The sequence below is a fragment of the Babylonia areolata genome, chromosome 10 (assembly GCF_041734735.1).
Source record: "Babylonia areolata isolate BAREFJ2019XMU chromosome 10, ASM4173473v1, whole genome shotgun sequence".
In the NCBI taxonomy this organism is placed as follows: domain Eukaryota; kingdom Metazoa; phylum Mollusca; class Gastropoda; order Neogastropoda; family Buccinidae; genus Babylonia; species Babylonia areolata.
The window spans coordinates 22,287,387-22,348,920 of NC_134885.1; the positions used below are offsets into that span (position 1 = coordinate 22,287,387).

A 61,534-nucleotide genomic window follows, 5' to 3' on the forward strand; every position below is an offset into this window, starting at 1 on the left:
ACTTCAGGCCAGAGCTTATCCAATGTTCATTAAACATGGTACAGTGATCTGTTTTAGTCAGAACATATCAAATGCTTGTAAATTTGGAGGTCAAAGGTCAAGGTCACATCAGTGTGTGTGTGTGTGTGTGTGTGTGCGTGCGTGTGTGTGTGTGTGTGTTTGCCAGATGAACTGCTTTGCAGTGTCAGGGTTGATTTTTTTTTTTTTTCATGGTTCACTTGGTACATGGAGTAAGGTCAAGGTCACATCAGTGTGTGTGTGTGTGTGTGTGTGTGGGAGAGAGAGAGTCCAGTCACACGTTGAGTCCAGGTGTTTGTGCACTGACTGGGTGACAGATCGTTGTTTTGCGAACTTACATGTTGCAGGTCTAAATGTGCGTCCTGTTGTGCAGGAGCAACCCTCCCAATTTTCTTCTACTTCAGCTCTGAGTCCATTGCTCAAATCTTCCATTCAAAGCTGCTTGAGACGTGGAACATTGCTGAAGGTGTCTGACAGTGGAACAGTGTGATGGTTGGAGTGAAAGTAATCATCTTTTATCAACAAAATTTGTATGAAGGGATACAGAATACAGACTACTTTATTATCTCAACAAGAGAAATTCATTTGCGGTGTCGAAACACTCAAACAACACCTGAAAATCACAGTAATTCATGTATGCACAGAAAGACATAAAATGATACTTGGCGGTTATGATCAAATATATAGCCCAAAGGGTATCAAGTGAAGAAAGAGGAGCTCCCATAATATACAAAATTTTCAAGAATTTGAAATGTTCAAGAGACACACAGACACACACACACACAGTGTGTGTGTGTGTGTGTGTGTGTGTGTGTGTGTGTGTTTAGTGAACGAAATGCATGTCATGGACAATACCATGATAAATGCTTTGTTCTCTACACGCTTCGTAGATTTATATGGCACACAGATTGTAACATTTTGTTCATACTGGTGACACCCATTCGCTGTCAGTGCAGTAATTCTATTTCCCATGCACACGCCTTCACAAACAATCACACACTTCCGAAGACAAAAATATTACAAAATAATCGTTTTTATTGCCCAGTAATTCAATGCACGGTATCCATAGTAACACAGAGCACCAGTTCAATGATATGACGAATTACAAAACATTATGCACGTCTGACATAACAGCACGGTCTTGTTATATAATCAGGTCATGTAGATCAGGAAAATAAATAATACCTCGGATCGATTGTCTTTGACTGATGCACTAGCGTTGTAAAGTTGTGCACAGTTTCAGGAGACTGAGCACATCACACACATTCTGCTATCATCAGTATGTGTGACTGAACATCAAACAGAGCACATCACACTGTTTTGCACACATGTGAGAATGTGTTCAGAGAAAAAGAGAGGGGCGTGTTTCTACTTGTATGTACATCCCTGTGTCTATGTATATAAGTATTATCTAGTAAACTATTGTGAACACAGTTTCGGAACACTATGTTTCTTTGAAAACAAATATTGTGACTACTACTAGCCTGGTTATATAGCTGAGTGCAAGCTGTTATCATACTGGATTGAATGTACTGTAGAATACATAGCTGTCTTTAAAATGGAAGATCTATAGGCATTTCATAACCTTTCATTTGTTAAAAAAAAAAAAAGGTTAAGATCCTGTGTCTAGGGGTGGAGCCCAAACCTCTCCTTCCACCACTTTAACCTTCCTAAACTGAAGTCAGGTACCCATTCACACCTGGGTTGAGTGACGAAAATCTATGTCAAGTCTTATCAGGAAGACAGGAAACGAATGATGGGCGCCTATTGGCAGCCGTCACTCCACTCTAGCCAGTTATGCAGACTGTTGTGAAAATGACCCCATGTTTGTAAAGCTGTTAGACGGGCGCAATAGCCAAGTGGTTAAAGCGTTGGACTGTCAATCTGAGGGTCCCGGGTTCGAATCACGGTGACGGCGCCTGGTGGGTGAAGGGTGGAGATTTTTACGATCTCCCAGGTCAATATATGTGCAGACCTGCTAGTGCCTGAACCCCCTTCGTGTGTATATGCAAGCAGAAGATCAAATACGCACGTTAAAGATCCCGTAATCCATGTCAGCGTTCGGTGGGTTATGGAAACAAGAACATACCCAGCATGCACACCCCCGAAAACGGAGCATGGCTGCCTACATGGCGGGGTAAAAACGGTCATACACGTAAAAGCCCACTCGTGTGCATACGAGTGAACGTGGGAGTTGCAGCCCACGAACGAAGAAGAAGAAGTAAGGCTGTTAGAGCTTGGTCTCTGACCAAGGCTGGCGGTATATAGGTATCTATGTCATCTCCAAGGAGAAATTCACAAAGTGCCTTTCCAAAGAACAGAACACCATGCTGAAAAAGGAGCCTCGAACTCTAATCACAGCATGGTATATAATGGATCAGAAGTCCAACACCGTAACTGATTCTGCGACTTCAGTGTACACTTAAAATTATTTTTTTGAAGAGAAAAAACAATAAAAGGAAGAAAGATCAACAGGTGTCCAACTGATTCAAAGGCACACACACCAGTGTTCCATGCTACAAACTCATTATTTTAGCATGCGGCTGACACTGTGCTGGGTTGACGAAACATCTATGAGAGAGCTAGTCTGATGTGATTATCATAATAAATGTACAAAACTTTGCAAGAACATTTCTTTGTTGGTGATTGAGCAATTTGTTTCTTCTTATTTATTTAGTTAACTTTACTGATTAAAGCCCAGCCCATCACACAGGGCCACATCAGGGATGAAATAGTGTAACTATTGGTCCCTAGGACCTGATAAAAGCCCCACAAAAAATCACCATGGACAAAACACGAAAAAACCCAAACCCAAAACAAAACAAACAAACAACCCCCCCTCCCCCCAAAAAACAGGCACAGGTATAGTCATATTAATGCACATAAACCCAAGATGTGCTTCTTATGTGGACCATTAATTCTATCAAATTTTCATCAAGGGATTAAGAAAAAATATCACCTGAACACAAACATAATCATGCTTTTTTTTTTTTTTTGGTTCTTGGGTTATTTCTCCCACAGTGTTGTGTGGAAAGGAAACAGCTCCTTGATTTTAATCCGGGGTGGATCAACTTTTGTGAACAAGTCACTGCTCATCTTTTAAAACATCTTTAAAATTTAGCCTTGTCCTCAGTAGCATTGTCCTCAACACCACTAATGTCTTGTCCCCAATTCACAGCCACACTTGTTGCAGCATTCAGGTGCCGACAATCCACAGGAAGCTATACATGTTTGGTCATGCATGTATGTGTATACAAACATGTGTGCTTTCAAATGACTGCATGTGCTCAGTCCCTTTACATGTTCACCATGTACCAAAGTTCTTGTGTTTATTTACTTTATACAATGAAATTAACAAAAAAAAAAAAATAAATCAACAAAGGATTCATTTCATAAAAAAAAATCAATGTATTAGAATACAGCAGGATTTTCTCTGGATAATGGAAATGGCTCCTCTCTCCTTAACAAATATGACCATATTTCCCTGCTTATCAAAATAACACATTTTCAAAATGAACAATTCAAAAATGCATGTCTTATTTCTAAATATGCATCACACACACACACACACACACACACACACACACACACACCATTATTACTCATGCAGCCCCCTTCATCAGCTTGTGTTTCAGAATGTTCAGGAACTGTTCACAAATTCAAACATATTAATCATGTTCATCCCCAAGATGACTGCAACGGAATAATCTGTCTACGAACAGTACTAGGGGGATGGGGGTTAAAAAAAAAAGAAAAAAAGCTGAAAACTACATGCCATGCACAATTCATTAATGAGGTATAAAACCTGATACAACCATTTCAAATTTGTTGTCATATTTGTATTTGTAGTTCTTTTTATCATAACAGATTTCTCTGTGTGAAATTCGGGCTGCTCTCCCTAGGGAGAGCGCGTCGCTACACTACAGCATCACCCATTTTTTTGTATTTTTTCCTGCGTGCAGTTTTATTTGTTTTTCCTATCAAAGTGGATTTTTCTACAGAATTTTGCCAGGGTTCTTTTACGTGCGCTAAGTGCATGCTGCATACGGGACCTCAGTTTATCGTCTCATCCGAATGACTAGCGTCCAGACCACCACTCAAGCTAAAGGAGGGGGAGAAAATATCGGCGGCCCAGCTGTGATTAGAACCAGCGCGCTCAGATTCTCTCGCTTTCTAGGTGGACGCGTTATCTCTAGGCCATCACTCCACTATTCTCAGACTGATGACCCGGAAGATGTGGGTTAAATCACCAGCACTGGTTGTTTCTTCTTTAATTATTATTTTTTTTGTCCTTGGCAGACTCCTACTCAGAGCTGTGTGCTGTGGGTTCAAAGGGAAAGACCAGGATCACATAGTGGACGTTCATCCGCTTCACTGATGCGTCTTTGGAAGGAGTGTTGCTTGAACTTCCTGACCAACACTGCAGGTGTCTGTATCTCTCAAGCCTGGTTGGCACCCATATATATTAGGAGATTACAGCCTTGTTAAAATTTTATAGTCCCTAAGCTAAATGGATGGATCCCTTAACAACAACATCATCATACCCATCATCATCAAAATATAGAAAACAAAATGTCTAAAATTCTAGAGCACTAAAAAAAGATTTTTTTCAAATTTCATCAACGACTAGGTAGTTGCATGTCTCGAACAGTTCATCACAAAAACATCAATGAAAACCACCACAACCACCTGCATGATGAACAGAACCAAAGCATGAGAGAAGGAAGGGGTTATTACAATGCTGGAATGTTTTAACTTCATGAAGGTACTTAAATTTTCAGATCATCAAAAATACATGCATTAACTCAATCAGTACTGAATTGCTATGACTCATGCTTACAGCATGGGTCACTGTGGTGTTGAGAGCTAAATGAGTTAATTTTGGAGATAGTTGACTGCTGCTCCATGTAAGTAGAAAAAGAAAAATGAGTGATGGAAAACTTGCTGACAGAGGGAAGCCCGTCTTAATGTTCCTGCAGGTTTATGTTTCTCGAGGTCTGAACTTCCATGTCTATGTTCCCATAAAAAAAAATTGGGAGGTCTTTTTTCCCCTCAAGGTTCCTCTAGGTCTAGGTTTCCCCGATATCAAAGTATGTTTCAACACAGATACACTTCGTGGTACTGATCAGTAGTCAGCATTAGTCAGAGGCAAAAACTGGTGAAAACTTTTTATAATTGCAAAAGAAATTATTCACAATACAGAAAGATGTCAACATGTCACAAACTGAACATTTTGGGGTACAGTATTGGCCACTGCTGGTCACTGACCAGTACCATAAAGTGTGTGCATGATGAAACATACATAGACCTGGGGGGGACACAGAACTGGGAGAACAAAAACCTGTGGGAACTAAGATTCAGAAAATGTTAATTCTGGGGATCATAGACCTGGAGGAACATACAGCTGGCAGAATACAGACCTGGGGAAACTGAAAGAAAAATGGGAGGGGCCACTTTCGTGCTTGGGGTGAGTCCTGTCAATGTCGTCAGTGTCGGCAGATTCATGGGGGGCTGTTGTTTGAGGGACGTGGTGGCGGTCTTCACTCTGGGGGAGACGCTCACTCAGTCTGGCTCCGCGACTAAGCCATTATTGTCGTTAGTAGGGGGCTTAGTAGGTGGTGTCCTAAGTACGTTAAAACAGAGCAGGCACCACTGAACACCACCGAAGTGACTCAGCAGCAGTGCAGGGTCTCCTCTGGTGTGTGGCCTCCAGGCGACCTAACATCGATGGTTCCCTGTGGACTGCCGACGCTGGAACTGCGACGGACGAACCCGGGTGTGGCCGTGTATTGGGGAATCTAAATGAGCGGCGTGGGAATAATGCCACTGAAACGGCGCAGATGATGGGGCAGCAAAAAAAAAAAAAAAGAAAAAAAAAAGAAAAAAAAAAGAAAGAAAAATGGGAGGGGAACACAGACTTGGGCGAATATAGACCTGGGTGAACTCAGACCTGATGGAACTTAGAACTGGCTGGAAGAAAGTTTGGGGGAACAAAGACCTGAGGATACTTGGACCCAGATGAAAGAAAGCTTGGTGGAACACAGACCAGGGAGAATGTAGACCTTGGGTAGCTTAGACCTGAGGGAACCTAGACCTGGCTGAAAGAATGTTTGGGACAACAAAGACCTGAGGGTACCTAGACCTGGAGGAAATAAGGATCGATTTTATGCAGAAAAAAAAGGACAGTTCTGATGATGATCCTTCTTTTTATTCAATAACAGAATGAAGAGTATGCAGGCAGGGACAGAAGGGTGAGTGGTCATGGGGGGAAAAAAACATGGGAAGAAGAGATCCGCTCAAAAGAGACCGAGGGCCAGTTTCACTCATGCAAACAGTACCAGAAGAAAAGAAAAACAACAACAACAAAAAAAAAAAAAAAAAGGTGGGGGACAAGAGACTGAGTTGTTTCCACTGACAAGCATAGAGGCTGACACCATGACAACACTGTTATGAAATGGCTTAGTTAATAATATCAGAGCCGCGGCAAAAGTAATAATCATTGCATCGCAACATTTTCAGGAATCCCAACAAACCATTTTTTCCACTTAGCCACCTCTCCAACAACACAATTAATTACTCAATGTCAAAACCAAAATCTCTTCATTAAATAATAACAGTTTAATCAAATACATAAAAAAAAAACGCTACCAAAATCTCTACATCAGTTAATAATAATAGTTTAATTGAACACATAATAATAATCAAATACACTCTTTTCTATCCAATGTTAATGTTTAGCAATAATCAAACACACAAATTAATACTTTAATGACATATACAACAAAAGGCATTGCTCAGCAATCTACAACACCCACCCAAAACAAAGAGAGGTGCACAGATTAACTCAGCAACAGCGCAGGGTCTCCTCTGCTGCGTGGTCTCAGAGGACTAAACTTTGATCGCTAACTCACTCTGGATTACCCAAGTTAGGTCTGGTTTGTGGTCGCACAGCTATGACAGCTAACTCACTTTGGATCAGTCTATTTAGGAAAGCCACAGAATGAGTGTATTTCAAAGACTTGTGGATTTGTAACGTAAGGGAAGTGCTTTTGAAACAGTGCACAAGATAAGTTTAAATAAGACAGACAACGGACTATATCAAAAACAGAGTAAACACACACACAGACACATACAAATGCACTAACACACATACACCCACAAGCTGACCCATAAAACAGAGTGTGTGTGTGTGTGTGTGTGTGTGTGTGTGTGTGAAAAGTATATTGGTTGGTGTGTGTGTGTGTGTGCATTAGAGAGAGAGAGAGCGAGAGAGAGAGGGAGAGGCAGACAAGAGAGAGAGAGAGAGGCAGACAAGAGAGAGAGAGGGAGAGGCAGACAAGAGAGAGAGAGAGAGGGAGAGGCAGACAGACAGAGAGAGGGAGAGAGAGAGCGGGCAAGAGAGGGAGAGAGAGAGAAAGGCAGACAAGAGAGAGAGGGGTAGAGAGAGAGGCAGACAAGAGAGAGAGACAGACAAGAGTGAGGGAGAGAGGGAGAGAGAGAGAGAAAGGCAGACAAGAGAGAGAGAGAGGTAGAGAGAGAAAGAGGTAGAGAGAGAGACAGACAAGAGAGAGAGAGAGGTAGAGAGAGAAAGAGGTAGAGAGAGAGACAGACAAGAGAGGGAGAGAGAGAGAGAGAGGTAGAGAGGCAGACAAGAGGGAGAGAGAGAGACAGACAGACAGAGAGGCAGACAAAAGAGAGGAGAGAGAAGTAGAGAGGGAGGCAGACAGAGAGAGAGAGAGAGAGAGAGAGAGAGAGAGAGAGAGAGAGAGAGAGAGACTGAACAGGCAAAACAGGAAGTGCTGGTAGAAGGCAAAACAGGACACAGAGTCAAACCCTGAAGAGGCCATTTGAGGGTGGCGGCATAATCAGAGTAGGCAAAACAGGAATCGGTGAATCGGACCTGTTCCCTTTTCCCTCTGATTCCTGTACACACTCCCTTCAGTCTACAGTACATAAAGAGGGGAATCTCTGTCTGAAATGTCACCAGCTCCGACGGGCGCAATAGCCAAGTGGTTAAAGCGTTGGACTGTCAATCTGAAGGTCCCGGGTTCAAATCACGGTGACGGCGCCTGGTGGGGGAAGGGTGGAGATTTTTACGATCTCCCAGGTCAACATATGTGCAGACCTACTAGTGCCTGAACCCCCTTCGTGTGTATATGCACGCAGAAGATCAAATACGCACGTTAAAGATCCTGTAATCCATGTCAGCGTTCGGTGGGTTATGGAAACAAGAACATACCCAGCATGCACACCCCCGAAAACGGAGTATGGCTGCCTACATGGCGGGGTAAAAACGGTCATACATGTAAAAGCCCACTCGTGAGCATACGAGTGAACGTGGGAATTGCAGCCCACGAACGCAGAAGAAGAAGAAGAAGAAGTCACCAGCTCCACTCAACAACGTTCGTCCTTACTCACTGTCCCTTTCGTTCAACTATCAACAACATTATCACCATTGCCGCTCACAGCCCAGATGATCACACAAGGCCACACATCAGGGCTGGAAAAAATACTGCCAATATCAAAGCCAAAGAGAAAGAGATATGGAAAAGAAAATAAGGCAAAAGTACAGTCACATTCATGAATAAAAACTATGGAAATGCTTCTGACAATGACCATACATCATTTTCTTTTTTTTTTCTTTTACCCTAAGATTAAACAAAAAAGAAAGAAGCAGAACATAAACAATACACAAAATCATATACAAAAACATGGCACATACAACCCCCCACCCCCACCCCTCAAAAAAAAAAGCCAGTGGGCAACTCATACAAACACCCGTAACAACACAAACAAAAAACATGACTTTCATGATGTAAATGTTTGTTTCATAACCAAACATCACTGAATGATATAAGAATGAAGCAAAACCAAACACAAATAAAAACCTTTTGTTCGGAGCTGTTGATATGCTTGTATAAAATATAAAAGCACATGGCAAAAACCGCACATTGAAAAACAGAAGGATCAGTGGAACAGAGCTCGCTCCAGAGACAAAAACAAAACAAAAAAAAACAAAAAAAAAAACAAAACAAAAAAAACCCTAAAACAAAAGCGAAGTCCAGGATTTTCAACAGCAGTATTTCAATATACATGAGAAAATAAGAAAACAGAATAATGACAGTCTTAAACAAGGCAGATGTATGCAAATACAAGCATACATACATATCAATGGCAGAATAGTTTAAACAAAATCACTACTCTCTATTTTTTTACATCAACATTCTCCTCTTGCCTCAGATGAAAGAAAAAATAAACCATATGTATAATGTTATTTGAATTTTAATTTCTTGTTTAATAATAAATAAATATGTATGTGAATTTATACATATAGTGCCTATTCTCTAAATAGGGCTCTGCATGCTTTACAAAAGCAGAGTAAACAGGATCACGCATATGCACAGAGTAAATAGGATCACACATAATGCACACATGTATCTTTAAATGTGCCCACACTCACACACACATGTGCAGCACACACACACACGTGTGCACCCACACATACACGCTCACACAAACAGGAAAATGGAATGGTGCTGGGTGAGGTTAGAGAGGTAGAGTGGAATGGTTCTACGTTAGATTTTTAAAAAATGGGTTTTTAAGGGAAGACTTGAATGAAGTGGAAGAAGAAGAGTGCCTGATCTGTAGAGGGAATGACTTCCAGTCAGTCAATTGGACCATAGAGACAGAAAACATTTCTCCCCAGCCCAATGTGAACATGTTTTCTGTCAGACATACAACAGCGGGCTGTCAGTTGTTCTGTCTTAATCAATTTTAAAAAAAAAATCTGTTTTCCATACAGAAAGCACATGTTTCTGTGTTGTACAGTGGTGCTGCTAATGATCAGCTGCGTGAGCATATATATATATATATATATATATATATATATATATATATATATATATATATATATATATATACACACAGATCTGCTGTCTGCAATTGTTCTGAACAGCATACGTTACACATCTAAAAAATGGATTAAAAATTTCTGCAATACAAACCATAGTCATCAAAAATTCTAAAACATGAAAGCTAACGATTTAGTTCTGAAAGAAAAAAAAAACTAATAAAAAAACATTCATAACAGACATTTTGGTTTTCATCTGACTGTTCTTCTCAATGGCACACATACAAATTCAGTGCAAAACGTCAGTACAGTTAGAAGCATCCCAAATATATCAGTTACGTAACAAACTGATAATCCTGGGGAGAAAAAATCACATCACAAACGTCATACATCGGTTCAGCCCTAGAACAATGGTATTCAAGATGTCTGTTGAACAATGAAATACACCAGACACATTATACAAGTAAATATAATTTAATATTCTACTAAACATAATCTACTTAAACCAACAAAAGCAATGCATGTGTAGTATCTATATTTCTTAAAGTTCACGTCCTACAATCTCTCAACAAGGCAATGCATGTGTAGTATCTATATTTCTTAAAGTTCACGTCCTACAATCTCTCAACAAGGCAATGCATGTGTAGTATCTACATTTCTTAAAGTTCACGTCCTACAATCTCTCAGCAAGGCAATGCATGTGTAGTATCTATATTTCTTAAAGTTCACGTCCTACAATCTCTCAACAAGGCAATGCATCTGTAGTATCTATATTTCTTAAAGTTCACGTCCTACAATCTCTCAACAAGGCAATGCATGTGTAGTATCTATATTTCCTAAAGTTCACGTCCTACAATCTCTCAACAAGGCAATGCATCTGTAGTATCTATATTTCTTAAAGTTCACGTCCTACAATCTCTCAACAAGGCAATGCATGTGTAGTATCTATATTTCTAAAAGTTACCATCCTACAATCTCTCAACAAGGCAATGCATGTGTAGTATCTGTATTTCTTAAAGTTCACGTCCTACAATCTCTCAACAAGGCAATGCATGTGTAGTATCTATATTTCTTAAAGTTAACATCCTACAATCTCTCAACAAGGCAATGCATGTGTAGTATCTATATTTCTTAAAAGTTCACGTCCTACAATCTCTCAGCAAGGTAGGTCAAAACATAATCTACTTAAACCAACAAAAGCAATGCATGTGTAGTATCTATATTTCTTAAAAGTTCACGTCCTACAATCTCTCAACAAGGCAATGCATGTGTAGTATCTATATTTCTTAAAGTTCACGTCCTACAATCTCTCAACAAGGCAATGCATGTGTAGTATCTGTATTTCTTAAAGTTCACGTCCTACAATCTCTCAACAAGGCAATGCATCTGTAGTATCTGTATTTCTTAAAGTTCACGTCCTACAATCTCTCAACAAGGCAATGCATGTGTAGTATCTGTATTTCTAAAAGTTCACGTCCTACAATCTCTCAACAAGGTAGGTCAAACTTTAAAGGTCCCACAGCCTCCTTCCGGCCATTTTTTTTACCTTCCCCAACATAAATCAGGTCCCCATTGACACCTGGGCGGAGTGAGGAAAATCAGAGGAAAGCGCCTCTCCCTGGGACCCAACACTGCGCCAAAACAGTGAACCCCTGAACCCTCATCACTGGTGAACACTGAATCACAAGTCCAATGCCTACCTGTTGATGGCACGGCACCTCAGCAATTCGGCAGGTAGAAATTTCCACAAGACACCTGGCACCTGGGATCACCCCAACCCCCCCCCTCCCCCTTACCCCCCACCCCTTTTCTTTTTCTTCAAGATTTATCCACTTTTTCTCAGGTGTGGTTTCAGTTTTTCAAGGAGGCGTCACTGTGTTCTGACAAAATACATGTATTATGTAAAACCACGTCTGCTAGAAAGACACCTGACAATCAACGTAACCCACCACCGTCAGGCACAGGTTGTAATAATAAAACATGAAGTACTTGATGGGTCAATTGCATCATCACAAAAGTGCACAAAATGGGGCATGCAATGCTTTACAAAAAAAAAAAAAGAAAAAAAAAAAGGGAAACAGAAAAGAAAAGGATGTTCAGGTTTTAAGGACAAGGACAACTATAAACAGGCTGTGCCACAGCATATGTCAACGTACTTGCCATATTTACAATTGGAAAGAATGTATAAAAATAATACATATGACTTTTAAAAAAAAGTTTTCATGTATACACTCATAAGTAATTCAAAGCATAAACCCAAACATGCTCATAAAAATAGTTTCTATGACCCTGACATTTGTTAAGTAACTCCAATAGGCTTTTTTCATGCAGTGAACAAATATCACTTAGTCACACCAAAAAACATTAAGATTGGTCAGTGAAACTCCTCAAAGAAGAACCACAGCAAGATCACAGGTATATGCTAACCAGAGCATTCAACAACAACAAAATGATGTATGCATTTGCATCCTGATCTTGTATTCAAAGCACTTTATGTAAACCCTTCACCTAGAAAGGAAGAAAAGGTCATAATAAAGGGAGAGAGAAAGATTTTTAAAGAAAGTTTATAGTGAGTTCAATGCGGATATATCAGCCTACTGTTGCCCTCTTGCAGCACTTGTCATGATTTTCCTGCCCAGAGCTGATTCGTTGTATACAGCACAAAATTTTATGTGAAACATTTATATATATATATATATATATATATATATATATATATATAAAAAGAAAAAAAAAGAGGTCTATCTCACACACAGGAATTCTACCAAAAAAAAGTTTGTTTTGAACATCATACAGAAAACTGGCAGCACCAGAGGGAACTGTTTCCAATAGAGTTTGTTTAACCCTTTCAAAGCTGCTGATGAGGAAGTTGGTCACCAGCTATCACCTCACTGATACAATATTGTTTATAGGTCAGGACTCAGTCATCACTCTTGGGCTTCTTCCTCTTGGGACTGCATTATTTCTGTTCAGCAAAACCAACTGCACCATTGATAAGTGCAACAAAGAGTATAACTGCATTTCAAACTCATGCCAGACTAACCTCATGTCACTAAGGTTCAAGAGTCAAGGGGTTAAGCATCATGCCCCCTACCTAATTTTCTTTTCTTGTGTTTCTGATGAACAGACACGGCATCCTTATGTGTAGTTTCTCTTACAGAAGAAGACAACTCATTGCTTTGCACAGGCAAATGTTTTGCTGATGTTCCATCGCGATCACTCTTCTAACACAACAACTCAAACCTAACATTAATCCTGATCCCAATTCCTGCCTGTCAAACGCATCAAAGGTCCCATAACCTTTCACACCCACAGGGGCAGTGAACTCATATCCAAGGGCTCAGCGTAGGAATGCGGTGCCCAATCCTCTCCTTCCGGCATTTTAACTTTCCCCAACCAGAAAGTCAGGTCCCCGTTTACACACCTGGGCTGAGTGAGGAAAACTGGAGTCAAGTGCCTCTCCCACAGACTCCGCACCATTGTCAATGTTTTAAAAGCGAATGTGTGAAATGCTTTTATTTGAGAACATGTTTATTACTCTTGTGTAATCAAGTAATCTGCGTGTGTGGGTTGGGTGGGTGCGGGTGTGTGCTGATTATCTGGTTGCGGTTTTCCGCAATTTATCTTTATTCTTATCTTATCTGTCTATTATAATCAATGTGCTGTATAGTAGGCTATGCTTATAATTATATTCAAATAATGTTTCTTAATTCTTTCTGTTTTTACATTAAGAATACTAGTTATTACCTGCAGTGTGTGGAATGTATGTATGAAACGGTGTATGTGATATTTTTTACATTTGTACCTTCGTAATATTCGTAAAAGCTGTTGTTGACTTTTACAGTTATGGTCCCCATGTTGTTTACTTGTCTATGTTGTGATAATGCACCTGACCAAATTTCTCCAGTTGGAGATAATAAAGTTATTCTTATCTTAAAATAGGGCATCAAACTCTGAACATTAGTGAATGCTGGATCAAAAGTCCAATGCCTGATTTTGCCCCCCTATCAACAATTACCTGAAATGAAACTTTACAGAAATGGCCAATGCCATTTCTGATCATGTGACCTCATAATGCACAAATTCCCAGTCCACGAAGAATGCGCTTGAATTCACCAGTCCAAACAATGGGACAGATGAAAAACACACACAAAAAAACATAAGCCTCCCATGCAAAGTGGTTAGCATCATGAACAGAAAGGGAGGAAACAGCTTAACTCACTCAGTACGGCCAGTCCTCTCTTCTCCTCTACACAGACCCCTCGGATGTCCAGTGGGTGTCTGAATGACCCAACCTTTAGCTTCCATCGTAAGAATTGTGGTATTCTTTGTCAACATTCACCTCTTCAGTATAAGAGCCTTCCTCTTGCAATATTTTGATGATGGTAATTGGGGTGAAACGCTGTTAACGTCGTCTCTTTCGCTGTTCGTATGGAGAGAGTTAAAGCCCCAATAGAAGTGATCATTTACAGCCTACTGCTGGCTCCTACCCACAGCTGATTGTGCCATGGGCACAAATGTACAGCCTGGCACCACACAGTTGAGGGTCATCCACTTCACGGATGCATCTTTTAGGAGTGTTGCTCAAATGCGCTGACCAACACTGTGTCAGTATCTCAGGCCTGGTTGGCACTGGAATGCATCATTAAAGATAGGGCAGAGTACAGCCTTGTCACATAGTCCCAAATCTAAATGGACCCCAACGACGGCTGCATTGATGTCATCCACATCATCATTCTTCATCATAAAAAATAGAAAACAAAATGGCTCAAATGCTAGGCAACCCCCCTACCCTAAAACAAAATTTTACAAAATGCTAGAGGACCCCCCTTGCCCTCCCACACCCTTAAAAAATTATAAAAAAAAAGACACTCACAGACGCACAGAATCACACAGTCCTACCTACACAGGGACCACCAAAGCAAAAAACCAAAACAAATAAGTCATGCAAAGAAAATGAAACAAAAGCCTGGAATGCACCATCCCTCAAGGAACACTGACATCAACAAATACTTCCAGTATTCTACAACAGGAACATGACCATGGACATAAGAGGAATGGGAGCCAAACAAAACTTATCACAGCTCAAACTGCAACACATACACACACACACAAAAATTCAAACATCACCAATAATCGATTTCACTGATTTTCATTATGCACACACAAACTGAGATCATGTACTAACAACACAAACACAAAACTTACCAGGTACCAGCTTTCTTCCTTCAGACATCATGGCGCACAACTGGCAGAGTGCTTTCCCATGCAAGGAATGGAGTCATGGAGGAAGACAATACAGTCTACAAATGCCAACATTTCCAGAGATGAACTTCTAGAAATCTTGCACAGCGTACAATCAAAGATGCAAAGTAGGCAGCCATACACTGCTCTCTGCTCTCCATGTGCCTTGTACCTCCCAAACATATGTTCATACCGCATGATAGTTTTCTTTCTTCTTTTTTACTTCTTCGTTTTTTTTTTTTCTGAAAGGTTCTAGAATCTATATACACTTTTGTTAAAAGCAGAAGACTGTTTCATATACGTATGTTCTCTAGGATTTCTCTCTGTAGATGGCTCTGTCACACAGCCAATGCTCACTGATTTTCAGCACCATCAATGATTTCAACAAGATGTTTGCTTTAGTCGTACAGAAATAAGTGGCAGCCTCAGAAACTAAATTTAGATTCCAGGGTAACATGTCAGCTGTCAAACGTTAGGGACTGTCACCTGTTTCACCTCCCTCTCCATCCCTCCCGACCACCTCCTTTCTCTATCCACTCCTCCTCCATCTTTCTCCAACCACCCGCTCCATCACAGAAGTCCATCATTCTCCAACCACCCGCTCCATCACAGAAGTCCATCATTCTCGAACAATGAAGACGTCACTGACTGCGGAGATGAGAACACAGCCCAAAGGCAAATGCACAAGTGCAGCTGCACTGTAAGCATGCAACAGCAGATGACCGGTCTTGTCTCCTCACTTTGTGGGGGTTGACGCTTCTGCGAATTACATGAGTACACGTATTCCTGTCCCACATACTTCACGAGTATGTCAAAGCTGGTAAATACATTAGGTCCAAGCAAATGGAAGGCTGTAATTGAACACAATGTACCATTCACATGAAAAAACCCCCAGAAAAACTTAAAAGATTCAAACAGAACACAAGACACATTGGTGAGACCCATTCAAAACACTGGACACGTTTATAACACTCAATAAATAACGGGACATATTCACAGCACCCACAGGACAAATTTAAAACACCCAATCAAATGCCAGGACTAATTTACAGGACCCAATCCAAAAAACAGGACACATCTAAAACACACAATCAAATCTAGGGCACATTAACTGGACCCAATACAAAAACAGGACGCATTTATAATATCCAATCAAATCACACATTCACCTGGCTGACAGTGTGCTTCATCTGACAAGAGGCAATCTCATTTGGAGTATTCTAGATCAAAACTGTGAACGTCAACACTTTCAAAGCCAGTATCTGCAGTCTGTGTCTTGTGAAACATCAGCACAAGGGGCACTGTTTCTCTGGGGCGCAAAACTTGTGGAACACATGGCCTGAGAACAGAAACAAAGGATTAGTGTCTATGTGTTTGAGGCAAACAGCAGTGGTATACATTGGTAAAGATTCTCGGATTCTGGATACACATAATCAGACCTACCAACCCCTGAACTTTTTAAATTCAATATCGGAGGGGAGTTTTTAAAAGCTAGGGAAATGTATTGTCAATATGGCACACACACAACATATGTTGCACCCAAATAAACGAACATTCCAGTTTAATTCCAAACACAGTCCATGATAATGGCTTTTGACAGACACTGTCGTAATGTGGATGCTGACTGGCAGGTGAGAAAGTAGGTCAGCAGGAATATGTGCTGGGCAAAGTTTGACTATACAGTGAATTAATGTGCTGTCATAATTCAAATGATACCCAGACTCTTCTTTGATTTTTAAAATTCAAAATTTTTTTTTTTTGGTTAAGGGGGAAATTCAAGTCTGTGGGCATTGGGGAATGCAGTTTAGGTTTGGGGAATGAATTTGAAATGGTGGGTAGGTCTGTATAGTAGAAAGTTTAAACTTACTCGTATATTTCAGTAGTCTCTCACCACCTTCATCAGCAACTCTTGTTTTCTGACTGTTTTCGTGACCTCTTGACCATGTTGATGGCTCATTGTTGGTGTGACAGTAATAGCAATGGTTTGGTTTTTCATGCCTACTTTTTTGTCAGAACTGTTTCGTTTTTAAATCACAAGATTTCAATAAGCAGTGAACAACTAAAATTTTGAACACAAACATGTAGAAACATCAATGTATACTGCAACAGTAGCACTATTCAGTTTGAGGGAAAATGAGAGGACTGGAAAGGAAGAGACATTGTTTTTCAACTGTTCCATTCTGTACTAAAGATGCTTTGCTGCTTGCTTAACTCTCTCCATACGAACGGCGAAAGAGACGGCGTTAACAGCGTTTCACCCCTATTACCATCATCAAAATATTTCAAGCGGAAGGCTCTTATACTGAAGACGTGAATGTTGACAAGGAATACCACAATTCTGACGACGGAAGCTAAAGGTTGGGTCATTCAGACACCCACTGGACATCCGAGGGGTCTGTGTAGAGGAAAAGAGAGGACTGGCCGTACTGAGTGAGTTAACTTAGCTGACACTGTAGTATTCACTTCTGAAACTGTTATTCTATATCTTTTAAATATTCAGTTCTACATAAATTAAAAACATAAAAAGCAATTATACAAGTTTTTCAGCCTTGGGGGCTGGTTGGCATTGGGAACCATTCCAACACCGACTGTCCGAAAACCCTCATGGCTGAGAGAGTGGGATGTAACTAGGGCAAGACACTCTCCACTATAATCAGATTCTAGCCCACATAGAACAGCAGTTGCCTCCTCTGCTATTCTGGTGGTCATAGTCAGACACGACTGCCTATCATACATGCATAGAAGCATTATAATCAAAATGAAAACCATGTCAGTCATTAAATGTTTCAAACCAAGGCTTCTGACAATTCACAAATATGTGACTATGACACTTAGAAAATGGAAAAAATTGAGCTGGATGCAGATTGATCAGGTCCAAGGGACCTTTTTAACGCTTCCAGAACAAACAGATAAAAAAAGTGAAAATCATGTACAGGAACTTCAGTCTGTGACTAGGATCGTCTGTTAAGAATAAGAGTTCTTTCTCTCACCCCTTTGATCTTGGTTGAAAAAGGTAAATGATTATGACAAGAAGATAAGGTTTTATAAAGTATGGTGTGTAGCAACGCGAATTTCATCGACATGTGCAGCGTGAGGGATTTCCTCTGATGCTTTATTCACAAATAAAACAGCGTCTGGAATGTGGGAACATAGACTTTGTGCTGCTCTCTGGAGGTAATGCACATGCCACATTTCTGTAAGCAAACATGTCAATAATGTTTATCTTTGAGATATCAAAGAATTCACGTAACTTGTACAAATATAGCCAACGTAAGTCGAGTGACTTGGATGACTCTCAACTTACCACACTTGAAAGTGTACAGTCCTGGCTCCAAGTGCGACACTGTCTCGTTCAGCTCGATGCCACATGCTTCGCACACCCTGCACACAACCACAAAGAACACAGTGTGACTTATAGATTACTTATAGATTCAAATAATCAATATTACCAGTGTTGTGTAAACACAAAGAATGCAGCTAACCCCAAACATTTTCTAAATTTGACACCAGCAGCACATTCAAGACAAATTACAAGTCTAATGTATAGAATTCGTTTAAATGCCTTTTGTACAAAATTTTCTAAAAATATAAAATGTATATGGGTAAGCAAATAACTGTAAGTCATCTACTCATTCATTGTCCGAGCATAAGACATTTAATTCCTAAAGATGTAGTTGATGACTTTTCTTCCAATATTTCATTAGCCACTGAAAAGATTTTGAATGATTATTCATTGCTTAGAATGTTTTCGGAAATTCTAAACTCCAGTCCAGTTGGTATCCTCCTTTGATGTGTTATAATTAATGTTGTTATTTATATTTACATTGTTATAGGTTAATACTTGTTGATATGCATATACATATTCTCCTTCCCATGACACCTCATTCAATGCACACCACAATCTCTTTAGACTTTTTTCTTATAATATACTTTTCCTCTGATACATAACATGAATACTTTTTTACACTAATATTCACATGCATTCCCTTTCCTTTATCCACTTCTTTACTCCTTTCCATCTAAAAACACTTATAGTGAATAGACGTTAAACTGAAGATAAAACACAGTGTGAAATGTGAATGCTGCACCGCCTGGGAACAATATGGGCGTCCCTGGCAAACTTCTGTTAAAAAATCCATTTTGATCGTAAAACAAATAAACTTGCAGACAGACAAAAAAGAACAAACAAACAGGTGGTCCTGCAGTGTGGTGATGTGCTCTCCTTATGGACAGCAGCTGAAATTTCACACAGAGTAATCCTGATGTGACAAAACAATGTAACACAATACAATACAATACTGACAAGAGTCACAGGATGAATAGGAGGAGGAGGAAGAGGTGGAGAAAAAGGAGGAGGATTACCTGAAGATGTTGACCTGGACCCCCCAGTGGCAGTCTGGGTCTTCTGCCAGCTGTTTGTCTTCCACTGGGGCGCTTGACAGTCGTGCAAACTGTGTGCACACATACATGCAAGCATACAGACACATACACACATGAACACACACACACACAAGTGCACAGACAGACATACACATATGTTAGATACTTGAAATGTTCTTAGATGTGTCAACGTAACTTTCCGTGATCTCTTGATTATTTGAACATGTATAAGTTTCTTAGCATAATCTTTTTGCATGTTTGTACTGTGAGTACGAGCAACACAATCGCATGTTAATTTCTCTATGAAGATAATAAAGTTGATCTGACTTAACACACACACACACACACACAAAGAAATACACACACATGCATACACATATTCACACACAAAAACAACAACATGCAAAACACACAAGTGAGTTTCAATATACACCACATACAAACACATTATGGAAGAGAACACATTATGCAAGACAAGAATCACATATACATATTAACCCCATCATCATGGTATTAGTAAACAATCATCTTACACGCGGAAAAAAAATCAAGATCTCACATCTGTAACTGTGGAATAGGAAATTTTCTTCCTAAAATTATGTTTAAGTAACGTACTTAACCGTGACCCACTAGTGCAGACTCCAGCAGGGGTCTGATATTCCTGTCCTGTGCAAACTACTATCCGCCTATGCAGAGAAAACGAAAATAGCTATGGCCGATATCTCCAAGAAGTAGGTAACCTCCCCTTTCCCCCCCTGACTAGCGCCCTCTTTTTCTTTTATGTGTAATTAAACAACAATTTTGTTTGCCGTTGCAAGCTTTTGGTCTCCTTCAAATTGCGACAGAAAGTGGGTGACAACAAACAACATCCTTGATTCTGCAGGTGAACAACTGTCAGAAGGTTGGTCAAAATTCTGCAGTGAAAGTTTCTACTCCTTGTCTTGAAACCGAGCTGTTAAACTTGATCCACTGCTGTGTCAGTACATACTCACTTCAGTTCATACAGTTGATTAACCCCTTGACTGCAAAGCCTTGGTGAAATGAGGTCCATCAGGCATGAACGTGAAGTGCAATTATTTCACTCTGAGTTACTGTTAGTGGCAGGATTGGTTTTGTTTAACAAAAGTAACGCAGTAGCAGCAGGGAGAAATCCAAATATAGGGTGGAGACGGTAATCCTGACCTGTATGCTCCGTTTTATCTCAGTCAGGTGACAGCATCAGCAGCAGTCAAGGAGTTAAACTGTCATCATGAAAACTACAACAATTAGTGATGTGTGTATCCACACACTCTTTGTGACTTTGAAAAATCTACCAAAGCTACAATACTTAGTCAGCCATGCATTTATCTGCACTTTCTACAGACCTACAATACTCAGTAATGTATGTATCCACACATTATTTGAGACAGAAAAAAAAGACAAAAAAAGCTATAATACTTAGCCAGTCATGTATATAAACACACATTCTACCAAAGCTACAATACTTAGCCATGTAAATATCCATGCTTTCTACCAAAGCTACAATACTTAGCCATGTAAATATCCACGCTTTCTACCAAAGCTACAATACTTAGTCATGTTAATAACCACACTTTCTACCATGGCTACAATACTTAGCCAATCATGTATGTATCCGCAGTCTTCCTTATGACTTTGAAAAACCTACCAGGTTGTGATAGTTATGATCATCCGTGTTGCTGTTTCCCACTGCAAGTTTCTCCTGTGTTGCTGCATAATGTACCTGTAAACAAAGGGGGTCAGACTGGGTAAATGCAATACTGCTACTACTACTACTAATAATAAAAATGGTATATATATATATATATCACTGAATCTTGTGCAGAGACAAATTAAAGCGCTTTCGCACCAGTCATTCACACACATGCATAACTCTAAAACTGGAGAAACTGAAGACAAGGAAGAGGCAAGGAAGGGAGACTATTTTGGGAAGAGGTGGGTTTTAAGGCCAGACTTGAAAGAGCTGAGTGTGGAGACTTGACGAAGCGAAAGAGGAAGTTCATTCCAACTGCAAGGTTCAGAGACGGAGAAAGAACGGTGGCCAACAGTCGAAACTAGAAAGTCCATTAAAATAAACTAAAGTGCATCACAATTCTGGGGGTGGGGGTGGGTAAATGCAATACTATCAAGTCCACTAACTCACTCCAGATGAATAGTTTTCTCCCTTGCTTTTCCCCACAGACGACCCATTTATTAGGGTTAGGAAAAAAACAACAAAAAATACAAAACATAAAGTAACTGAATGAAACTTACTGTACCTGACCCACTGACCCCTCTCTTCATGTCGTGTGTACGCCCACACCCCTCCCCCTTCACAGCCCTCAGAAGCTGAGTCACTATCAGTACCTTCTTGCTGGTAGTTTTCTTCACTGCAGATACTTTATTTAACGTTCTTCATCATCCTCGTCAATGTCGAAATCTTCAGTCTGAAGAATTTCAATCGCTTCAGCAGCAGTAAAAAGCCGCTGTCGTGATATAGTTTGCTCCTAAAATTTCCACTTGTATTGCCTGCGATGCCATTTTCGATATGTATGCAGATTAACTTGTCATGTGGTGTACTGAAGTCAAAGGCTTGCCGGTAAGTGTGTTGTTACGGAATCACATGATGAAACTTTCCATTCAACCTTTGCGTGTTCACGATGCCCAGTGCAGCTGCAATTGTTATGCTACCCCATGAGGAAAACGAGGAAAAATTTCCAACTGTCGAAACTGCTCAAGCATTCCATCGTCCGGAGTGATTTAAAATAAAATAAAGTGCAGCACAACACAGCACAGTACACAGTGCAATACAGTGCAGTTTACACTACAATACAGCACTCTCAAAGAAACTGAAAATTAAACTGAAATCTGTTTTGCAAAAGTACTCAGCTTTTCAGCTCTTTTGCCAGCCTCTCTCCCTTCCCCCCATTCCCTACTCTTTCCTCATCCCTTTTTTACTGTTCTCTCTCTCTCTCTGTGTTCAGTTCCTCTCTTTCATGCAGTTTTTTTTTGACAGACTCTCTGCCATATTCATCTTTCCATTCAGGATTAACTCACTGAGCCCTCCACCTGAGAATTGCTCTGGTGTCAAAATTCATCTCATTAAAATGGTGTTCACAATCCTACATATGCATAAAAAAAAGGGATCTAACTTCTACAGAAAAAAAAAGGGGGGGAAGAAATTTCTAGCTCACAACTTTCACACGGGAGGATACTGTTTACACTGAATGAAGCCCTGCTCTCCCTCAGAGTGGGTGGGTTGGTGGGTGGGGGTGATGGCAGACTCACCTGGGGGGTGAGGTGCACAGGTTTCTTGGCCCACAGGTAGCTGTCCACCTTCTCCAGCATGTTGTGGATCACCAGTCTGTGGAAAAAACAAAGACTGTGTAAACAAGCACCAACATTATGGATAATAATAATAATAATAATAATAATACCAGTAATGAAACATTTCTGGTGAGAGGAATGACATAAATGTACTAGTACTACCATCGTTACTTAAAAAACCCCCAACCCAAAACAAGTAATAACAATACTGCAACGCCTACTACTTCTACTGTTGCATATTATCATTATTATTATAATTATTCAAGGCCTTCAAGACTCACTTGTGAAACACACTTAAAAAAAAAGAAAATAAAAAAAGAGAAAAGAATGTTATTGTTAAAACGTGTTCTGTATTTGTTATTATAAAGCTTAATGTTTGAAAAAAAAAGGGCATAAAAACAGATTTGAACCAAGCATGTTCTGGTGGAAAGAAATAGTCTCAGTCACACCTCTATTGTGCATCTAAAAATAATGTTCAAAAACTCACACAAGCGCACACAAACATGCATGCGTGGACACACACACACACACATACATGCATGGGCACAAACACAGACACATACATACACATACACATGCATGGGCACAAACACAGACACATACACACCTCTTATTCCCCCCCCCCCCCCCACACCCCACTCCTACCCCACCAACACCTAACCCACACACACGACTGACTTTTGCTGGTTGGTGGTGGCCGACAGAGCCAGACAGGCCTTGAAGAAGTCAGCACTAAGGACTGCCCCTCCTTCTGCCCCTCCTGCTGTCTCCTCCCCCCTCCTCTCCTCCACAGCACATTCCTGCAGAAGGTACACAGCCTTGGCGGCCCCTATGTGGTGTGCTGCGAGCAGCCCCAGCGACAGCCAGCTCAACGTGTTGTGGTCGTCCGTATCTGAAACAGGTCACATTGACTTATAATGTGCCACTCAATACAACAAAAGATCAATACTCGAAGAACAATGAGGCTAGGAATAATAATACATTGTACTTAATTGGCGCAAACTCCCCACAGATGGGCTCTAAGCGCCTCACATGAAACAGAACGCTAAGATCCAGTTCTGAAAGGTTACTTAAAGTTCCAAGAACTAATTTCAAATCAGCAGGGAAAAGGTCTTTCATGACTGAAGTAACCCAAATTTGGAATTCTTTGCCACTGTCCCTCAGAAATGCTTCTGATCTTCAGACCTTTGAGTCAGATCTGAAAACACACCTCTTCCACAAACATTTCTGTACTCAGCACAATGGATAGTCCAAAGTCTGTTCGCCACATGGATTTTATGCTAGAGATATTTATACTCACATAATCCTGTTTTAGTGCAGTTGATATATCTAATGTGTCTGGGTGCGCGCGTGCATGTGTGTATGAGTGTGTGTGTGTGTGTGTGTGTGCGTAATGTGTGTGTGTACTTAAAAAATGTGTGTTTTTATGGAATGTATTTCTTTTTAATGTAAGCATTATTTACTTGATAGTTTTATTGTTTGATGGATCATGCTTTTTTTGTTCGTTCTGTGAACACATTGGATTGAGCTGTTGTAATATGTTTTTATGTTATGTTTATATCTGGCTCGATGATGTATGGCGATTTGAGCAGCATTAGTACTGGATATTGCACCATAGAAAAGTTATAAATTATTATTATTATCATTATTATTATTGTTATGTACAATAAAAAGGAGCAGAGCGGCCACCTCAAGCCTGTTAGGTGATGGTGAACTCAACTCAACTGTTGTGTACCTTGTTGTGTGAAGAAAGTTACCAGTCTTTGTTCTTAAGTAGATTTAACAGGGTAAAGGTCTCACAGCCTTTTCTGGCCACCAGGGCATTGAATTCTTATTCAATGTGTCCAGGGATCAGCGTAGGAAAGCTGGGTCCACTCTTCTTCTTCCGCTGTTTACAACCTTCTCCAACCAGTCAGGTACCCATCTTCTTCTTCCGCTGTTTACAACCTTCCCTAACCAGTCAGGTACCCATCTTCTTCTTCCGCTGTTTTCAACCTTCCCCAACCAGTCAGGTACCCATCTTCTTCTTCCGCTGTTTACAACCTTCCCTAACCAGTCAGGTACCCATCTTCTTCTTCCGCTGTTTTCAACCTTCCCCAACCAGTCAGGTACCCATCTTCTTCTTCCGCTGTTTACAACCTTCCCTAACCAGTCAGGTACCCATCTTCTTCTTCCGCTGTTTTCAACCTTCCCCAACCAGTCCGGTACCCCTTCACAGTCAAACATGACTGGTAAATTTCCATGCCTATGGATGAACGACTCTTTTTTCTTAGCAAGCAAAGTTTGGATTAAATTCTTTACATGTGAATTTTGCTTCATTTTTCTTTCCAGGTACATGGAATTTCACCTTAATGCACTGATCACAACCACAGAAAGCATTTATCGCCACAGAACATTCAACCTACAATGAATGAATACACCGAATCACTTACCACCTTCTGTCAAAGTATTTTTTGCACCTGCCGACTCCAATGGACTCTGCTCCCCGGCCTCCCCATCAGACCTGGAACATTCTGGGCTGGAAGAAGCATCAGTGTTTTGGACATCTGTCAAATCTGCATCCCTTCCGACCACGGCTGTGCTCTCTGGCGATGACGGAAACAAACACACTTCCATGGGAGCGGAGGACGAGGGGAGAGAGGTGGCAGGGGTGGGAGGTGGAGGGTCTGGAGGGAGGGGAAGGTCGGTGTGTGAGGACGACGCTGGTGCCTGACGGTGGTGGCTCTGTGGCTGTGAGGCGGACTGCTGCTGATAAAGACGGAGCAGGTACTTCCACTCGTCCAGGTTTCTGGGTGTAAATCCTAGAGAGAAAACAAAACAAACTCACACTGATACAGAAGTTGCCATATGTTTCTGGGCATACATTCTGGTGGCTGTAATATGGATACTTATATAGCGCCTGTCCTCGGTCAGAAACCAAGCTCTAAGCACTTTACGAACATGGACTGGAGTCATCTTCACAACAGGCTGCCTACCTGGGTAGAGCCAATGACAGCTGCCATTGAATAAAAAAATAAAAAAAATAAAATAAAGGATATAAAAAATCTGTTAGTGATTCTGTCTTTCACAGGTTGACAAAATTACTCCAAAAGTCACTGGAAACCTTTGACAAAGGCTTTCTATTACCATGACAATTGTACTGCCTGTCACCTCACCATCTCAGTAGTGTGGTGGCCTGATGGTAATGCACCTGACCAGGAAGTGAGTGTACCTAAGTTCCAGTCCCATGTGCAGACTGGATTTTTTTTACTCCTCCCTACACCAGACCTTGAGTGGTGGTCTGGGTGTTAGTCTTTCAGATTATACGATAAACCAAGGTCCCATGTGCAGCATGCACTCAGGGCACATAATAGAACCCATAGCGATAAACAGGATGTCCCTGGTAAAAGTCTGGAGACAAAATTCACTCTGACCTTAAAACAAATACACTTACAGACAGAAAAATAAAAGAGAACAAAGGGGTGGTGCTGCACTGTTCCTGTGGGAAGAGCTGCCCAAAATTTAAAAGTCACACAGAGAAATCTGTCATGACACTACAATACACTGCAATACAACACAATAAAATGCAATGCAATGCAATGCAATGCAATGCAGTGCAGTGCAGTGCAGTGTAGTGCAATACCATACTCCCCCTTCCACCACACACACACTCAGAGTCCCTCACAGAGGAAAGGTTCAAATTTAGAATAGTGACTGACATCCTGACCTGTAAGCTCAGTCTTCTTTCAGCAAGGTAACAACCCTTCACACACACACATACACACAGATGTGTGCAGAGACAATGAGTTATTTTTGAAAATCTATAGAACTGTGATTTGAAAAGGGCAGAATACTTACCATAAGGTGTACAACCATTCAGCAAGTTTATATCATTCAGTTTAACCTCCAGTTGTAAGGCTGTCTGCCATTGGTCAGTTTGTTTCAGTAGCCTCAGGCATCCAGGCCAATAGCTGACAAAATCAAAATGAAAAATTCAATCAATCCGCAAACAAGAAAGACATATAAAAAGAAGTAAACACAAGAACTTTGCAAACAAATAAACTGACATTTCACACAGATTAAACACAAACTACATAAACAAAACACAACATGGATTTTTAGAATACCTCAGTATCGTAGCATTACCAATAGTTCTGACTCAAATGTGTCATAACCCCATGTAATAAATACATATAATGTAAGTGTCTAGTTTAAATCATCTTTGTCTGTTTGAGAAATGAACTTCTTATTTAGTTATCCATCTATTTTTTAGTTAGGCATGCTCTTATGATTTACTGCCACAAGGGGCATGAATTAATCTCCAGTGTCTGGGGCTTGACATTGGAAGGCATGGCCCAACCCTCTCCTTCCAATCAATTCTATCCTTCCCCAAGCAAAGTCAGGTAGCACTGGGTACCCATTCACACTTGAGCGGAGTGGGGAAGATAAAAGAATAGCGCTTTTCTCAAAGACACAGCAACATGCTTAAGGGGGGACACGGCAGTGCAAAAGAGACCAAAATTTCATGATTTGGGTTTTTGATGGATTTTCATTCTTGAACATCTCTTCTATCATATGCATAAGTTTTCCCACTGTAAAGATGTCTTTAACAATGAAAAAATTGCCAATAAAGATTGCTTGCTGAATCACGAAAGTGTTTATTAATAATTTTTTGTTCAATTTCGACACAAGTCGTCAAGTTTCTGGCCTTGACAACATACCTTGGACTTGCTCAATGATGAGTAAACCTACAACTATGAGACTTTGCATGATTGTTTTATGACATTTTATTGAAGTTTTGTCACGAGTATGTATGAAAATATTCTCTGGGTTTTTAATTCATAGCAGTTCCAATCTTTTTACCCATTGTAAATTCTGATGATTTCGCAATACCCAAAATTAAAAAATTCATAAAAAGTACAATATTGAAGAATCAACACAATCTCACGTGAAAATGAAGACAATGTCACTGTGTGTCAAGTCCACATAACAAAAAGTGTCTGCATGCACCACATGGACCACAAACCTGATTTCTTTGATACTTTGTTTGGCGGCCATTTTGATTTGTTTTCATAGCAACAGGTATTCACAGAAATCTAAGAACACTTTTTTTTGTGATCCACAAGTCATGATACACCTAGTAGACAAAAAAAAAGAGAGTTGGAGAGAAGAAAAAAAAGTCGTTATTTGACTGTAGTGTCTGGCCTTAAATGCAGCCTCAAACCCTGATCACCAGTGAACACTGGATCACAAGTCTACAGCCCGACCAACCCCGCCACACCTTTTTCATGCTTGTAAAATTCGCAAGGACATCACCTTCTTGGCAAAGGTGGTATCAAAGTATGTTAATCTGGTTTAGTTCCGGTTGCTGTAAAAAGACGTTTAGCTTCTTCTTCTTCTTCTGCGTTCACTTGTATGCACACGAGTGGGCTTTTACGTGTATGACCGTTTTTACCCCGCCATGTAGGCAGCCATACTCCGTTTTCGGGGGTGTGCATGCTGGGTATGTTCTTGTTTCCATAACCCACCGAACGCTGACATGGATTACAGGATCTTTAACGTGCGTATTTGATCTTCTGCTTGCATATACACATGAAGGGGGTTCAGGCACTAGCAGGTCTGCACATATGTTGACCTGGGAGATCGTAAAAATCTCCACCCTTTACACACCAGGCGCCGTCACCGTGATTCGAACCCGAGACCCTCAGACTGACAGTCCAGCGCTTTAACCACTCGGCTATTGTGCCCGTCAGACGTTTAGCAATCAGCAATGTCTGCACTGGTATGGGACTAACAGGGGCTATGCAGAAATGAGGTCCCATGCAGATGGCATCTTGAAGACTAGGAGAGTAAATGGATAAACTACAAGCTTCTTTCCCTATGCTCTCACAAAGAAAAATCACTTAAAACAAAAGAGAGACAGACAGACAGACAGAACTCAAATGTTTGGGGGTAAATGGATAAAACTACAAGCTTCTTTCCACCATGCCGTCACGAAGAAAAATCATAAAAAGCAAGAGAGAGAAAGAGGGAGAGGGGGAAATAGAGAGAGAGAGAGAGAGTGTGTGTGTCTTTGCTGTGTGTGTGTCTGTTGGGATAGGGGATATGCAAAACAAAAAAATACCTTTCAGTTGATGAATGATATAACTTCAGTGAGAATAGACTGTCAGTGTTTATGTACTTTCCAAGAAGTAGATTCTACTGTGTAATGCTTCACTGGTTTTGTTGGAATCTGATTATGTATTTTGCTATATTGTTGATCCAAATGTAGAATGTGATTTCATGTTTCGTGACAAATATAACCTTCTCTACAAGGGGCAAAAAAAGACAAAAAAAAAAAAGACAGACAGAATGAGCAAGAGAGAGACCAAAAGAGAGTGAGAGAGAATGAGCAAGAGAGACAAAGAGACAGAGAGAATGAGCAAAAGAGAGAGAGACAAAAAGAGAGTGAGAGAGAATGAGCAAGAGAGAGACAAAGAGAGAGAGAGAGAGAGAGAGAGAGAGAGAGAGAGAGAGAGAGAATGAGAGAGAGAAAGAATGAGAGAGAGAAAGAAAGAGAAAGAAGGAGAGAGAGAAAGAAAGAGGGAGAGAGAGAGAGAGAGAGTCAGACAGACAGAGAATGAATGAATGAATGAATGAATGAATGAATGGTTTATTCATCATAGGCCAATGCCCATAAACGATAGGGGTACGTAACAACATAATCATACCGTCACACAAGAGAGAGACAGTAAGAAACCCTGTAACGACATACCTGTGCTGCCAGCAGACTTCCAATGCCTCACAGCATTCTTCGTCCTTCACATGGGACAGGAATCCCTCCAGCGTCTCGTTCACCAGGTCCGGGGGGAACCGGGAAGGGTCGCTGCTGACCTTCAGCCGTGCGTCGCTGGGGATGAGGGACGGGGGGGAGGAGGAGGAGGAGGAGGAGGAGGGGAGGAGGAAGGAGGAGCGGAGGTGGAGGAGGCACCCCAGCACGGCCAGTCTCGCTTGGCTGGAGGCACACATCTCCCTCAGCATCTCCATCCTGGCGATGACAAGAACAGGGTGAAGGGTAAACGTTAGAGTAGAGCCAGTTATGTTTGGATGGACACTGGAGTGTATGCAGCTTTGTTTTACTGGAGAAAATTGTTTTTGTTTTTTTTAAATAGTCCTGTCTTTTTAAGAATGTGTCAAAAAAAAGGAGGCATTCATTTTTTGTCCATTACATGTCAATACATGCAAATATGCATTTGCACCAAACAAATTTTGTGTGTTGTGTGTGGATGCATATTATGCATGTGTGTATTACTGTATATATGTGTGTGTATGTGTGTGCTTGTTGTGCATGCATGCATACATACGTCTTAACATGCAAAGGAAAAAATATGAAAAATTAAAGAAGCAAGAAGCACTTCTGTTAACATTTGTCACTGAACTCCAAAATCAAACCATTTCACCTGCTTGTTTGACTAAGTGTTATTGGCTATGATACTAGTGATGCTCATGATTTTTGTCATTTGAAAAAAAAAAAAAAAAAAAAAAAAGAACAAGAAAAGTTTATTACCTTGATTCCTAATTTCTTCAACGCCAAACAGAACACATAGCCCACACACAGACACCCCCCCCCCCCGCCCTCCCTTCTCACCTGCTGATAAACGGTGTGGCACCAAGACGCTGCACCAGGTACCGGCTGACGATCGGTTGGAGGGGTTTGGCGTGAAGATGACACAGGTGTAAGATGTCTGCCAGCTTCACCTGTCGAGGGACCTCGCTCAGAAAGTCGGTCACCTTGGGGGCATTCAGCTCAAACAGGCTGCACACGGCAACAAGGAAACACAAAAGAAAACCCAATGTAAAAGGTTTCTGAAAGAGTTAAGTGAAAGGTATTAAGTTTAAAAAAAATACATGTATTATGTGCAAATGAATCACCATATAGACAGTCTGGAGAGGCACAGAGACAGATAGAGAGAGAGAGAGAGTGTGTGTCAAAGAAACAGTATGTGCAAATCTGTCTGCCATACATAAGGGGGATGGTTTTCATTTGGGACCATTCTCTTTCGGCCAAAACATTTCTGAACAATTCACAAACCCATGCATATTGGTTGGTGACTGTGTATGTGTACGCATGGAATTGTGCGTGTGTATGTGTGTATCTTTTTTTTTTACATGTTGGCCATCATCAAAACTGACCAGCATCTGTGGCAAAGAAATTAACTCACTCAGGACGACAAGTTTTCTCCCTTGCTTTTCCCCACAGACGGCCCATTTGTAAGGGTTTGGAAAAAAATTACAAAATATACAAAATACTGTGTAAGAAAATGAAACTTTCAGAACTGGTTTATTACGTGTTGAGCTATTACATATAAAAAAATCAAATTTCTCATCTTATTTTTACAGTTTTGCCACATGTAGAAAATACTGCCAATTTTTCACCCTGAATCACCATACCCATGCTCGCTTTCTGCATTAAATTCGCTTTCTTCTTCGTCATCATCCACCTCTTCAATGTCCGACCCTTCAGTTTGTAGCATTTCAAGTACTTCGGCAACCCTAAAACATTGCTGTCACTGCCTTGTTCGCTTCACAACATTCTGAGAAGAGGCCGCTTTGCTAACAGGCTGGCATGCGAGCAGACGACCGGTCAGTGACTTTGTCAGCGTGTGTGTGAGACAGGCCACACATCCCAGACTAACCAATCATACTATTCGATTGTGGAGTGACCCAGAATAGCGCACTCTGCTTGGCTAATCACAAAATCACGTGTACAGCGCATGATGGAATTTTACTTTCGGAGAATGCTATTCCATTCCTTCGTCCGAAACCGAATACGTTTTGTGTAGGAATGCGTGAGCATTCCTTCGTCCGGAAAGAGTTAATGTCTCAGACTAATGACTGGGAGGATGCAGCTTTGAACCCCTCAGAGGTGGGGTTTTTTTTCAGTCCATGGACAATTCCTGTCTAAAGCTGAGTAAACTTTGTGCTCAAGTAGGAAGACTGGGGCCACACAGTTTATACACACATCTTTCACAGTATTGCTAAAATTTCCTGACCATCACAGAAGGAGTCTTCATCTCTCAGCCTGGTTGACACAGGGATATATCATGCGTGCACAGCCTGTCAAGTAGTTCCAAACCTAAATGGACGCCCATAGCGGCATCTTCCTTCACCCGCATCATATTTCATCATCATCGAAATATGCAGAAAACAAAATATCCCAAATTTTGGGCCACAGCAACAACAACAACAACAAAAAAATCCCCAAAACAAGCTGATGGCTTCCTGGCGACCTGACATCTATGATTCCCTGTGGACTGCTGGCACTGGGGTTGCGACAGACAAGCCTTGGTGTGGCTGTGTATAGGGGACTAGGATTGAGTGGCGTGGGAGTAATGCCACTGAAACGGTGCAGATGATGGGGTAGAAAAACAACAACAAACCCAAACCAAGCTGATGGTACCCTGTGGACTGCCATGGATGTGGCTGTGTATGGGTGGCTGGGAATAAGCAGTCTGGAAGTAATACCACTGAAAATAACGTAGATTAAAAAAACAAAAAAACAAACAAAAAAAAAAAGAAAAAAAAAAAGAAAAAAAAAGAAAAGTAAAAAAACAACAAAAGCTGACCTGGCCACATGGCCGAGGAAGGCCTGTTTATTGGGCAGGATCCAAGAGCGCAGGAAGTCTAGGGCCCCGGTGACGTCTCTGTTCTGGACCTTCTCCCACACTGTGTCCCCATGACCCAGGGCTGCAAACATCATCATCATTATTATCATATACTTCTACTACTACCAACAGATAATGATGATACTACGGAATTATAATGATGATAATAATAACAACAACATGAACAAGTTTAACAGTCATAATAACACTAATAATGATAATAATAATAATAATAATAATAACAATAATAATAATAATGATCATGATGACAATAATAATCATAATAATACTAATGAAGGTGATACTACAACTACTACTACTGCTAACAATAAAAAATAATAATGAAGATAATGATAATAAAAATTATAATAGCAATAATGCTAATGGGTATCCAGGTATATACAATGCGCTCTATCTCCTTACCACAAGACCATGATCGTGACAATTAACACCAATATGGGAAGAAAAAGGTTACAAAAATCATTATATAAAGAAGAAAAAGAAGAAAAAGCAACAAAAATAATAACAATAATAATCATAATGGTTATTTATAATGTGCTCTATCTCATTAACACAGGGGCCCAGAGCACTAATAATTAACATCAATATGAGAAGAAAAAAGGCAACAAAATCTAAAAACAGAAGGAACAATAATACTAAATAAAGACTTGCAAACAAGACAGTTGGAATGCAGCCCTACCACTTAATTTACACAGTTAGCCACACTGCAACAAGAGCGTATCAGGCTTTTCTGAAAACCAAGCACTTTACCACAAGGCCATTAATACTGCTATTAAAACAGTCAACAGATAAAGAAAGACAGCCAAAAAACCCTGTCAAAGACAACAAATAATCAAACACAAGAAAGTTTACCTTGACAGCAGGAGATAAGGGCGCGCCATGTTGCGTGCACCTTGGAATTGTCAGCCTTCATCAGCAGCTTCCGCAGTCGCCAGAGGGGAACAAAGTGAAAATACAGGCGCACGAACAACGCTCTCTCTTCATCGTCTGTCACTCTCACACCACCATTATCACTGGAAACATGTCTCAGGTTCTCTGAATCATGGCACTGCTTCGTTAATTTGCCGTCTTCCCTAAGGCCGGAATTCTGAACACCTGGGGCTGAAAAATGCTCACCAAAGTTCTGACTGGTGGATTTTGTTCCCAACTTCTGCTCAGCACTGGAAGCGGCTGAACACTGGAGTGGATCACTGGGCACCACAAGGTCACTGCTGTTCTTGGCACTTGATGGGTAACTGAGTACAGTGTTCGATTCCTGAGACACATGATGGAGGGGTTTTGGATCCAGTGAAGGCAGATTTGGCAGCGTGTCAACGAAAGACTTCAACGATGAGGGGACGGATTCTGAGATGTGCTCTCTGTCAATGACAGTCTGGGTTTCTGAAGTGTGAAGGCCAAAGAATGATGCAGCATTTCCAAAACACCCACACTCTAAGCAGTAAGACACTAAAGTGGAAACTTCTGTATGCCGCTGAGGAGACAGTTTAAAAGGATCTGTAATGTGACAAACCTGAGACCAATCTGTGGGTGACTCGACTTCAGAGTCACTCAATGCTTCATCAGGGGTGCTTTTTAAGGCAGACTGGACATCATTTTCTCCGGACACTTCAACACTGACTTTGTGTTCTGAAGCATCATCACCACAGCCATCATTGTTGGGGAATTTGCTATCAGACTGGTCAAAATGGCTTTGTCTGGTGGATGTTTCTTCACACTCAGCTGTCAACCCATCTTTAACTGTGGCACAATCATGCACGTTAGTGGGAGAGCCATCACGATGGACGTCATGATTTGCAGAACGTTCAGCATCATCACGCTGAAGAACAGTAACTTCCCTGTCCTGAACTTGTTCCACTGGGTTCACAGCATGCACAGCACCATCACCTTTCTCTTGACTAGACACTAGGCCACTCCTTTTGCCTGCCTCTGGGCAGTTGGGATCAGTGAATCTGCCATCAGCGTCAGACCCGACACAAGAATCAACTCCCCTGCTTTGTCCCAACTCACCGTTCACACTGATCCTTTCATTCTCACTCATCGAAATTCTCAAGCTGTTCTGTTCTTGTCTGGAAGGCGATTCACAATGTTTCAGGTCTGCATTTCCAGCTTTCCCTTTCTGTTGCTCTTTCTGGCGCTCCGTTTGCTGACGATGCAGCTCTCGGTGATAGGCTTCAAGGGTTCGGTTCAGTTCTGTGGCCCATGTGTTCAGCACGGCTTTCAGTGTGGCCTGGTTCAGCAGGGTGACGCGGTCTCTCAGCTGTGAGTGTGTGATTTCCGTCTGTGTCAGGAAGGGTTCCAGGCTGATGGGACAGGATGCAGAGACCTCGGGGTTGGCAGAGGTCAAGGCGTCGTCATTGGTGAAGAGAACGTGGGTGATATCGCTGTCGTCTTTGGAGGGCAGTGACGATGAGAAAGACTGAAACATGTGCATCAGGACACACATACATACACGGACAACAGACACGAATACACTCACACACACACACACACACACACACGCATACACAATCACATGAACACACATTCAAAATCATGAAAGCTTGTGAAAAAATTGGAATGGTTGGCAAGAATGCCTTTTAGTTTATTCTAATGAAACACACATGCACATGCACACACTTTGACGCCTCCTTGAAACAGGAGGTGAAAGAATGAGAGGACCAATCAAAATTTGGGAGGGGGAACACGTTGACTTGACAACTATTCATATAAAAATGATCCAGGAATTTACCCCAGTCCCAAAGGGTGGGCTCCCAGACAGTGGTGACCTGGAAGCCAGCAAGTTCTTCTCCTTCACACGGCGAATCAGCGACTTGGTGGTCGTGCTGAACTTGGTCACTCTGATGGCAAAGACAGCACAGAATACTAAATACCAATATAAAATATTTTCATTAAGATTCAGGCCTAAACCTCAAACTGAAGTATAAAGTAATAAACTAGTCACACACAATCAGTTTCAAAATAATATAGTGCTTGACACTGACATGCAAAAAGTGATTACTGTAATGACAAAAAAAAATAATACTGATACTAAATTCTATAATTCAAGTCATAGTGGTACACAATCCTTTTAAGACATTGTAAATGCTAAATGCCCATTACACAATACAGTCTCCAGGATGGTTTTAAGGCACTGTAAATGTTGAATGCCCATTACACAATACAGTCTCCAAGGTGGTTTTAAGGCAGTGTAAATGTTGAATGCCCATTACACAATACAGTCTCCAGGATGGTTTTAAGGCACTGTAAATGTTGAATGCCCATTACACAATACAGTCTCCAGGATGTTTTTAAGGCACTGTAAATGTTGAATGCCCATTATACAATACAGTCTCCAAGATGTTTTTAAGGCACTGCAAATGTTGAATGCCCATTACACAATTCAGTCTCCAGGATGACATGAGCAAACTGAATCTAAACTGGCATGTCCAGTAATAAAACTCAGGCTGAATGTAAGTCATCCCTGTCATGAAGACCAGGACAAAGCCAATTCCATCTTCTTCAGTACCATGGCATAAATGACACAGCACGTTGTCAACTCTTTTATCTATGAATGTAAGGCAGTAGCATCCAATGAAAAACAGCATCGACACAGAGTGGAATTCTCTTTTCTATGAGTTTTTAATTACTACAATTGGGAAACATTTTTTGTTGGTGTTGTTGCTATTTTCCTCATCAGTTCACACACACATACACAAACACACACTCACAAATACAATTACACACACACACACACACATGCGCATGCACACACACACACGCACACATGCGCATGCACACACACACACACAAAGGAAACAGTCATCTCTGCACCTCACCTCTCTTTAACAGAAGCAATCCTCAGCTTGGACGCTTCTGTGATCATACTTTTGACCGAGGACAAATCATGGACGTTCCCCCCTCCCTCCTCGCCCTTCAGAGATGCTGGCGCCACACCAAGAGCAGACAACCTCTCAATGAGAGGGGGGATAACTTCGCTCTCCGCCTCTGCAACTCTGAAGGCCAGCTGCTCACTGGGTGTGCCCGGCCTTGAACCAAACAGCGCCTTCTCCTCCAGAACTGTAGCATCGTCAATATCTTTATCATTTCCAGCATCCGCATGCTCTGCATCGTTGTCAAAAACGTTGTTCATATCTCCATTCCTGGGACTCTGATCATGTCCATTGACTCTCCCAGAGGACAGGTGAGGCGGCACTGACTCAGAATCGCTGAAATCCGTGCCATGTGCCGGAGCAGCAATTCTTTCAGTGTCTTCTCTCAGGTCAGTGCTCTCTGTAGCCTCATCCATGCTGATGACGTTCGTTGGTGATGACGTCTTCTTGAGACCGGACGAGTTCTCTTCAAGTGTCGCAGGAGTCGTGTCATCCATGGTACCGTTCTCCTCTTCTATGCTGTCCATCGTTGCTATGGAGATGATGTCAGGATCAGTGTCAGTCTTGAGGGACCCCGTGGGCTGTGCAGTCTCTGTTGACATCAATGTGTGCAAAATTGCATGTAATCGTTCTTGCTTTTTTTCAACAGACACACACTCACATGTGCAAATGCACATGAACTTGCACACTCATGCACAGATACACGCACGCATGCACACACACACACACACACACAAACACCATATTTATCTTAAAACATACAATATTCATTAAGCTTTTTAAAAGTATTTGACAGCCTTTTGTATAGCTGTCACCTTACATATTCCCCATGCACTTTTGACTCGTGTGTAAACAAAGTGAGTCAATGTACGTAATATCCCAATGTCTGTGTGTGTGTCCATTGTAAACTTTAACATTTGCATTTTCTTGGCTACTGCAAATGGAATAGGAACCAAACCAGGAAGGATGGCGGGCATAAATAAGGCCTCTGAAACCACCCCCTTTTTGATTTTGCAAGCAGGGTGAAAGGTCAAAGGTCAAGACCATTATTTGGTTGAATGCTTGATAGTGACAGCAACATGTGTTCATTTACATATCATTCAGGCATTTTTTTCCTCAAAGTTAGTGCTTTATAGATATAGTCATATACACTGACAATTTCAAGATTGTTTTAGTATTTTCACTAATTAAGATTTGTATTTGTTTTTCATATTTGTATTTCTCTTTTTTTTTTTATCACAACAGATTTCTCTGTGTGAAATTCAGGCTGCTGACCCCAGGGTGAGTGCGTCACTACACTACAGCGCCACCAATTTTTAAAAAAATTTTTCCTGCGTGCAGTTTTATTTGTTTTTCCTATCAAAGTGGATTTAGCTACAGAATTTTGCCAGGAACAATCCTTTTGTTGCCGTGGGTTCTTTTATGTGTGCTAAGTGCATGCTGCACACGGGACCTTGGTTTATCGTCTCATCCGAATGACTAGCGTCCAGACCACCACTCAAGGTCTGGTGGGGGAAGAGAAAATATCGGCGGCTGAGCCGTGATTCAAACCAGTGCGCTCTGATTCTCTCACTTCCTAGGTGAACGCGTTACCTCTAGGCCACCACTCCACAAGATAGAAGAAAGTCTGGACAATGATGGGCTTCGGTATTAATTTGTCTCAATTCTGTATATTTAGGACAACAAAAAGAAAGTGTATTTCATGTTCAATTGTATTGGAACAGCAACTATCACCATTATTCAAATTTGGCTTGTACTGTAAATAACAATGTTTAATTGGAGACATACCCATTCTAAACTTAGCAAGGCAATTTCAAAAGTTAACATTCCTGAGCCAGTATGAATACACTTTAGGAGTTATAGTTTGGTTGAAGCTTGCATACATTTGAGTGCAGAGAGACAGAGATTTATTTATTTCTACTTGAGGAAGAAATGAGAGACAGAGAGACAGAGAGAGATTTATTTCTACCTGAGGAAGAAATGCTTGTCAAAGGGATGTCTGCTCCATTAACCCGACGTCGTTTCTTCTTTTTCATCGTCTTGGCGATGTTCTCTGAAGGATTATCTGCAGAGACAAAACGGGGTTGAAAGTAAAATGAAGGGAAACAAGACCACTTTCCCCACACTGAGCAGTTCAAGATTCTGCTGATGACACCAAACAAACTTTTTCAGGCTTTATATCTGCTCCATATTTTTGTTGCATACATGACGAGACTGAATTGTGCCATTCTGGTTAAAGCAAAGTTACAGGTGCAATTTTCTTTTGTTTTTCATTTTTTTCATTCTTGTTTTTATTAATATTTCTATTCCCTTGTTTTTACACTTTCTCTGTAATAATCCTGTCAAGAGATTACATTCTGGACACATTAAGCTCCTGAAAACACGGCGACCTGGAAACGCTATCACCTGGAAACATGGTGATCTGGAAAATTCTTTCATCATTTCAGATATTTAGCTGTGGTAGACCTGCTAAACTCCTGAATCAAAACAGATCACAGCACTACGGCAAACACATCACATGCATATATCAAAACGATGGGTTTCAATAATCTGATTCATTCGTTTGATGACTTGATGTGTTACAAACATGAAGCGATGTGACATGCACAGCCTCTAAGTAGGGTCACAATACATGTTAAGCTGCAAACAGAAAAAGAGATGCAAACCCAGTTTCTGGAGATGACAGCAACCACAGGATAACCAGCACTGTGCTATAACACACACACACACACACAGTCAGCCTGGCTTGGAATGCAATGGAAGCAGAAAAGAGATACCTGCTGAAAGACTGCCTGATTCAGACATCATTTGTTAGCCATTTTGCACAATGAAGCAATCATTCAAATTCTGAAGCTGCTGCATATGTGTGTGTTGTGTGTGTGTGTGTTGTGTGTGTGTGTGCGTGTGCGTGTGTGTGTGTGTGTGTGTGTGTGTGTGTGTGTGTGTGTGTGTGTGTGTGTGTGTGTGTGTGTGTGTGTGTGTGTGTGTGTGTGTGTGTGAACATGTGTACATAAGTTTACAAGCAAAAGTAGGCTCTGTGTGTTTGTGTGCACACACGTGTGTGCGCATGTCAGAATGCACACATAACAAGTGACATGAGCATGCACGCATAAAAACACACAAAAAAACGTACGACCAATGGACAACCGATCAACGACGTCACGCCCACAGTGCCACCTACCTGGGCCTGCTCTGCGCACACATACGGGCACCGTGGGGAACAGGTCCTTTCTGCCCACACCTGCCTCACTCCCCACGCTCTCCACGGACCTCTGACAGTCTCCTGCTACCTCCCCAGACACTGCTCCCTGAACTCTTGGCACCTGATCACCTGCTCTGCTCTCAGCGTCAATGTCTGCACCCTGATTACTAGCTCTGCTCTCAGCATCATCGACTGCATCTTGATCGCTGGCACTGCTCTCAGCATCATCGGCTGCGCCTTCCACTTTGTCTGTGATGTTCTGATTATCATCTGTTTCACCACCTGCTGTGTCTTCGGATGTGCGAGTCCCTTCGTCATGACCTTCAGTTCCACACACAGAATCAGGACCGGTGATCCTGGGACTGTCGCTGACAGTGTCCATGTTAATCAGGCTGTCTCTGTGTTCTGTGAAATTCTCATCGACAGAAGAACGTGTGGAAACATGTTCCATCCAGCTGTGAAGCTCCTCTGAAGTTTGTTCAGACACTGAAGGGACAGGACTCCCTGTCTCCTCAGACCTGCCTGCCGGGTCACTGACGGAGTCGACAGAAGGACTGTGCCCTCTCTCAGCCTCCACAATATCCATCACCGGTAACTCAGTGTACTCCTTGGCCTCACACATCACTTCCGGAACACTGCCGTCCGCAGCTGCACTCTCTGAAGCGCTGGGTGGCGGGTTTCCTGCAGCCTCTGCTCGCCAGTCTGGTTTCATGGCGCTGTTTTCGGGTCGGTCAGCCAAGTGTTCCGTGTTCTCCTCCAGAATACTCAGGGGAGAGGTTCTGTTGCTTTCTAAACATGGAAAAACAACAACAAAAAGGCATCTCTACTTTCCTGGCCGTCAGCTGCTTGAAACCTGCTTGTCTGGTTTCAGCATTAACCACTTCTGTGCCAGTGCTGTGTCTCTGCCTATGGCACAACCACTTTTTGATTGAAATCTATTAGAAACGTGTGTTTCTGCATTTAGTGCTACCATTTTTCACACAAACTCATCTAGTCAAAACAGAATTGTCAACACTGACCACTATGCATTTTCTAGCATCTAGCCAAAACTACTTTCTCAGATCTGGGCTTCAATTTGATTAAATATAAACATGGCATGCCAAGCACTATATAGAATCAATCAGAGCAATATATATATGTATGGCCTGCATGCAATAAGATGAAGCTTATGTACTGAAATAAAGTGAAATGTAGTTAGCTTTTCTGGGGGCTGGGGGGGTAAAGAGATATATAAGTATATTGAGAATACTGGATATGTAAGCTTGTCTGCTAACAAGTGTGTGTGTGTGTGCATGTGTGTGTTTGGAGTAGGAGGGATGGGGTGGGGGTGGGGGGGGGCGCATGCAGTCTGCATAAAATGTACATTCTTAAAATCATTCATCATATATCATGTCATGTCTGTATTTCCAGCAGACTCATACAAAAATAATAATTATAATCAGGTCTTAAAATATTGGAGAATCATGTGACAAACTGCAAGATTGAAGTCATCATGATCATGAAACTACAGTAATCAGATCTTAACAATGAAGTAAGAATGCTCAAGAAGTATTACTGCTGATAACTATGGTGCCAAAAAAAAAAAACAAAAACAGCAACCACCCCCACCCCACACACAGTAACACACACTCTCTCTTTCTCTGCCTTTTTAATGTCAATGAAAAACTATTGTTAGCAAGCCCCTCATTGCCTGTACCCACCGAAATGATGCCTATGGCCTGTGTACAATGAAACATTTGTTCCCTGTTTCCCCTTCCTGGGGGACTATGGCCTACATATATAACCCATTTATTCATTCATTCATTCTCTCTCTTTTCCCACCTCTGTCTCTCTCTCCCTCTCTCTCTTTCTCACACACACACGCACACACACACACACACATATGAAAAACTTAAAGCTGGCAAAAACACATTCCCAACAAACATATCCCTCTCCCCTTCCTCTTACTGCTATGTGGCTGGTTCACAAGGACACCACCGAAGCGATTGGGAGACCTGCGTCTGTCTGGGTCCCCGAACGTCAGAATGCCGTCGTTGACGACCACGATGCCAGAACTGTGGGTGGTGTAGAGGGGAGAGAGGGCCCCGTCCCCTAAACCTTCCTCTTGAAAAATGACAGACTCCATGGAACTCTCGCTCACATCTTCCAGCATGGCCTGCAAGTTTCAGTTTCACTTTCAGGGAAGCGTCAAAATATTCAGACTAGCGCATATACACTACATCACATCTGCTGTATATGAAAAAAAAAGTTCAAATATAAATGATTAAATAAAAAATATTAAAAACAAGTAAATCAATACTTAAAAAGAAGCAGATAGCTGAACTTAACAAAAAAATTCCAACAAGCTGGATCCGCCTTGAAAGCCTACCCCAGGTTTGTGTAAAACATTGATAAAGTGTTAGTAAAGTGGTGTGTGTGTGTGTGTGTGTGTGTGTGTGTTTAGTAAACTGACTGGTAATGACTTATATCATGTTAGTGTGTGTATGTGTGGATATGTGAGCATGTGAGCGTGTGTGTGCATATGAGTGTGTGTGTATGTACATTTGCATGTGCATGTGTATGCGAGTGCATGTGCATTTGCGGACATGCACATGTGTGTGAGTCCATGTTTGGGCATGTGCGTATGTGTGTGCATGTGCATTTGTGTGTGTGTGGAGGGTGGTGGTGGTGGTTATGTAAAACAGGGAGAATTAATAGTTCATACACCAGGTTATAAAAACTAGCTTTAATAAAAAACAAAACAAAAAAAACCAACAACAACAACAAAAACAACCAACAAAAAACAAAAAAAAAACACCTAGAGGTACAGATGTGGTAAGGGAGTCAAATCTATTCATCTCTGTTTGGATTTTCTTGATCTCTCTTCAGATCTGCTGCATAGTCTGTAGATCTATCTCAACAAACCAGGCTCTGATCTAATCAACAGGGACAAATGAAAGGTAGAGAGAGACATTGCAACAAAACTAGAGAGACTAGTACATACTTATACAAGAGAGGCAAGGCCTTCAAGACTCACTTGTGATACACTGAAAAAAAAATCCAAGCTTTTTATGTATTGTGTATAATTTCAAAATGTAATGTTTAAGATGAGAAAGATCAGTTTAAAGCGAATTAAGTCCCCTAACATTAATTACAGAGTAATTTCCCTTTTTTACTATCTGCACCAAAAACGTTTGCAAAATAAATAAAACTTCCATGCTTAGCAAAAGAAGTTCCTGTTTGAACAAAAAATGATAATAATGACTGCTCTTGTTGTTGTGTCAGAATATGAGATCAAAGTGCCAAGTTTAGGGATACAAAAAAATATAAATATAACAGTAAATGCAGTTTGCATATAATTAGGCTTCATTCTTTTTTTTTTTTGTGCCCATCCCAGAGGTGCAATATTGTTTTAAACAAGATGACTGGAAAGAACTGAATTTTTCCTATTTTTATGCCTAATTTGGTGTCAACTGACAAAGTATTTGCAGAGAAAATGTCAATGTTAAAGTTTACCACGGACACACAGACATACAGAGGAACACACACAGACAGACAACCGAACACCGGGTTAAAACATAGACTCATTTTGCTTACACAAGTGAGTCAATAAAGGACAAACAAAACTCACACTGACTGGCAAACAGGGAAAACATCACCCACAGTTTAGGCAGTGGCAGGATCATACCTCAAGCTCAAGCATTTGACTTCCCAGAGGAAACACTCACTAACACAAGCACACACACACACACACACACCAGGATCATACCTCAAGCTCAAGCATTTGACTTCCCAGAGGAAACACTCACAAACACACACACACACACACACACCCATATCAAGTAAATGCATTTTCTTTTGGTCTGCCCTAAGTACTGTTCCCTGCGTTCTCAGTTTATTCCTGCTAAATTTCACAAACATCCAAGTGCATCTAAGATGTCCATGTTGTTATCTTGTGCGAGTGAGAGATTGAGTGTTAGTATATGCAAGTTTGTAATCAAAGCGTTTTCATTACTAGCAAATGCTCTAGAATCGTTATTGATGCCCATGTAGTTCAATGGTTGTCCTAATATTCATTTCCCTGTATTAATTCTGTTTGTCCTTGTGAACTCCACTGTTATGGATCTGTGGTCTGACAATTAAAATATTTCGACTTCGACTTCGACACCCATATCAAGAACTGTGATGAGAAGCATCACTAAAAATTTCATTTTATCCACCCCCCAGAAGAAAACCCAAGCAAAATCCATATGAAATAAAACACAAACAATCTCCCCCCAAAAAACAAAAGATGATATAAGCCAGTATCAGCCAGTTCACTAAACACACACAAAACACTGTACCAACTCTGTTACTCACAGCTGTGACAGACAGCCAAACAGACACACACACACACACACACACTACCCCCCCCCCCGACCCCCCCCCCACACACACACAAACAAGCACCACATCACACACACACACACACTGACTCACACAATCGCACAAACACAAACACACACACACACAGCTCTCAAGCCACACCTGCACTTTATCCCCAACATGGCCATGTCCCCCCTCCCTCAGCAAGGCCAACAGCTGAGGAAGCAGCTCTTTCTTGACGTGTTTCAGAACCCTTGGTTTTACGCAGAAGTGCTCCAAGAACAGCAGCAAGTCCGCGGCGATCAGGCAACGCTGGCGAGTCACCAGGGCAGCGCACAGGTGCAGTATGGGAAGGAAGACGAGGCGACGGACCTTCTGGGAGTCGAGAAAGACGTACACTTCGTTTTTGACGATGCAGACGTCCTTGATACCTGTGGAATGTGGAAGGGAATGTGAAGGGCTTTGTTTGACAGGTACACCTCCCGGAAAATATGTCTGCCTACATGGTGGGGTTAAAAAGTCGATCATATAAGTAACAGCCCATTCGTGTGTACATGTGAAGGTGGGAGTCACAGCCCACAAACAAAAAGAAGTTTGACAAGTAAACATACATGTTATCAGCATCTGTTTATCTCGTGAGTCAATGGTCATGTCTTGATCCATTAAAATCAACCCTTCTGAGAAAAACGTTTTGAGTGGCTCAGCAATGGTTTGAAAGGTAAATGAACATGAGCATTATCAAACAGCTGAAAATCACAAAATGTAGATAAACACTGTGTGTGTGAGAGCGAACATGTGCACATGTATGTATTTAAATGGGTGCATGTATATATATATATATATATATGTAAAGCAATGAGAAGAACCGCCACTACGGCAGTACTGCCAAGCCATAGCAAGACGACGAAGGCAGCAGCAGCAGCCATTCCCAAAAATTTCCTGTGGTTTCCCTGTCCTCGCTATGGAAGTTTATGCAGATCCAGACTGGGAATTCACAGCCATACACGAGTCCTCACCAAACGAGACTGAGAAGCACACAGACTTCATCGTCAGACCTGATGCACTACCAAGATACGTATGTGTGAATTCACTTCACATAGACTTCATCGTCAGACCTGATGCACTACCAAGATACGTATGTGTGAATTCACTTCACATAGACTTCATCGTCAGACCTGATGCACTACCAAGATACGTATGTGTGAATGCACTTCACAGAGACTTCATCGTCAGACCTGATGCACTACCAAGATACGTATGTGTGAATTCACTTCACATAGACTTCATCGTCAGACCTGATGCACTACCAAGATATGTATGTGTGAATTCACTGCTGCCTGTGTACAGTGCTGCATGCGTGCAGAAGACCGATAGCATCGCTGTGTGGGTGGAGACATTTTACTCAAAATTTGTTTAAAACAAGAAAGAAAAAAGAAAGAACCCAAAACGGAGCAAGGAAAGGCTATCTGATGCACACACTTCCTTGGCCACCACTCCACAAACACGCCCTACCTTTGAGAGCGTCAGTCCACAGCACCACTTTGACGTTGATGGGGTCAAACACGAACAGACTCCGGCTGCTCCAGGTCAGAATGAACTCCCTGTAACAATGATAATTACAACACAAATCATAATGACAATGTGCATTTATATAATCAAGACCAAAGTTTGTTCAAGGACAAAAAAAAAAAAAAAAAATTAAAACAAAACTAATATACAAATGATAATGAGAAAGAGCATTCATACAACCAAAGACCAATTTCTTTTTCAAGGATAAAAAATATTGAAACAAAACTGACTCTTTTTGTGCTGTTGATGAGTACGCTCACTGGTCAAGGGTTGTCACCTCACTGAGAGAAAACTTACGAGTCTGGATGTCAGTAACCATCTTTTACTCTAGATTCCTTGATCTTGGGATTGCATCATGTACGTTCAGCTTAACTCACTCTGGACGAATAGCTTTCTCCCTTGCTTCCCCTTGCAGACGACCCATTTGTTAGGGTTAGGAAAAAAAAATCTCAAAAAATACAAAACACAAAGTAACTGAATGAAACTCCCTGTACTTGACCCACTGACCCCTCTCCTCACGTCGTGTGTACGCCCACCCGCCTCCCTCTCTTCACAGCTCTCAAAAGCTGAGTTACTGTCCGTACCTTCTTGCTGCCAGCTTTCTTCTCTGCAGATACTGTATTCAACGTCTTCATCATCCTCGTCCATGTCGAAATTTTCAGTTTGAAGCATTTCAATCACTTCAGCAGCAGTAAAAAGCCGCAGTCGTGATCTAATTTCCTCCAAAAATTTGCACTTGTATCGCCTGCGACGCCATTTTTGATACGTATGCAGATTAGTTTGCCATTTGGGGTACCAAGGTCAACGGCTGGCCAGCGAGTGTATGGGTACGGAAACCTCACGAAGAAACTTTCCATTCCTTGACATGTTCACAATGCCCGGTGTAGCTGCGAATTTTATGATAACCCATGAGGAAAACATGGACAAATTATTAATTGTCGAAACCACTTTCAAATATCCAGCATGACTGACTACACATGAATAAACCGACCCCAACCCTTTGACCATTGCTGACAAAAGTGCTTGTCAGTGACAGGCTGTCTTCTCACTGTGTTAAAACAGAGCTTCCAGGTCAGGATGTCAGTCATCATTCTCTGTTCTGGGCTTCTTCTCACTGGGATTACATTACTGTTGTTCAGCAAACTCAACAGCAGCACTGAAAACTATACCAAAAAGTGACTGCAGTAACTGCAGTTTAGACTGATGACCTCTGTCACAGAAGTGACTGGATATATCTGTTTTGTGTGTGTTGTGTGTGATGCTTCAGTTAGGTGTAGTGTTTGAGATTCTCATGTACCGTAAAGTTCGGTCTATAAGCCGCGACTCTTTACTCCAGCTTCAGCCTCTGTGGCTTATACAATGATGTGGCTTATTTGCGGATTTTAACGATCCCGGGAGTGTCACATTCTCGTCTATTCTTAGCTGCCCTTCAACTCACCAAAATCATGATTTCTGTCCATGAATTTTTGGATGAGCTTCAGGATCGTGTGCTAACTGTTCATGTTTTATAAATCAAATCCGCACACATTAAAGCCTTCAGATCAGCATTCAGTTCTACTCTGCTCAAGCGTACACCCTCATCATGCCGAAAACGCGACGTTATGCCTATGATGCAGCCTTCAAATTGAAAGCGATCGACCTAGCAGATGACAGTGCAAGCAACGAACCAGCAGCGACTTCCACCTTCATGAAGTGAAAGCGAGGCTAAGTCAGTGACAAGATGACGGAGAAAGCTGTGCTGGTTCTCTTCAACTCAGACACTGAAGATGAAGATTTTAGTGGATTCAGTGAGCAGGAAGACATTGAATAAATGTGACTATCCCTAAATTATAGATTGTATTTTCGTTGTGTTATTTTCTTATTTTTTTTGTGGCACAAGCAGTATTTTCGCTTGCTTTTCTTTGTTTTTTAAACAAATTTTTTTCATTTAATTTTTTATTTAGTTTCTTTTTTTTCTTTTTTTCTCAAGGCCTGACTAAGCGCGTAGCGTATATGGATTTGTCCGAACGCAGTGACGCCTCCTTGAGCTACTGATACTGATACTGATACTGTGTTGTTCCCGCTTGTATTTATTTCATAACCTACAGTATCGACAGCTTTTCTTAGCATCAGTATGTGTTCCGGTACCGGAAATAAGTGCGGCTTATAAACCGGTGCGGCTTATGTATGTATAAAGTTGAATTTTTTCCAAAATTTAGTGGGTGCGGCTTATATACCAGTGCGCTCAATAGACCAAACTTTACGGTAGTTGGCGATCATGAATTTTAAGTGAAATTATGTGTGTGAACGTTTTTAGGCAATAAGTGCCAGGCTCTGATGTTGACAGGATGTTTCCAGGGTGTAAGTTCGACAGTTTTCCTCACCTTGCTATATTTCTTGCATTTTGTTTCCTCTGTCCTCTTTCTCTTTTGATCATTTCCTCAATAAATGTTCTCAGTCTAGGTATTTGTATTTGTATTTCTTTTTATCACAACAGATTTCTCTGTGTGAAATTCGGGCTGCTCTCCCCAGGGAGAGCGCGTCGCTATACTACAGCGCCACCCATTTTTTTTGTATTTTTTCCTGTGTGCAGTTTTATTTGTTTTTCCTATCGAAGTGGATTTTTCTACAGAATTTTGCCAGGAACAACACTTTTGTTGCCGTGGGTTCTTTTATGTGCGCTAAGTGCATGCTGCACACGGGACCTCGGTTTATCGTCTCATCCGAATGACTAGCGTCCAGACCATCACTCAAGGTCTAGTGGAGGGGGAGAAAATTTCGGGGGCTGTGCCGTGATTCGAACCAGCGCGCACAGATTCTCTCGCTTCCTAGGCGGATGCGTTACCTCTAGGCCATCACTCAGGTTATTGTCTCATGCTGTGTACGTTATCATTGAGCTCAGAAACCTTTCACCACCAGTCAGTTTAGAGTGAAACACTCCCTGGTGACTTGAAGCAGGTACTAGGCCATAGCCTTGACATGGGCTTAGTGGTCAGCGAGGCTCTAAGCACCATAATCTGATTTGATTTGACTCCCTGGTGCCAGAAACAGAAAAGATGGCAACTAAGAATAGCTAGGGTTTCCCCTGTGGCGTGAACCAACTATGACCTATCCAAACACTGAAAATTAAGAGCAATAGGTTTGTGAATAACCAACCCCTGATCTGGTCACATTTCAGCAATATCAGTGCTCCACCTGGCTGGTGTTTAGATGCGACATTGATGGTGAAAGAGGTAAAGCTTCATTTCTTTTGTTATTAATGCCTCCATGAATCAATCAACAACCATCAACCTGAAGATCTAGTCATCAGTCCCATCCACATATAATATGCAGCTTCTGTTCAAATGTGTGTGTGTGTGTGTGTGCACGCGCACGCCTGTGACAGAGAGAGTGTGTGTGATGTGTGTGTGTGTGTGTGTGTGTGTGTGATGTGTGTGTGTGTGCGCGCGTGCGCGCAGTGTGTGCATCCAGCAGCATTGCTTGTTCATCGCTCCTCATCATCCACCTTGGGTTTGTGACAGTCTCATTTCAGTACTGTTATCAGTTTTAGGGTTATCTGAAGAAGGGGGGTTGGGGGGGGAGGGGAACGTTCAACACAATATTCTGCTCACCCAATGGAGTGCATCTGGAGAAAATTCACTGACTGGGGCCCAGGTACTGGAATTTTCAATGCTTCTGTCAGATCCACCCTGGAAGTGGAACACACACACGTAAACATGAAGAAATATGTAAGTACCGTAACTACCATGTAAGTACCCACCCCCTCATTATTGTGAACTTCCTTTAAGTGTCCATCCCCTCAGTACTGTAAACTAGCTTGTAAGCACCCAATTCTTCATTTTCAGTTTCTCAAGCAGGCGTCACTGCGTTCAGACAAATCCATATAAGCTACACCACATCTGCTAGGCCTGACCAGCGGCATAACCCAACGCGCTTAGTCAGGCCTTGAGCGCATGCGTATGTTTGTGTACATTTCTGAGTGGATTTCTTCTACAGAATTTTGCCAGAGGACAACACTCTTGTTGCCATGGGTTCTTTTTCAGTGTGCCAAGTGCATGCTGCACATGGGACCTAGTTTATCATCTCATTTGAACGACTGTATGCTCAGTTTGATTTTCCAGTCACACTTGGGAGAAAGGGAGAGAGTGGGATTCAGACCAAGACCATCATGGACTCTGTATTGGAAGACAAGTGTCTTAACCAAGACCATCATGGACTCTGTACTGGCAGACAAGTGTCTTAACCATTCTGCCACCTTCCTCTTTACGCAACCACACCCTCAGTACTGTTAAATAGCTTGTAATCCACTGGGTACTTTACCATTTGTGGGAGTCTCTTCCCTTACTTAGTTTCACTGTACTGTACTAGCTGGGCGCTTATTACGAGGTGTGTTAAAAAGGTATCCGACCTTTGTTCATAAAAACTACTCGTATCCAGATACAAACAAATTACACAAGTCTCCAGTGATCGTAAAAGTCTCCACCCTTCACCCACAAGGCGCCGTCACCGTGATTCGAACCCGGGACCCTCAGATTGACAGTCCAACGCTTTAACCACTCGGCTATTGCGCCCGTCGACTAGACAACAAAATGCATTAAAGTATCAGAACAAATGTATCAAAGACAACAAAATGAACTGAAGTATCAGAATAAATGAACACCAAAATGAATAAAAGACCTGTGACAATCTATGGCAGTTTACTGACCCAGGTGATATGATGGGCAGTGGCTGGGTGGCCAGAAGTTGTTTGAACTGGTGAGTGTTCAGCACGTTCCCTTCAAAGTCAACCTGATCAGTGAAACACAGTTTAATATAGAGATCAATAGCTGTCATAATAACACTCATTAATTATAGCAGTCATTTTTGATAATTTATGTTAAAACAGAACTCTTTTCTGTTAAATCTGGGAGTTACACTGATGCAACTATCTACAAGGAGAAGTCTGAATTTGCCATGTGACGGGACATGAATCTGAATTAACTCTGGAAATTGATTTTTGACTCACTTGCGCAAACAATGTGTCTATGTGCTGAGTTGCATATGTGTGCATGTGTGTGCATGTGTGTGTGTGTGTGTGTGTGTGTGTGTGTGTGTGTGTGTGTGTGTATGTGTATGTGTGTTTGTGTGTGTCCTTCGTAAACTTTAGCACTGTCATCCATGTGATTATAACACCCAATACCCTCACTCACACACAGTCAAGATACACACAAGCACACACACACACACACACAGAACCCAAGCACACACACACACACACATTCACAGCACAAACATTCAGACACACACACACGCAAACACACACATGCACATATCACACACACACACACAGAGCACACGCACACACACAGCACCCCCCCCTCAGCCCCCAAACATACACACACACACACACACAGTGCACCCCCCCAACCCCCAAGCACACACACAGAGCACCCCCCCAGCCCCAAACACACACACACACACACACACACAGAGCACCCCCCACCCCCCAAACATACACGCACATACAGCACACACACACACACACACAAACAGAGCAACCTCCCACCCCCCAAACACACACACACACACAGAGCACCTCCTTGCCCCCCAAACATACACACACACACAAACAGAGCACCCTCCCACTCCCAAAACACACACACACACACACACACACACACACACACACACACAGAGCACCTCCTCGCCCCCCAAACACACACACACACACAGAGCACCTCTTCGCCCTACCCCCCAAACACACACACACACACACAAACAGAGCACCCTCCCACCCCCCAAACACACACACACACACACACAACCACCATGCGTGCAGAGAAAGAGAACCAGTTCACCTCCCACATACGGGACCCAGGTCTGGCACAGTAGATGACTGGGTACTTGGAGCTGGGCTCCAGGTAAAAACAGGCTCCGAACTCCCCTTCCCTGAAAGCCAGTGCTCCTTATTTAGTCTCTCTCTCTCTCTCTCTCTCTCTCTCTCTCTTTCTACACATGCATACATACACACAACACAAATATTGATATCCCACGCACTCACACACACACACACACACACACAAACACACACACATATAGAGAGAGAGAGGGAGGGAGGGAGGGAGGGAGAGAGAGAGAGAGAGATGTAGACAGAGAAAGAGAAAGACAGATAGAAAGACAGAGAGACACAGAGAGAGAGATATGTATATATGCATGTACAAAGATAAAAAAAACCAACCCAAACAACAGCAGTCTTTGCATATCTTTAAAACTTGTAATTGAAATGCAGCAATTTTTTGCTGTAGTACAGCAACTTCAGGCTAGGGCACAGAAGTGTATGTAGAGTTCCAGACATAGGAGTTGTATATATGTAGTTCTAGACATCATGCATAAAGCCTCCTTTTCATGTGAACTCAATGAACACACAATGATAAAAAAAAACCCAACTTCATCAAACTCAGCACCATAAGAATGCAAGTCTTCTTCTCCTTCTTATGTGTTTGTGGGCTGTTACTCCCACATCCACACATGTATGTATGTATATATGTATGAGTGGGCATGGGCTTTTATATGTATGATTGTTTTTACCTTGCCATACAGGTAACCATTCTCCATTTCTAGGGGTAGAATATGTAGGTAAAATATTCAAAACACAAAAATTACTATTCTTCAAAGATTAATCATTCATAATGAAACCATCACTGGTATGAAAACACAAAGAGGAAAAAAACGAAAGCAGACAGGAAAAAACAGAACAGACTGAAAGAAGAGAAAAATAAATTCCGTGCTTACCTTGGCTTTTTGCCAATTTGTGAAAACTGCTGTCTGCAATACAAGATAAAGCAAAACTGATCAGTCAACATATATATTTTGCACTCATGTGTATAAACAAAGTGTGTCCATATAGATGCTATCGCTCGGTTTCAGTTACCCATGCACAGATACTTGGAAAAAAAACACCAGCAAACATAATCAACAGAACAGAAAGTCTTAAAACATTATGGAAGAAAGACAAACAATGGACAGCTCCTCTGCCTGGGAAAGGGCACTGTGACAATGTAGCTACTGCTGTTGTTGCTGCTGTAAGGTTTGTTCATTACATCAAGAGAGAACTGTTGTTGGACTTCTTTACACTTCATTCTATCGGACTTCTTTACACTTCATTCTATCCAGCACAGAGAGGTCTTCACACAAAGAGAGGTGGGGTGGGAGTGCCTTGGGCGGTCACTGCATGCAAGAAAAGCAGCAGAGGAGGCAGAGACAGAGTGGTGCTACACAGCTTGGGAAGAGATGGATGTTCTCATTCCTTGACCAGTGGTGCCAAGATTTATTTTTAGGGTTGCTGCAGTCCTTGAGCTGACCAAACTCCACAGTTGTTAACTCACTCTGGACGATGGGCCCTAATCAAAGGCCTATTCACGGGTGTTCAGTGCTGGCACTTTAGTTGGCCCTGCGAAAGTTCGTGAACCCAGGAAGTAGGGCATGGATATAAATAAACGCGGCTGACAAACAGGCCGCGCCAGCGGCACTCGCTGTACGCTTGTTCGGCGGTAAATCTGCTTTGTTTTTTCGCGCATCATCTCCTCGGATGTATCGGAAATAACGACTAAAGAAGTGGTTTTCTAAAAAGAACACAAAATAAGCTTTCCATTGACTCCAAACACAATATGTTTTCTTACATAGCGGTTGTTGTGGCAACGGCTGAAACATAAATGAAGAAAGAGAAGAGAAGGATAAGCAGAAACATGATCGCAAAAATCGTTAAGTTTAAATCCCTCTCTAAGAAAACAGGCGTTTAGAACAGTAACATCGTAAATACACACAGAACATATAGCATGCCTGCATGCAGATTAGCTTACCTTTTGAGTTGTGCGATTTTTCTTGGCAGCACAACAAACGTTTAAATGAACACACTGTAGCATGGTGAGAATGAGCAGCAGGGGGATGGAGAGCGGGGTGAGTGTGTCTGTCGGCTTATGGCACTGCCGTGCCCTTCATTCCACGAGAAAGACGAAGATTTTTAAGGTAAAAAAAAAAAAAAAAAAAAAAAGAAACGATGATGTTGATAAAATAATGAAATTGTGTAAATCAAATCAAACTGCACTCCAATAATACAAGCAGGAATAGCAATAATTCAACTTTCTGTAATCGCTGCAGAAATGTGTGGATGCTGTGAAAAGGTGGGAAAAGCGGGGCGGGGGCCGCGGGGCCGAGTGAAACAAAGAAGGCAGTGTCCCAGTTTGGCGCGCGGGGCCAGAAATACCGCGGCGAATGTGCCGGTCAGTACAGAGTGCGGTGGGAAAGTCTGGCATTAAAAAATTTTTGACCCAAGACGCTAGACGCTGCTCGGCCAACTAAAGAGCCGGATTTTGTGCTCGGCTGAGCAGCCATGTATTGTTTACAACTGTTTCAGACGAAGGAGCCCCATCGGAGCTTTTGAAAGTTTTGAAGTTTTGGAGTGGCACCTAATTTGCATGAGTTATATGCTAAAAATATCTGAACTGATCTTTCCACTCTCCACTGCAACCAATAAAATGCTGAGTGTGCTGTGCTTGCAAGCAGGAGAGTTATTTTCTAAGTGACAAGTTCACATGAACAGTGTGTGTCAACGATGGCGTCTGACCCAGTTTCTTTGCAGTCACACGGCATACAACAGAATTAGATGAAGGAGCACTGTCAGGGCGATATAACATTCTGAATTTCAGTCTGTTTCAAACTCTGTGTGCTTTCCTAGATTCATTTACAAGCAATCAGGGTATGCAAATGTTGAACAAAAAAAATATGGATAATTTGATCATCTCACTGGATAAGAAGGAAGGTAGTTTTACATTTTGTCCCCAACTAAACCGTTATGTTACTGATCAGACTGGAAGTTTTCAGTTTATAAACTCTAACATTTGTTTCTTTGGCGACTTTATTCCTTACCCATACAAATGGGCAGTCTGTGGGGAAAGTCAGGGGAGCTAACTGGCAGTACTAAGTGAATTTTAAGCAGGCCCAGCACCACAGTTGTTAACTGAGAGACAAAATCCGGGTCTGATCCAAAGCTGGGGTAAATGATGGGCTGGGGCTGCGCCAGTCAGGATTATATCTTGGGGAGCGCTGCACCAGCTGGACTGGCTTGGCCTATGATACCCTGAAATGGTTCAATTCAGGGTGTTTTTTTGTTTTGTTTTAAAGGTGCTCTCCTCTAAGCCTTCCTGTGGGTACTATTATACCAGAAAGGGTTCCTGCCGACATGCATGGAACAGATACAGACACAGATGCTACAGGAGGCTCACTTGGCGGTGTTGAGGAGGTAGGTGGCGGTGAGGGAGGAGGCCAGCAGCTTGTTGCCCCACCAGTCCAGCTGGGACACCCCACTGTCCACTCGTACGATGGTCTGCGACGGCTGGCTGAAAATGGTCTTGGCCTGCGAGATGAAGGGAAGAAACTGCACAGTGCACTTTGTTATTGTTGTATTGTATTGTATTGTATTGTATTGTATTACATTGCATTGTATTGTATTGTGTGTGTGTGTGCCTGTGTGACTGTGTGTGTGTGTGCGTCTGTGCATGTGTGTGTTTGTGTGTGCTTATGTATTCATATATGTGGAGTGCAGCTGCATGTACATATGTATGTAAAAATGTATGTATGCATTGTGCATGTGTGCATGTGTGTAGTTTGTTAGTCACATGTAGTGTGTATGTAACATTTATGTAATGTGTTTTATAAACAAAAGTGTTTTGTAAAGCAGCTAGAGCAGATTTGAATGGTGTGCTATGTAAGTATCCATTATCATAATTATTGTTATCATCATTATCATCATTGTATCGTATTGTATTGTATTGTATTGTATTGTACTTATTGTACTGATTGTATTTCATTCTGTCACACCAGATTCTCTGAGTGAAATTCAGGCTGCCCTCTCCAGGGATACTGCATCGCCACTGACAGACTTTTTTTCCAGAAATTTTGACATGAACAACCCTTTTGACATGGGTTCTTTTTACGTGTGCTAAGTACATGCTGCATATGGGACTTAGGTTCACCATCTCATCCGAATGACTAGAATTCAGACAACCACTCTAAAGGTCTAGTGGATCGGGGGGAAAAATACTGGTGAGTGTGGGGCTCTCTCGCTTCCCAGGTGGATATGTTATCACCAGGCTCCCACTCTACACATGTGGTGGACACACAGGGAGAATGTATAAATCACAGCAGCAGTGGCTGAAGGTTTCAGACAGATTAACGATCCCTTTGCCTTTGACACACACACACACAAATATATAGTCACACACTTCCTCACACACTTTTTGCGTAGACACATCAAGCCCTCACCTGATGCACACAGCAATCACTCACACAAACACATGTAACAAACACACACACACATATAAACAAAACCACCCACCCACCCACACTCACATACACCTATCCACATACACACACCCAACCACACACACACACGCCAACACCCAACCACTCACCCCTCACACACACCAACACCCAACCAGCCCCCCCCCCCCCCCCCCCCCCCTCCCCTTGCCCTTTCCCCCGCCCCCCACACACAAACCCTCGCTCCCAACCTTGGAGGTTGGCACGTTGATGTGGGTGACTTTCCCAGTGCAATCCCCGACAAACAAACTGGAGCTGGCCGAATCCCACACCATGGCCGTCACCATGGTGCCCAGGTGGTCCAACGTCTGCCGCAATCGTTCCGGTTTGGAGCGCCGCTCAATGTTCATCTCCATGACGACCACTTGGCCGGAGCTGTGTGCCGCAAACCAGCAGGGGTCAAGAGCATTCAGACATGCCTGGTTGTACACCTTCAACTAATATTTCTTTGATAAATATATGCTTAAACATAGTATGAGCTTCATATTAAACATGTCACTGGAGTTTCTCTTTTGTCTTATGCACATATATATACACATGTGTGCACACACACACATACACATACATATATATATATATATATATGTAGAGAGAGAGAGAGAGAGAGAGAGAGAGAGAGAGAGAGAAAGAGAGAGAGAGAGAGAGGTAATATATTCTGAATTTCCCTTTTCTATCACATATGTAAATACAGACAGTTTGAGCACATACTAACGCATATATGTAACACTTTTTTCCCCATCTAAAATCACTTCAGTGAATAGATCTTAGAATAATAACCAACCAACACACACACACACGCACACACACACACACACACAGAGTCTAAAAATCAAGGTCACACATATAGGTAAATATCTCTCTCTCTCTCTCTCTCTCTATATATATATATATATATATATAACGGAATGATATACAACCTGACAGCAAAGCCGACACTCAGTTCATTTGGGCTGAGGGCAACCACCGACACTGGACAAGCATCCTGCAGACATGAGGAGTTTCAGTTTCAGTTTCAGTTTGGAGTTTCAGTTTCAGTTTCAAGGAGGTGTCAAAGTATGCAGAATGTTCCATATATGACACACAACATCGACATAAAAATATATTCTAAAGAAAAATCTAAAAAGTAGATACTCGACCTACACATAAACCCAAAAAGTTGATCAGGCCATGGAAACACACAGGGAAACATGTCAGATGTAACACATACTATACTACACATATTGCATGCTTTGCACATTCAAACACACATTTTTACAGTGACTTTTTTTTTTCATTTAAACTTCCTTCTCTTTTTTTTTCTATCCCTCTCTCTCTCTCTCTCTCACACACACACACACACATGATTTGTCCACAAACCACCTATTTATGGACTTCAAGATGTCTAGTAATACAAAACAAAACTGAGAAAAAAACCCCGTAGAGAACACACATATTAGACAAAAGCTGTCTGGAAAACAAATTTATAGTTTTAAATGTCAAGACATGTATACAACAAAAGGTCTGTTTCTTATGAAAACTAACATGTCAACACTCAACTATTCACACAAAATCCACACTCTTAAGATGATGCATTTAACCTGCATTTTATGGAAAACAAAAATGCGAATAAAATTTCAGTAGCAGAAACAATGCATGCAAATATGTTGAAAATGAACTCATTAAGACCCTACCTTTAACAACAAATCATCAGTGTCAGACATTTCTATATAAGTGGTACATTTTGCACATGCATGCACACACACACACACACACACACACTCATTCGCACACACACACATATGAGTGGTTGCATACTCGCACACACACACACAAACACACACATACGCACACACATACACTAACACACACTTTAGATCTTTCTTTGTTGGCGAACAGACTAATATCATGCGAAAAAAACAAAGACAACATGAAAGAAGCACAATGCATACCACATCCCCATAGATGCTCTGCAGATGTTTCTGGGAATCTCGACCAAAAACGTAAACCCCTCCAGTGTTGCAACCAAATGCAATATAGCGTCTTGACACGCTCATACAGGTGTACTGCACAATCATTTTTTAGTTACATATAATTTCACAGCTTTATACAGATACATATCTGTATATTACACAGATAGACAGACAGACAGACAGATTGATAAACAGATACAGATATATTGTTATATTATATATAAAGTGTATTATCTTACAGTAATGCCCTGAAGAAAGTAAAATCACCTTAATGTTTCTCTTAGCAAGCTTCCTTTCTATCTCCTCCATTCCTGTACCATCCACACACACACACACACAGTCACACACACACACACAACCATTCACTCTCTCTTTCTCACTTTCACACACACACACACACACACACACACACACAAAGTCACCATTAGTGAGATGAATTTTGTTCTGATAACAATCTTGGTGACTGAGCTGGATGACAGCCTGAATTTTCTCACCAAACTATCCTAGTTATTTGCAATGCAAATATGCGTACCTATAGACCTATCTATACATACATGCACCTCTCTCTCTCTCTCTATATATATATATATTATGTATATATATATATATATATGTGTGTGTGTGTGTGTGTGTGTGTGTGTGTGATTATACAGAGCTTAAAACACCCATCCATCCGACTGTCAAGGATTACTAAACCTTCCAGCAGTGAAGTGAAGTGCTCTCTCCACTTGTCCATTGGGCAACCTATTTTTTTGACTAGACTGTGTTAATGGAAGGGCGATTTAGCAGTCAGCAGACTTATCACACTTCCCACTTACTTTTTACATTTCTACCTCCCCTTTACACTTTAAAACCTCCCACCAATGCCCACCATTCATCCCCACCCAATGTTTCTTCTCAGAAGGGAACCCCAGCAGAGTGTATTCTCTATAAATAATTTGTGTCAGTGCAGAATCAACTGATCTATGCCCCACCACACCTCCCCCTCCCCTACCCTCCACCTCATTTCTTATATCTATTGCTTTGTCATTGTATTACAAGTACTTTTTTTTCTTTTATAAATTCAAAAAAAAAAAAAATAGACCAAGTAGAAAGTTGGATGGAGGATGATCAGACTGTTTTATTTTTTGTATTTGTATTTGTATTTCTTTTTATCACAACAGATTTCTCTGTGTGAAATTCGGGCTGCTCTCCCCAGGGAGAGCACGTCGCTACACTACAGCGCCACCCCCTTTTTTTTTTTCTGCGTGTAGTTTTATTTGTTTTTCTTATCGAAGTGGATTTTTCTACAGAATTTTGCCAGGAACAACCCTTTTGTTGCCGTGGGTTCTTTTACGTGTGCTAAATGCATGCTGCACACGGGACCTCGGTTTATCGTCTCATCCGAATGACTAGCATCCAGACCACCACTCAAGGTCTAGTGGAGGGGGAGAAAATATCGGCGGCTGAACCGTGATTCGAATCAGCGCACTCAGATTCTCTCGCTTCCAAGGCGGACGCGTTACCTCTAGGCCATCACTCCATCTACTTATCCCTATATAGTATCCATAAATTCATAGCCCTGGTGTATTCAACTCTCTTAAAGACAAAAATAAAACGTACAAAAAATACAATCTGCTGCACTTTTCACCGACTTCTTGTCTGAGGTGATCTTTTGTGGCAACAACAACAACAACAAAAAAGAAAGGGAAAAAAAAAAAGAAAGAAAGAAAAGAAAAAAAAGGAAAAAAGGAAGAAAAAATTTCAATTCTCATTCTCTTTGTTTTGTTTGGCTGTAAATTCGGAGTATTTCTTACTTCAGTAAATCAAATGTAGTGCATGGTATGTGGTGTGTTTTACCAATCTCTCTTTCTCTCTTCTCACCACTTTTATTTTTTCTTTCTAAGTTTCTTTCTTTCTTTCTTTCAGATGCATTCATCCATCCAGCTGTGTATAATCAAATAAACAGAACATGCATTCTTCTCCTTTTAAATGTGGATATAAGTGGCAAAAGGTGAAGCTGCAAACATTTAAGATTTCAGACAGCAGTATAAATACTGGGCTCAGTATACCCACCCATTCTACGGCACAGGCCAAATAAACCTTCTAGCGGACAAGTGGGAAATGCTCTCTCTCCAACTGTCCATTGATCAACCATTTACTGTGTCAGTGAAATGTTGAATGAGAAGTCGGTTTCAGTAGAGACCAGTCACACTTCCTTCCAACCCTTTTTCACTGAAGTAAGGTGTGTTATATTAATACAAACATGCCAACAGGGAAACAATTAATACAAACAATGAAACATATCAACAGGGAAACAATGTATCAGATTTTAAATTATCTGAAAGATTTTTTGGGAATGTTTATTTCTTCTTACTGTTGATAACAAAACAACCACATCATCTTTTTCAAGTGAAACACACTAATTATAAAATGAATCATGTCTGATGACTTGAAACCGCTCTACTGGTAGTTACTGTCATTAACTCTCTCTTTGGTCAGGAGTGGCAAATAAAATAATATAAAGATTTTTTTTTGGGGGGGGGGGGGAGGGGAGGGGGGGTGTTGAGGGGCAGGAAGAAAAAGTGGAGTGCTTGGCAATTTCCACAATGTTTTTCCATCAAGGCAGAATAAGCAGTGTTCAATATCCACAATTCCCCTCCCCCCCCCACCCCCCTCCGCCAGGAGATGGAATGAGCAGTGTTCACAACAAGGTGTGGACATTCACTCTGTCAGTCACACAGAGGAGTGGAGGGGAAGAAATGTGGATATTGCCAAGTGCTAAAGCACTCATACCCAGGCTCTGAAACACTTCCCCCAGAACTTATTTTCCCATACTCATGATACTCACTCTTACTCTGGAAGACCCTTTTAGCGGAGCACCCAGATCGTCCAACATGTACAGCTCTGCGAACATGTGGGTTAGGGTTGCCTGGGTTGTCATGGTGGTGGTGTGACTTCAAACTTGTCTCTTCACTCCATTAAGGTGTTCTGGATATCACAAAATAACGAAGAGTGCTCTGGTGTGAGGTGGTCTTCCTATGTTTTCACTGGTTTGAGTACAGTGTCATGTGAGTCTGTTTGTGTGTGTGTGTGTGTGTGTGTGTGTGTGTGTGTGTGTGTGTGTGTGTGTGTGAATGGTTTTGTTTTGCAAGAGACAATAATTCAATATAACTCAACACTTCTGTTGACCTCTCTCTCTCTCATTCTCACACATTCACAAACTGTAAACATGTAAACTCAAACATACTTGAAACGTAATATAAGCAAGCACAATCATACAGTGGAACATGCACACACACACACACTCGCATAATGGACATATATACTAAAATACCACACACACACACACATACACACACAATCAACTCCTACATTCTCAGGAGTGACAGGTCAACTGCTATCAATGAAACGATAGACTGATCAAAGATAAGTAGAAGAATCTTGCATGCTCATGCACACATACACACTCACACACAAGACATTTCCATCTACACTGGCCAGCAGATATGACATCAAGAGAGGCATGTTCCCTCTACACACCTGTATAGTTAAACAAACAAACAAAACATGCATCATGCCACCACCCCCACAATTCCCCCTCCCGTCAACCCCTTCCCACCCCAAACTCACTTCACTTCAAGAAATATACACACTGAGCTACGAACTACTACCACACACACACACACACACACACACTCACACATGCATGCACACACGCGCACGGATGAAATTGGGTCACACATTGAAAATGCTGGGAATGCAAAAAACATTTGAAACCCTTTAAGTTTCAGTTCCACTTGAAGTAGCTGTCAAAAACATGCGGA

The 61,534-nt window shown here is 41.6% G+C and overlaps 1 protein-coding gene across 1 annotated transcript; it reads right to left on the reverse strand.

The window, feature by feature from the left end:
- Positions 1–16,155: 16,155 nt before the first annotated feature.
- Positions 16,156–60,614, reverse strand: LOC143286311 (uncharacterized). Its single transcript, XM_076593850.1, has 27 exons — positions 60,559–60,614; positions 57,708–57,821; positions 56,697–56,761; positions 55,971–56,154; positions 54,684–54,814; positions 52,195–52,227; positions 51,261–51,351; positions 50,129–50,211; positions 49,035–49,112; positions 45,388–45,476; positions 44,038–44,306; positions 41,479–41,686; positions 39,511–40,320; positions 38,299–38,394; positions 36,276–36,921; positions 35,189–35,297; positions 33,313–34,876; positions 32,401–32,521; positions 30,423–30,590; positions 29,550–29,822; positions 25,249–25,505; positions 23,495–23,708; positions 22,778–22,853; positions 21,155–21,233; positions 19,475–19,563; positions 18,417–18,493; positions 16,156–16,451 (listed from the first exon to the last, which is right to left on the reverse strand). Exons 1-27 carry the CDS (start codon positions 60,604–60,606, stop codon positions 16,319–16,321), a joined length of 6,105 nt encoding a protein of 2,034 aa, XP_076449965.1. The 5' UTR covers positions 60,607–60,614; the 3' UTR covers positions 16,156–16,318.
- Between the last annotated feature and the right edge of the window lie 920 nt (positions 60,615–61,534).

Excerpts from the sequence above, each read along its gene's own strand:
- LOC143286311 (XM_076593850.1), bottom strand. The coding sequence starts at position 60,606 with ATGTTGGACGATCTGGGTGCTCCGCTAAAAGGGTCTTCCAGAGTAAGA. Across the intron at positions 23,709-25,248 it reads AAATACTTTGACAGAAGGTG|ATACGGACGACCACAACACG; the intron begins GTAAGTGATTCG and ends GACCTGTTTCAG. Across the intron at positions 22,854-23,494 it reads GCCACCACCAACCAGCAAAA|ACTGGTGATCCACAACATGC; the intron begins GTCAGTCGTGTG and ends TTTTTTCCACAG.